This window comes from Suncus etruscus, chromosome 5, assembly GCF_024139225.1.
Source record: "Suncus etruscus isolate mSunEtr1 chromosome 5, mSunEtr1.pri.cur, whole genome shotgun sequence".
NCBI lineage: Eukaryota > Metazoa > Chordata > Mammalia > Eulipotyphla > Soricidae > Suncus > Suncus etruscus.
Genome location: NC_064852.1, coordinates 128862539 through 128934627, shown reverse-complemented (window position 1 = coordinate 128934627; position 72089 = coordinate 128862539). Strand labels below are relative to the sequence as shown.

The following is a 72089-nucleotide window of genomic DNA, read 5'->3' as shown; positions in this document are numbered from 1 at the left end:
CAATTGCTGCTTCACCAATGGCTCTGCTTCACCACTCATCTACAGCTCTCTGCAGAGAAACCAATCTGACCAAAACTCCAGGCATGCTAATATTTGGACCGACATTTTTTAGAATGAGTGTAAATACCCTCCCCTCACCTTCTTGTATTTCTGGAAGCCCTAGCAGCCAAAAGCACACCCCATGAAAGCTTCAGTATCAGAAATAGTGCTTTGAATTCCTGGACCTTGAGGCCACATTTATTGCCATGCAAAAGCTCCAATTTTTTTTAAATATTTTCATTTCTGTAGAATCACACCAATTTAGATGCCAATGTGTATCTGAAGCCACCCAATGTTCAGAAACAAAAGAAGTAACAGAATGATCAGCTAGCAACAAGGGTTTACTAAATCTCTGACAATGACAATGACTTAATGGCCTCATTGCTAAATACAATAATTTTCACCAATATTCTTGTTGCTGCACTCTTCTTTACTTTCTTCTTTCTTTCCCTTTAAAATAATTTCACTCCCACTTACTGGAAATAAATGTATTATGATTAGATTATGTCAACTATGTGATATGTGATCTTTAAATAATGTATTTTATATTTAAAAAATTTAAATTAAAAAGGACTATATCTTAAAGTGAGATTTCTTAGTCAAAGAGCATGGTTTGACATGCTTATATGCTTATATAAGTTTGACATAGTTATATGTCAAAATTGCTTTCCACCTTGATGGCATAAATTCATATTCTTATCAGACTTTATGAGCCATCATGCTCTTTTTTTGAACTACAGCAGTATGCAGGGTTTACTCCTGGTTCTTCACTCAGTGATCATTCCTGATAGAGCTCAGGGGACCATATATGGTGCCAAGGCTTGAACTTGGGTCAGTCATGTGCAAGGCAAGCACTCTTCCCATTGTACTATCTCTTTGGCCCTAGCCCCAATGCTATTAATTTGAGCCAAGACTGTTGTCAGATTTTCAAATTTACACTGCTCTTATAAATGGATGTATTTTTTAATTATCTTTATTTAAACACCGTGATTACAAATATGATTGTAATTGTATTTTTTCAGTCATGTAAAGAGCACTCCCTTTCACCAGTGCAACATTCCCACCACCAATGTCCTAAATCTCCCTCCTCCCCACCCCACCCACACCTGTACTTCAGACAGGCTTCTACTTTCCTCTCAAAGAAGTAATAATTGGGGCAATTAAACCTATCAGGTTAGGGCCAACAAAATGATACATGGGTTATGGCACTTGCCTTGCATAGGGTGACCGAGGCTCAACTCCCAGTACCACATACAATTCCCTTAATACTCTCAGTGACCAACAGTCAAAAATAATTCCTGAGTACCACTGGGCATAGCCACCCCTTCTCATTCTAATACCCTGAATTCCAAAACAACTTTGCAACCAAATTTGTCATCCCATCCCACTGGGATTAGAGCTTGAAGAATATCATGCTGAATAATTTATGTCACAAAAATATCTCTAATTAGAAAGGAGCACAAGAAAATAATTTAGCTCCATCCATGCAAATCAGTCATCACTAAGCTAATATAATGATGGTGGGTAAGTAGCAAACTCATAAGTGGAATATGCATTCATTTAAAACATTCTAGAAAATTGCTCATGGTTCCAGTCTATCTACCCCAGGAGCTTGTCCCATGCCTGAATTTTGACTATTAGTGTGTCTAATGGGCCGGATATAAATTTTTTTAAATAGTTAAGAAATCACCAAAGGGGGGGCCGGAGAGATAGCACATCAGCGTTTGCCTTGCAAGCAGCCGATCCAGGACCAAAGGTGGTTGGTTCGAATCCCGGTGTCCCATATGGTCCCCCGTGTCTGCCAGGAGCTATTTCTGAGCAGACAGCCAGGAGTAACCTCTGAGCACTGCTGGGTGTGGCCCAAAAACAAAACAAAACAAAACAAAAAAAGAAATCGCCAAAGGGGGCCAGTGAGGTGGTGCTAGAGGTAAGGTGTCTGCCTTGCAAGCGCTAGCCAAGGAGGGACCGCGGTTCAATTCCCCGGCGTCCCGTATGTTCCCCCCAAGCCAGGGCCAATTTCTGAGCGCTTAGCCAGGAGTAACCTTTGAACATCTAATGGGTGTGGCCCCCAAAAAACAAACAAAAAAAGAAAAAGAAAAAGAAATAGCCAAAGGAAAGCAGATCTGCAAAGACACATTTAATGCTATATTACTAGCACCCTGTTTGTCACAAAGAAAAAGACCCAAAGCCTGCGAGTGCTATTAGGCAGTAATCATTCCCAACTTCACTCCTTAATGAAGCACTTTCAAGCAGGCAAATTTGTCTTTTAAGGTCTTGCTTAAAGGTTTGGTCTACTTCATAAGATTCTTAGTTAAGGGATCCTCTGAGGTTATCATTAACATAATGTATATACCTCATTTTCCTAGATGTTCACTCAATCAGAGTGTCTGAGTGTGAGGCCCTGAAATGTGTATTTTCAAATTATTCAGCAGGATTTTTAATGTTTAAAGTCTCTTTCAGACCAGCATACTTAGAGGTTAGGGCTCTAGCCTTACATGTGACCAAACCCTGATTTACAACCTGGAGTTGAATATGATTCCCTGAGTAATGAGTCAAGAGTAAGCCCTGTATGGGGTGTGGACCAAGTCCTTACATCTTTCCAAAAAGAAAACAATATTTTGGGATGGGTAGATAGTATAGGAGATATTGTGCTAGCCTTGCATGGGACTAACCAGATTCGATCCTCAACACTACATATGACCTCCTACCTCCAATACTTCCAGGAGTGATCCATGACTGAGCACAGGACCAGGAGTGACCTAAGCACTGCTGGGTGTTCTTCTTCCCAAAAATTTTGGGAAAACAGAATCTGTTTTAAAGATTAAAAAAATCTCTTTATAAATGTCAAATAAGGGGCTGGAGAGATAGAACTGCGGTAAGGCTTTTGCCTTGCACACAGCAGATACAGGACGGACAGTGGTTCAAGTCCTGGCATCCCAGGAGCTATTTCTGATGCAGAGCCAGGAATAACTCCTTAGCACTGCCAGGTGTGACCCATTAAAAAAAAGTCAAATAAAAATGCATGTCATTAAGAAAATCAGTAAAGACATATATATTTCAATTATTATAAAACAAATATCCATACAGCTATAACCTACAACAAGAAAACATGTTATTTGGAGCCAGAGTTGTAGTACTCTTTAGCATCCCATGTGATTCCTGAGCATTACCAGGAATGAATCCTGATTGTAGAGTTGGGAGTAACCCCTAAGAATTGCCAGGCTGCACCCTCTCCCCCCGCCCCAAAATATCATGCACTTTCAAATGCTCCTTGCTCTTTCCTCTTCCAATCATCTCCCCCTTCCCTCTCTGTAGAGACCTCTGATGTCCAACACAGCAAGATTGTTTCCTACATTACTGAAGATGAGAATTCAGCAGTGGAATACTGTGAAGACTCAGCACATCAAATGAGGACACTGCATAAAATTTGGTCTTTGTTGAAGCCGGAGGGACAGTGCAGGTCTTAAAGCTTTTGCTTTGAATGCAGCCATTTCAAATTCCATCTCCAGCACCTCCAGGGATTATCCAGAAGCACAGCTGGGAGTGACCCAAAAAAAATGAAACAAACAATTTGTTTCCTTCTTTGCAACCATTTCTTCTGCCCTTTCTCCCATTTCATTCTAGTCATGAATTGGGTCACAGTAATGTTTCCTTTGGCAATTATTTTCCTGATTTATGTTCATAATTGCTCCTGCTTCAAGGCCTTCATGCCTCTGACTTTGCTGGGAAGTACATGCACTTGCTGAGTCTGTAGATTCATCCTTTAAGAATTGTTTCTTGTTTTGTTTTGTTTTGGTTTTTGGGTTGGGTCACACCTGGCAGTGCTCAGGGGTTACTCCTGGCTCTATGCTCAAAATTCGCTCCTAGCAGGCTCAGGGGACCATATGGGATGCCGGGATTCAAACCACCCACCTTCTGCCTGCAAGGCAAATGCCTTATCTCCATGCTATCTCTCCGGCCCCTATTTCTGACTGTTTTTTGGAATTGGGCGCTTGGCATTTTCTTACTTACCTCATGGCTTTGGTCTGGTGCCCCATTCAATGCAGAACCATCACCCTGTCAAGTGACTAAGAACATCTTACAATGTGAGACTGTCATTCCTTTAAATAATTAGGCCTTTTTTGGCCAGGAATTAGAGCAGAAATTTCAAAAAAATTAGGGTTTTTTTTTCGGGGGGGGGTTGGTTTGGGGCCACATTGATAGCACTTGGGGGCTTGGAGTTACTCAAAGGACCATGCAGTGATAAGAGACTGAACTTTGGGTTCCAGCTCTTAGACTCTACTCGCCCACTCCCCATGTTCTTGCTAGTGTATAGGCTCAGCAGATGTCTCTCAAGAAGGCAGTTGATTATGGAATAAATAGTCAGCATCCAGGTATGAGTATTTTGGGGAAAGTAGCACACAGCCACAGGAAAACCTCCAGATTTAGAACTGATGGTGTTCTTTTCTTTCAGGAAACAAACAGACATCAGGAGAACATGGGATGCGTGAGAAGGAGAGAACCAGAGAAGGAAGAGGGATGGAACACCTGGGTGAAATGGGAGCTGTAGGGTGTTGCCTGGATTTTTGGGGTACTTGCAGATTGAGGCGAAGTGGAACTGTTTTCAGCAGCACTGGGGCCCCACCTTCCTAGGCCTGGCAGTGTTGTGTGGGATGCCTGGCCCGTTTCAACTGCTTTATATTATGTTTTTCCTGTCTCTAATTGTCTTCAGACAGCTTGTCTGCTTTTGAGTGTTTGTTCTGCTGTGAAAATGGCATCTTGTAAGTAAAGAACCTGCTGATGTCCTGACCTTAGCACTCAAGGAAGGTGGTGTGTTCAGCCCCTCACAACTCCTGCCCATGCACAGTACCTGAGGGGGAGTGGAGGGCGCTGAGGAGACACATGGGCACCTTTATCAGAGGGCCTGGTGCTCTGAGGAGATGACTGGGAGCAACTGAGAAGCCAGCCATGAAAAGCTTCACAGCCAAGCACAGGGGCCTCACTCAAATTGAAACCCTTTTCTTGCTATTAATGCCAGGAGCTTTTTCTGAGCAGATAGCCAGGAGTAACCCCTGAGCACTGCACAGTGTGGCCCAAAAACAAATAAATAAATAGATGAATAAATAAATAAAAAATAAATATATTTTACAGTTAGAATAAACTGTCAACATTAGAGATTATCCTTAGATAGGAAATGAAAAAGCACAGCAATTTATTTTATTAAAAGAGAAGTCAGGGTATGGGATAGCACAGATATTAGGACACATGCATTGCACAGAGTTAGGACACAAATCAAAACCCAGCATTATATGATCCCCTGAGAACTGCATTCTTGGTCAAGAATTGCCATATCATAAGGAGTGGCCAACCAGTTTCTCTGTTCAGGAAGTTCTCCCCCACAAAAAAAATTTTTTTTAATTTAATTTAAAATGTTTTCTTTATTTAAAGAGCATGTATCACATAGTTGACATAATGGATTGTAATATATTTGTTTCCAGAAAAGTGAGGGCAACATTATTAAGAAAAGGAAAGAGAATAAAAAGGAAAAAAAGAAGAAAAACAGCAATGGGAGAACTTATGAATATCGTATTCCAAATTATGTCATTAAGTCATTGTCAGAAGATTTAATAAGCTCTCATTGCTATCTGACCATTCTGTTACTTCATTTGTTTCTGAACAGTAAGTGACTTCAACTACATACTGGTGTGTTCCTATGTGGATGACAGTATTAAACAAAAATGGAATTTCTGGAGCATTCCAGGCACTATTGCTGATATTGTGGCTATTGTAGAGCGTGTTTTCAGCTGCTGGGGATTCAGAAGTAGAAGACAGGGTGAGGTTGCCCACACTCCAAAAAGTCCTGGAGATGTTAGTCCAAATATCAGCATACCTGGAATTTTGGTCATATTGGTGTCTTTGCAGATAGCTGTATAGAAATAATGAAGCAGGGCCATTGTAAAGTGGTGAATATGGGTGATGGGCATAGCAGGTGTGGGTGGCTTATGCAGGACAGAGACTTGCCCACTCTCCTCTTGTCATTGCCAGCTTTCAGTTGTGTGGCTGGTATACTCATAATTTTTCATGGCTTGGTTTACACATCTTTTGAGAACATAGTGAGTTTATAGAGTATACCAAGTGCAGACCTGGTGACTGCTCACGAAAGAACAATTTTAATGACTATATTGACTTGCTATTTATGGTCAGTATATGAGTCATGAAGCATTAATGTAGACAAGCACAGAAATTGGATTCCAAATTATAAGATACCACTTGGCAATTACATGAACATCGAGCCAGGTTCACTTTACCTTTATTTCAGCTAATTGTATAATTCATACTTTGTTCTTTCAAATTGCCTACGTTGAGTAATTAGCTGGAAAAACCAAGCAATGATTAATATTAATTTATTTGATTTTCTTAGATTGGAACCAGCATGGGGAAAGAACTTGGAGTCAATGGGTATTTTTTAATTCATCCTACTGCTTCTTTTCCTGATATCTACTTGCAATTAGAAGTATACCTCTCCACTCGCCCACCTCACCCGTCCAACTAAGAATTCATACGTGCTCTTCAGTGAAGAGAGTGTGCAGAATTTCTCTGAATTCTTCCTTTTTCTGTCCATTTTGTCCCTATCTTCTCTCTCAGGTCAAGAGCATGATTTGTGATTAACTTAGAAGAATTTGTGAGAATGAATTTTTGTGTTTCTGTATCTCTTCTTTCTGCTTCCTCAGAAGCACATATTTAGGTACTCTTCTTTCTTTTTTTTCTCACAGACTCAGAACAGTTATGTCCACTTAATTAGTTTCTCATAGAGCGGTTAACATCTTTTTTGTTTGTTTGTTTTGGGTCACACCCAACAGCGCTCAGGGGTTACTCCTGGCTCTATGCTCAGAAATTGCCCCTGGAAGGCTCAGAGGACCACATGGGATGCCGGGATTCGAACCACTGACCTTCTCCATGCAAGGCAAATACCTTACCTCCATGCTATCTCTTCAGCCCCTCCAGTTAACATCTTTTATTTGTTGTTCTTCCCAACTCCATACAACTGTTACCCATCTACTTGAAGAAAACCTCTCTTTCTTTTCCTATTTCCTTTCTGTTTTTATGAGCTCGAAAAATCTCCATCTTTAGGAGAAATTGGGCTGATAAGCACATCTTTGTCAAAAAAAAAAATATTCTCCCATCCACCATTATGAGGCATGCCAAAAAGGAATTCTCTACCATTTAGTCTTTTGCTTGACAAGTGCAGACCTAGAGATGAAACAGACAGGGAGTGTGAGGACAGACTCATAAAAAAGAATAGAAGTCAACTCAGGGGCGAGAAAAAAGTTATCCAAGAATTAAGTAAATTGAGATGGTGTGGATGAGTTACAGATACAGTGAGCAGAGGATTTACCCCTTAAGCTTCAATTCGCTTTGTGTAGTCAGCTGAGATTTATTATTTACCTTAATAAATTAAGTGTCTTTGTCCTAAAGCTGCAATTGTCACAAATACCAGAGACTAGGTAGCTTAAATACATATGTCTTCTAGTCTTAAGTCTGGGAAGTCCAAAGTCAGGCACTGAAAGAAGATCTGGTGTTCAGTGAGGCTGAAAGGGAGGCAAACATTTGGGGTGGAGAGGAGTATTTCTTGGATTAATTCTATGTCATAACTTTACATAGAACTTAAAATACCTCCAACACTCGGTAGGGAATCATCTCAATACAGACATTTTTGAAGGACCCACAGACCTTCAGCTCCAAACAGGAGCAAGAGGATTGTGATGACTGTTGTGTTGTAAGATGGAATGGGATTACGATATTTTGGAAACAGCTTCTAAAAAATCTGATTCAGTGGATACCAAAGAAATGGAAAAAGTTGAGAAAAAGAAGACAGAGTTGCTGAATTGTAACCCTGTGGATAATAGTGAGAGACAGACAGACAGTGTGAGAGCATAAGAGAGAAAAGCTGAGAAAGAAAAACAAGACTCTAAGGTGAGGATGGCACTTACACTGCAAGCAACCAACCCAGGTTCAATCCTGAGATATGCCTGGAGTGAGCCCTGCACACAGAGCACTGAGATGAGTGTGGCTCCAAAACAAAACCAAGATTGTCTGGAAATCCTCATTAGAAAGGATTTTCAAGTTTCTCTTTACATCCTCTTCTGATTGAAATGTAAACTATAGAAACAAACAAACAAACAAACAAACAAAAACAAATATTACTCTTCATTCTACTAAACGGTTGCTTATATTAATTTTCTGTTACATTAGTATTTTTCTGCTTTTTAAAATATTAAATAATTAACTGAATCACTGTTAGATACAGTTACGAACTTGTTCAGATTCAGTTTCCTCCTCTCCTTATGGCACCTGTTTTTTATATTAGCGATGAGTGATACAAATTTCCTTATGTAAAAGTCAGTTGCATTAGACAATTTTTTTCTTTTTTTTTACATTAGACAATTTCTAAGCTCCTACCTAGTCCTCCTTGAAACTGAATAGTTCCTAGATATGAAGATTTTTTTTTTTTTTTGTTTTTGGGCCACACCCGGTGACGCTCAGGGGTTACTCCTGGCTATGCGCTCAGAAGTCGCTCCTGGCTTGGGGGACCATATGGGATGCCGGGGGATCGAACCGCGGTCCGTCTCCTAGGCTAGCGCAGGTAAGGCAGGCACCTTACCTCGAGCGCCACCGCCCGGCCCCAATATGAAGATTTTTTTAGCTCATAAAAGCATTAATACAATGTCCAACATGCATCCCTTCACTTCCCACCTCTAATGTCCTCAATTTTCCCCCTTTCCCCTATGGCAGACATTTTTCTTCTCTCTCTTTTCTCTCTCTCATCCCTTCTTTTTCCTTTTAGGCACTGTGATTTGCAATATTGTTAGTGAAGGGAAATATTATGTGTATCACTATATCTCCATCCAATACCCAGTTCTTGTCCAGAGTGATCAGTTCCAACTATCATTATCATAGTGGCCCTTTCTCTGCCCTAACTGCACTCCCAATAGTCTAATCCCAATTTTACTTGCATTTATAAACTTGTAGAGCCTTTCATGGAAATTTAGAAGGCATTTATCAATTTCTTTCTCAACAAGAAAATCGTTTATAAACAATTGGAAATTAATTTTTGTCGAATTTTGGCAATGTATTTTAATATACTTTGAATAGAAAAATGAAGCTGAAGATGTTAAACAATATTCCACATTCATAACAGCTTAAAATTCTGGTGTTTTCATTCAGATATGGGATATAAAGATCCATGATGGTGGAATGATGAATACCCTAAGACAATGGAAACAAAGAACATGAGAGCTGGTCTTCGGTAGGAAACATGCCATCAGAGGGGGGCTGGGGCATAGGACAGGGAGGGGGCAGCATCTATGGCAGAGGGAAGTGATCAACTGTGAAAAGAAGATTGAGCTGAAAGGGGGTAAAGAGTTAAGTCTGAAACCCTCAGTACTGTACACTATAGTGCAAAATTATATACACATCACACACACACACATATATGTATACCTATTGTAGAAAGAGACTAGTGAATGCAAATGGGGATGGGGGAATTGGTGAAAGAGAGCATTGATGAAGGGATTAGTGTTGAAACACTGTATACCTAAAACCCAATCATCAATAATTTTAGAATTTCATGCTGATTAAATAAAAGTGACTACAGTTAAAAAAAGTTCTGGTGTCTATTCAAGTACAATGAAATACAATTGATGAATATGTGCTTAAATTTTAGAGGAAGGTATACTTAATGTTATGCTTCTTTAAATGTTATATTTATTTAGTTTAGCTTTAGAAATGTTTATAATGTCCATATCCCATTGATTCATTTTTCCATAAATTAAAAATATAATTTATAACTCATATCTAAAGCTTAAATTTCCTATTACAAAATAAAGGAAACATAAATGGTATTTCTGGTAATATGAATGTTGTACATGACTCAGTACTAATTGTAGAGCCACTATCATAGAGTGGAAAATTTGTTAAGAATAGAATAGCTCTGAAGCAATAAGAGAACAGGAGGACAGAATTATATTGTGTCTTAGAACTTGTAGGTCAGAGCCATAATGTTATTTTTTTCTCTCCTCTAAGAATATTTTAACATCTATTATGAAGTCTTTTGTTTTGAATCACTGAAGCATGTTAAAGTAAGAAATCATTTTGAAAGTAATAAATGTTCTTTCAGTGAATTTTTCACTTGAATATCAGAAACACTACTAACTTTACACAATATACTTAAAATAAAAACTACTTTTTGCTTTCATGACATGAAAATGTTTTTTTCAAAAATCAAAAATTCCTTGTGGCTGAGAAATTGTAAGCACTTGTTTTGCATGTAGCTGACCCCAGTTTGATCCTCAGCACCCCACGTGGCCGCCTAAGCCCTGCCAGGAGTGATCCCTGAGCTCAGAGCTCAAAATAAGCCACATGCACAGCTGGGTGTGGCCCAAAAACTTAAACACATTTGAAAACAAATGCACTGATCATTGAATTATTTTTAATATTTAAAAATCCTGTTATATGTATTTGCTGAATTCAAAGGAAAATTGAGACATAGACACCATAATTCTTACCTTATCACAGGATGGAACACTCCCTTAATAAATTATCAGTGGCTTGTCATAGGAGGAAGAGATAGACCTGGAGGATTGGGGTGGTGGGGAGAGATACACAGACAAGATTGTGTATGATATTGGAGAGCTGATATTTAGAGGTAGCAAGAATTACCAAGTAGGGAAGTAAATTCCAACCAATGCCTTTTTTTTTTTTTTAGTTTTTTGGGCCATATTCGACGATGCTCAGGGGTTACTCCAGCCAGTGCTCAGGTGAGCATATGGGATGCTGGAGATAGAACCTGGGTCGGCCAGTGCAAGCCAAGCACTTCCTTGTTTTGGGGAATGGGTTGGGCATTTTTTGGTTTGTTTTTGGGCCTCACCCGGCAGTGCTCAGGAGTTACTTCTGGCTCTGTGCTCAGAAGTTACTCCTGGCAGGGTCAGGGGACCATATACGGGTTGCCTGATCCGAAATCCATCCTGGGTCGGCCACGTTGCAAGGCAACACTCTACCGATGCGCGATCACTCCAGCCCTCCAAGCGCCTTCGTAATTACACAATGTACTATCTAGAGCCCCTCAAACCAATGACTCAATTCTCTTTTTGATGAGCATATTGATTACTTTCATCATAAAAACAAAGAATTGAGTGTCTAGAGATTTACCTTTTTTTTTTTAAATTTTTTCTTCTTTTTCCTTCCTCCCACACCTATCCTTACTGGTATCCCTAAAGTATTAAAGGCCAAACAAAGCAAGTCCATATGTCATTTTAAATGTTGAGAAGAATATACCATCTAAATATTATCAGAAAACAATGGGAAATCCCGGGGTTGAAGTGGAGAACTAATCAGGTAGATTAATTTCTGAAGACAAAATCTGTCTGGACATATTTCCTTTTCAGTATCATGTACAGTGCTGGCCAGACAGTTACAAGCTAGGGAAGAGGATTTTATGGCTTTGCTTTCAACTCTGGTAATAATTTCACAGGAAGCCTCCACAGACTAAGTAAAGGACACACGAATCATTGGTTGTATATCTTTATGCTAACAAGCTACTTTTCTCTTCGGACCAATGTTTGAAAAATATCACGATTCCAGAGAGAAATGCACACGAACAATGCACAGATTTCATTGCCTGAAAATTCGTGACCCTCTAACTTTACAAGAAACTGTCCTTGTTTTTGTAAAACCATCTTAATTTACCTTCTTTTTTGCAGAACTGGCTCCATAGTTGCAAAATCTGATCAGGCCAAGGCAAAGGTCCAGCCATGATCTCTGTGATTAAAGTAAGCATCTGTATTCACTTGCAATAACCAACACCCATGCTTCAACCAGAGGTTTTCATAGACATCGAAGAAAGGTTTAATATCTACTGGCAGGGCTCATTCCTACAAGGTATTTTTTTTTTTTTTTTTGCAAAAAAGGCTCAGTGATTTTAATAAGGTCTTTTTTTTCTTTCAATGTTATCATCCCATCCACTGCTGCAACAGAAGACGTGGTCTCAAGAATTTCACATCTCAAAGAATGCCTTGTAACCCCATCAGCGAAGTAGGCACACTCTGGGAAGCCAGCCAGAATGTGGGAATGGCCGCCTATAAAACAGGATTTTTATGTGTAGGTTACAACGGGATTCTACCTGTAATTGCAGTCGTTTTCTATTTACTAAACGCTCCACCACTCAAGGATGCAAGGCTAAAAATCGAGGGGAATCCTTTCATTTTTCCATCTCTGCAAAGCCAGGGGGAGAAAAAAAAAAAGGAGACCGCCAAATTTCCAATTTATCATGGCAACCGTTGAGCTACATTTTTGAAGGCCTTTAAAAGACTTTCCTGGGTTAGCGAAGTTCATGCACAGCGAACTCAAAAATTCCAGTGTGCCATAGGAAACTCTGCAACGGTTAACCAACCTCCTCTGCACCCCTGAGAGCTGTCGGATTTTCGAGGGCATGGAAGTCAGCAGGGATCAGAACAGGCAGCTGGAGAAGGTGGGAAGTAAGTTCTCCAGCCTGCCCTACAGTCTTTGAAGCAACTTCGGGGGACACACCCCCGGCCTCCCCCTCCCCCAGTGCCCGGCTGGCTGGAGACGCCCCTTTGGCACCGGCCGGGTTCCAGTTCCTGCCCGCGCCGCCGCGCACCTGCCGCCCACCTCCCACCCGCCTCCGCGCGGCCGCAGCCAAATTTCCGCCAGCCGGCCCCGGGGCGCGGGGCGCACCTGGCCGGGCAGCCCGGAGCCTCAAGAGCGGGGCGTCCCGGGCGCGTGGGCGTGGGCGACGGAGGGGGGGGTGAGGGTTGGTGAGCCCAGGCGCCCCAAGAGCGGTTCGGGGGCGGGGGGCGCGCTCGCTCTTTTCTTTCCAAGTCCACCTCCCCGGGGAAGCCAAAGGTTGGCTCTGGGCAAGGCGCCGCGCTTTGCAAGCTTTCTGCAAGCCTTCCAGCGGGAAGTCGCAAACCATCCCGCGGCGCGCTAGGCAGCTGGGGTGCAGACCCTGGGGGTGGGTTGGGTTGGGGTGGGGTGGGGTCCGTCGGTCTGTCCGTCCGTCCATTTGTCTGTTTGCCAGTCCGTCTGTCCGTCCGTCCTTTTGTCCGTCTGTCCATCCGTCCGTCTGTCTGTCCATCTGTCCTCTTGTCCGTCTGTCCATCCATCCGTCCGTCTGTCTGTCCATCTGTCCTTTTGTCCGTCTGTCCATCCGTCCGTCCGTCTGTCTGTCCATCTGTCCTTTTGTCCGTCTGTCCATCCGTCCGTCCGTCTGCCTGTCCATGTGTCCTTTTGTCCGTCTGTCCACCCGTCCGTCCGTCTGTCTGTCCATCTGTCCTTTTGTCCGTCTGTCCGTCCGTCCGTCTGTCCATCTGTCCTTTTGTCCGTCTGTCTATCCGTCCGTCCGTCTGTCCATCTGTCTGTCCTCTGTCCTTTTGTCCATCCGTCCTTTAGTCCGCCTGTCTGTCCTCTTGTCCGTCCGTCCGTCTGTCCGTCCCCGCACCCCTCCCGTGCGCCCCCGGGGTTCCTTGGGGGGGGGACAGGGGAGGGACCGTGTGAACGCGGCCGCCGCGCCCCCTCCCTGCCTCCCTCCCCCTTCCCGCCCTCCCTCCCGCTCCCGCCCCGCCCCCGCCCCCGGCCCCGCGGCGCCCACGCGGGCTCGTGCGTCACTCGGCGGCGCTCGGGGCGGGGGCGGGCGGCGCAGCGGCGAATGGAGCAAGAGCGGAATCTCCCGGCGTGACAGCGCGGGGGGCGGGGGCGGCGGAGGCGGCGGCGGCGAGCGGGGGCGGCCGGGGGCGGGGCCGCGGGCCTGGCGGGGCCGGGCCGCGCGTGGGAGGCGCCGCCACCTCCGGGGCCGCCGCTGCCACCGCCCGCGCGCGCGCGCACGCTGCAGCCTGGAGGAGTCGCCGCCGGCCGGGGAAGCGCCGTCGGGGCGCTGCGGGGCGGGAGCGGGAGAGAGAGAGGGAGAGGGAGAGGGAGAGCGCCCACCCGCCACCTGCTTCCCCCCTCCATGGCGCGGGGGCGTCCCGGGCGCCGGGGACCCGCACTCCCGAGTTGGGGCTAAGGCTGCGCCGTCCGCTGCAGCTGCAACCGCCGGCCTCGTAGGTATCTAGGGGGCCCGGCCGAGGCTCCGGGGCGCCCCAGGTGGGCGGGAGGAGGGAAGCGCGGCCGTCCAGGGGCGCTGCAGCCTGAGCCGCCGGAAGGCGAGGGAGGCCTTGGGCGCGCGTGGGGGGCGACTCCCCGGAGCGTGCACGCACTTGGCCCGGGCATCGGGGCATCGGGGCGCGGGTGAGCTATAGCCCACGGCCGGCCTGGGCTGTTGGGGTGCAAGTCCGTGTCCTGCAGACCCAGGGCTGTGTTGGGGTGGCGAGGTATACGCACCCACCCAGGAGTTTTTTTTTTTGCAACCACCTTTTATTTTTTCCCCTTCCCCAGGGGTTCAAGCATCTATTGGGGTGCTTTTGTTTACTTTCTGAAAAGTGCTTTCCTCAATTCTAGCATTTTTTTTTTTTACCCTGGTTGTTTCCAAATCTTCCAAATTGGACTTTTTCTTTCTTTCTTTTTTTTTTTTTTGTTTTCAAAGCGGAAGGAGTTTTGCTCGGAAAGTCGCTGCTGGCAGAAACTTGGCACCAGGGTGCTGGGAAGCTGGAGACTGATTGTGCCCACTGAGGGCCGAGCGTGGAATTTGCACACACACATGTGGGACTCGGGAGCCGTGGATGCAGAGGTGTGTGACCTTCTTCGGGGAGAAAAAAAAAGAGGCCAAGTTTTAGCGAATGTTTTGTAGTCTTTGAACCCCGGGTTTAAGGATGTTGAAAAGACTAAGACTGGAGTCTATAAAGCTTCCAGTGTTGTATGTATGGAAGATGTTGGGGAGAGGGGAGGCCACTGGACTTGAAGCACGCATGGCTGGGCTCTGCAGACCCAAGTTTGCAGCAGGGTGATGAGAATGGAAGGCTTGACTTGCTTCTATTTTGTCTCTCACTCGGTGAGACGGTATTTTAGGTAGCTGTCCATTTAAAATGCCATCCCAGAAAGAATGGCTTGGGAGTCATTTGTCATTACCCAGTTAGTTTGCCCGCGACTGACTTGTCTGCAGAGGAAAGAAGTGCAAAAGATCAGAAGCTTTGAGAGAGAGAGAGAGATTCTCAGATTTTTTTTTTTGTTTAAAAATATTTTGGCAGTTCCAAGAGATAGTAGATCGCATAGGAACAGAGGAACGGAATTTAAAATAGATTAGTCACGTAGGAAATGCTTAACTGTTTTGTTAGCGAAGTGTGCACACTAGATTTTTCACTGTTTTGGAAGGGGAGAATTTCCTCTTGTAAAACGTATCGAATTATGACATGCCATCATTTATGTGTGGGCTTTAGGAAGAAATTGAATGAAATGTCGAAAGAAATATTGAATGAAAGGATACATAGGATTTACTTTCTCTGTTTTGGGTGGAGGCTGGTAGCTTCCTCAAGACTTCAAGGAGCTGCTTCTAATCTAATCTGAGTGCCAGTATCAATCTGAGTAAAAAATGACACTCAGATCCACAGGCGTGTAGCCCATTTTTGTCCTCCGTATCCCGGTATTTTTTGGAAACATTTACCATTATCCTTTCATTGAGTTTTAAAAATTAAATTATTCTTATATTTAGATGTAGTGTGTGCATGAGTTCCCTTGCATATATAGATAATCTGGCAAGGTCTCTATTCCTCTTTGACCATTAGTTGGAAAATTAGCTCTGAGAAGACAATTATTCCAAGCGCCATCAAAAGGTGTCTTGTTTTAATTTGATTATTTTTAGCACAAGAGCTAATATGCATCCTGGTATTCGAAAAAAAATTTTTTTTCTTGCTTCTGGTGATTTCCTATGAGAGGTGAATGTGTTAATAATAACGTTAAGGCATTATAGGCTTGAAAATATTTTCTCTTGCCTGCTGATGTGGATATAATTAAAACGACAAAAATTCTTTGTAATCCTATAGTTCATTTAAGAAAACTCAGTGAATTTACATCTAAAACGATTTTATATATATGTTACATCTTTTTTAGACTTACTAATAATTGAGTATTTTTCTTTTGTGTAACTGGAACATCAACTGTTCTATTTTTATAGGGAAGTTAATAGATTTTTATCCTTGTTATTTAGATAATCATTTGAGGGAGTAAGTATTTTTTAATCACATTTCAAAAACATTGGTTCTTAAGATTGGGGGTTGTACTATGGATGCATTGAGAATTATTTGTATTACATAGTGGGAGAGGAGTATATGAAGACTATCATATAAACTTTTAAGTATTTATAATAAGATATGGTTGAGTAGAAATAAGTATCAGATTTTTGTATCTGTTGAGATTGATTCTGTCCTATGATTTAAACCTCATCTATTAAATTACAGCTTAATTAGGCTTGCTATTTTTGTGCCTTATTGTTAATGAGAATTGGAAAATTTATCTTAAAATGGGAGCTGTATTAATGGAGTACCACAGAACCATTTGTATATGTTACTTGCATATAAATGATTGTTTTTGTAATAAGTTTTGAATATTGAAGATCCTGCTAATTTATCAACTACTGAGTACATAATTCATTGTGGAATTTATTAAGTATATTAAAGAATAAAAAATACCCACAAAAGATGACTTGTTAGACCATTTGCTTTGAATTTAGTTTTTAGCTTACCTGTTTCTTCAATTCCTTCAGTGCAATGAATGGTTCATTATTCAGTGCAAATTCCTTTCTGATCTGATATGTTCAATAATTAATACAATGGTAGAATATACTCTCAAACTTAATAGGACAATTGGGAAATTAGAGAAATTGATGTTGGGGAAAAATAGTTGGTCCTCATCTGGGCAGAATCGTCAATGCTAAAACATTATTAAGCTTTCAAATAGTTTGTCATTTTCCCATACTTTCTGTTTACGGGAGTTGCACATTATTTTGCACAGTGTGTTAATTTAATAATGTTTAAGAGGAGTGTTGGAAATAAAATTTTTACGCTGTATATTCAGAGGACACTGGATGTTTTAAAAATGGCTATTGAAAAATGCCATGTGACATAGGAGACTAGAATTTATCAGTATTGATGCATATTGTGTCATTGCAAAGTAAATCTGATTTACTTAAAAAGTTTATTTTTTATTAATGTAACAGTGGCTTACAAGAGTATGGGTGGTTTGTATGTTTTAAGGGTAATGTTACCATATACCTCCTGCCATTCAAGAACCAGTGTCTCTCCACCATAGTAAATTGTACTCTCAGTGAATCCCCTCACATTTGCCCTAATTTCATTCTGTTGTCAGAGTGTTGGGGTGAATTTTAATAGACCTTTACCTAATTTGAGTAGTGTGAGCTTACACATTGGATACTTCCATTAAAATATTAAATGCGCAATAGGATAATGTTTTATTTCATTTTATTCAGAATACAGGGCAAAAAATTCATAGGGAAGACCATTTTAATTTCCCAAATTATTCACTAGGGACTAATATCTAATTTATTACTGAGAGCCAAAACCATCTTGACTTAAGCTATAGCTCTGGCTGCTTCCCAGTGAATGGGTCTACTGTCTAAGTCTTTGGCACTTGGAACGCATCCACAGGAGTCAGGTAGAGGCTATCCTGCCACAATCTTAAGTAATTCGTGGTACAAATAAACAGTCCTTAATTAATTTAGCTTGAGTTTTGGGAATGGGACAAAATGAGAGGAAATCCTTTCCTGGGCTTATTAAGGCTCAGGCTTCCCTAAGCTAAACTGGCTTCTCTTAAATCTTTTCAGTTTTCACCCTGTAATGCACAAGCTCCTCTCTCTCGAACTTGGCACTGTCTCAAGCCCTGCCCTCAGATTTCCACTTTCCTTCCTTGCCTTTTCCCATCCCAGTCTTTCATTCCCTCTGTGAATACAGGATCTCAAAACAATCTGGTGGAACTAATTCACCTTAATCTGTAAATGACTCATAAACTCATAACCCTTCCCAAGTTTTTTTTTTTCCTTTCTGCACATTTTGTGTAAGCTTGTGAGAGAGATTGGCTGTTAACTTAGATAATTTTAAAGCAAAAATTTCAGGCTGTGCTGGGAGGAAGGAATTTATAGTCCTCTGCATAAATAAGTCAGATGTTACTGGGATTTTGCCCTGGGTTTCGCCCCCATTCCTGGAAAAATGTCTAGTTTGAAGTGCTGTATATATTGGAAAAGTGCACACACAGGAAACATGGATGCGTGTGCTTATAGATCTGCATCATGAAAAGGAAGGTTTGAGAGTAGTTATGACCATTTGACTATAAGTTTTTTCATAAGATTGATTTTGTGATTTTATTTTTGTGATTTATACTGTTTTGATTTATAGAAATTGGTACAAGCGCTTGAATTTCTCAGGCCCAAAAGTGTCTTAAATGCTGGTGTTGAACTGTGCTAACTATCATGTGTGATATATTTCACGAATCACATGTAATTCCTGTGTTCTGGAGTGCATCCTTTGATCTTGACAAAAGGGCTGTATGATGAGGATGAGATAAGGAAAAGAATTTAAAGGGAAAGTAGTGGATTGATAATATACTGGGATTCCCATTTGCAGAGTCCCTTTGGAAGACGAAGCAAGATTTTTTGATCAAACAGATTCTGACTCAAATACTTGTCAGCAGCTTTTTTTTTTTTTTTTGAGATGTCATTCTCCAATGAACATTACTAGGAATAGGAAGGTATCAATGATGAATGAAACCAAGTTCTTACTACCAGGGCATTTCTAATCTAAAGGTCTTTTGTTAGAGCCCAGCTGTTTCTCTCTTCCTTTTATGTATACTCTGCAGAATATTCTCAGGATTTCTGCACCCAGGACTGGTTCAGTAACTTACATTGTATAAGTGAAGTGGGGGAAAGAGTGGGAGAAAAAAAAGGAGGGAGGAAGAGAGAGCCAGTTTTATGGGGTTCAGAAAGAGGAGAGAATACCTACAGCCAAATTGGTTGTGGGGGGCTTTGTGGATAAGGTGGGAGTCATAGGGTCGATGCCTAACTGGGGGACCAGGGAAGGCATATTTGAGGAATGCTGGATATATGTGTTCCCCATTAGCTTAGACTTAAGAGGGTTTTATCAGGAACCTGAGAGAAGACTGAAGGTAGGCTTGAGTCTGGACTGTCTGTATGAGCATTTGGGTCTTATTTCTCTCAGTACAATGAGGAAATTTGTATGGGGACATTAAAAGCCACTCATTTTCTTGAGAAAGATAAAGTTGGCATTGTAGTGTGGTGTGTATTGAAAGTGAAGAAGCTGTTTTTAATTTTGAGACCAGACGCATTGAAAACTAGAATCAGGTGCTTTTTGAAGCCCACAAGGAAAACGGGTGTTGAAGAAGAAAATACAAAATAAAGACCTACTTTGATGAAGCCAGATAATGAAAAGAAACAAGTAGTAGATTGGATTATCTGGAAGAACAGGAAAAGAGAAAACGTATTTGCTCCGGGGAATTGCCACATTGGAGATTTTGAGAGTTTCCAGCTAGACATTGAAATGCTTAGTTATTAGAAAGGTTTGGACTGATTGTTTTCAAAACTTTCTAGCTTAGGATGTCACTTACATTTTTTTAAAAAGCAAACTCCCCTCCCTTTGTTTGCAAATAGAAATGTATACCAGAGACATCATTTTATTTTTTTTTTACTCCGCACCTGGTGTTTGCGTGCATTTGTATTTCTTTCTTTTTTGTTTTTGTTTTTGTTTTTGGGCCACACCCGGCGATGCTCAGGGGTTACTCCTGGCTGTCTGCTCAGAAATAGCTCCTGGCAGGCACAGGGAACCATATGGGACACCGGGATTCGAACCAACCACCTTTGGTCCTGGATCGGCTGCTTGCAAGGCAAACGCCGCTGTGCTATCTCTCCGGGCCCGTGCATTTGTATTTAAAGAACACTTTTTAGGAGCTTTATGATCCCTGGCGCTGGAACTACTGGCAGAGATTATAGGTAGAGGTTTGGAGATCTGTCTGTCATAAAGGACAATTATTCAAGCCTGGAGCAGGTGAGAGTTCATGGAGGGAGGATATGTGAAGAGAATATAGAGGCAATCCAATATGAATTCTTGCACTCAAGTACAGCCAGGGAGAAGAGAGAGGGCAACATCATAAGTTTAGCACTCCAGGGTCAGGCACAGTATTTCAAGGAGAGATGCAAGCTGTAGAGGTTAGAGAGAAGATGCTGATAAGTCGGTAGTTACTAGACAGTTTGGAAAGCATCCCAGGGCCAGGAGGCAGGCTGATATTTCTTGGACCAGACTGAGGCAGATTTGAAGGATTTGTTCTATTTTTCCCTGAGGGCCATTAAAAGTCCCTCTTACCCTAAATCTTCCCACCCCCCTTGGCTGACTGAGGTCAGGGAAGTTGTGTTTCTCATGGTCCTTTTAGGTGCTCTTTTGTGGTACAAGGTCAAGTCTTTCAGACTGACTGACTAGCTTCTTATTTCACTTAGGCTGCTTTGAATCTAGCAAATGACTGATACTCCCTCAGGAGTCGGTCTAATTTTTTTTTCCTTAGGGTTCTAAAACATAATTCTCACTTAAAATAATTCAGTAACTGGCTTAGAGGTAGCCCACTGTTGAATAATCTTTTTCCCTGGACCTACCAGACTGGTGAACATTTAAGCTGGTACCACAAAGATTTGTTGTTCATAGTCTGCAGGTCTTTGAACTTTTGAATGAGCTAAGGAAAAGGAATGGGTTTCCCTTCTCACAAATCTATGAAAAGGTCAGACTCAGTATGATGATTCCAACATATTGAATGGCTTTATAACAGTTCTCAACAGCACTGTTTGCTCCTTGTATACTATAGGTGTTAGTTCTTTGGGGTTGGGGGTGTGTTTGGGTCATTTCCCAGGGTACTCAGGGTTACTCCTGGTTCTGCATTCAAGAATTATCCCTGGTGAATTTGGGAGATCATAAGGAATGCCACAAATTGAATGGGGTGGGCCACATGCAAGGCAAGTTCCCTGCCTGTTGTACTATGCCTTCACTCGTGTGTTAGGACGGACCTTTATTTTGTTTGTTTGTTTTGTTTTTGTTTTTTTTTGGGGGGTCACACCTGGCAGCACTCAGGGGTTACTCCTGGCTCTATTCTCAGAAATCACCCCTGGCAGGCATGGGGGAACATATGGGATGCCGGGATTCGAACCACTTTCCTGTATGCAAGAAAAATGCCTTACCACTATGCTATCTCTCCGGCCCCTAGGACGGACCTTTTGACTATACACTTCAGATGCTTTCATTCAACTTATCTGACCTTCATATTTGACAGGATGGAGATTTTCACCTGATCAAGACTTTCCTTTAAAGCAAATTAAATTAATATATGAAGTGGTGGGTGTGTTTAAATGATCACCTTGGGTTCTGTAGAAAATGGAAATATTTTTCTATATCAAGAAACTTAAAGGGAAAATTTCTTTCCCAGTGGTAAGCTCCGGCAGGCTTTAAAGGTCTTCCAAGGTACCGAATAGTTCACTGATTTATCTTTTATTTGTTACGTTGACTTTAGAAATGTACATTTGGTTGGGTATTACCATTTCTTACAAGAAATCCAAGCTTACCCTTCACTTAAATGTTTTTTCCTAGCAATGAGGGGATCATCTTTGTAAATTCAGATGAGAGGATAAAAGTTGAACAGTAATATCTCTAAAAATTATTGTCATCTCTTAGAAGAATAAACCCAAAATTAGTGTTATTAACTCTTTTCATAACTTTCTTTTATGTTTTCCCATTCATAGAGTATTTAAAAATATTACTGATTTTCAGGGGCCAGAGTGGTGGCTCAAGCACTCTAGCCTAGGACGGACTGCAGTTCAATCCCCCGGTATCCCATATGGTCCCCCAAGCCAGGAATGATTTCTGATCACATACGTAGCCAGGAGTAACCCCTGAGCATCACCAGGTGTGGCCGAAAAGACAAACAAAAAATATTACTGATTTTCTTGTATAGCTTTTTTCTTTCTGTAAACTGGGATGTTAACTCTTATAAATTTCTATATTTTTGACATTTTTCTTAAAGAAGATTTAAAAATACTGTTCCTTATTTTCTCTCATACCTTTTCTCTTTCTGTGAACTGGAGTGTTAACTCTTTTCATAACTTTATGTATATTTGACATTTTTCTTACTCGAAGAAGATTTGAAAATATGATTTTCTCTCATAATTTTTCTCTTTCTGTAAACTGGAGTGTCATTATGAGATCATTGACTATATAGTAAGCCTTGTAAAGTCAATAGTTCTCTTAGTTAAAAAAAAAGAAGTGTGTACAGATACTTGTGTATATGTAGAATCTTAAATTGAAAGCCTTGGTATCAGCTGCCTAACAGTATCAGAAGACTATCATGGGAAACTAGATTGCTTTCCTTTCAGAAACTTTAGAAGGTCTTTGACCTGGTATTTTGTGTAGAATTGAGCTTGAGCCAACAGCTCCAAAGAGCTCTTTTTGTGGGGTAGCGTGGGCTAAATGAGAGGTCCTGGACCCCTGGGGAAGCTTCTTAAGTGAGAAGAGTCTCTCCAAGAGGAGGACGGGCCGCTTTCCCAGGGCGATTAAGAAGGTGCAAGCGTGTTTGCTGGAACATGAAGGTAGGTTTGAATATGTAAGTTTGTGGTACCCATAGGGCATGCTGGATTGGGATTTTTAAGTACTGTCAAATTGGGGGATGAATTGCCTAAAAGGCCACTCAGGAATCTGGGAAATGGTCTTTTTCTGAAGCACCCCACCCCAAGACTAACTCCCAAGGTGTTAGCAGAAGCTTCTGATCTTGAGTATAAATGCCTTTGTAAATGGAAAATGATGCAATTTCAAGAGGTCACTCATTGATTCAAGTAGACTGTGGCTAATACAGAGGTTTTTAGGAGATGAGGATTCCTGAAAAGCAGTCTGTTCTTCTGGGGTTTGGGAGGTGCTATCTCCTTGCAGGGGGTGACTGAAGTGAAAGGTTGTTTGCATACAGCTGAAATCCAGATTTGGGGACCACTTGGCATTTAGAAACTTACCTGATACTCTTCTGCTTGCATTATCTTCTAGTTAATGTTCATACCCTACTGTGTTGAGATTAGCCTTCCTATTTTCCTCTGATGTATGCATTTTATCCTTGGGTAGTTTTCTCCTTTTACTTCTAAGAGTGCATTGATTGCAAGTTTGTTTGTCTTAAATGGAAGTATTTGGCCAACTCCTCTTTGTATGTGGGAGGTCTCCAGGCAACTGTGAATAACTTGAAGGCTGCAAAGAGGTCAGGAAGTTCTTTGCTGGGTCTTGTTCTATTTTTCTAAAGGCAGGGCTCTCTGTCTTGCTGGGAATCTGCAAGTTTTTCTTCCTTGGCTTCCTCTTAGGCTCTCTGCTGCTGCTTTGGCAGGCACACCCACTCTCCTTGATTTCATCCTTGATTTCTGTCCTTTATTCCCACGTTGACCCCAATGTTTTCCAAAGTAGGCGGTACTTCTCGATGGGGTGGGAGGGACATTGGATGGACTAGGTTGGTGGTGCGCTGTAGTACTGTTGGGGGGTACAATTAGGAGCTGCTTCCTATTGGTTCTCTTAAAGGATAGAGATTGCCTGGAACGGAGGAGTGCCGAGTTATTCGTTTTCCCCCTGAAGAGGGGTGGTAAGCCAAGTATGTTTAGGAACCTTTAGTTGGTTCTTCTGTATAAAGGACAGTTCAGCTCTGTAGACAGGATGCTCCTCTGTACCATGTTGAGGTGGCTGGCATGTAGCTGAAAGAAAGTCCTTTCATTTTCAGTTGTCTGTATCCCCAATCCTGTTGCAACTCTAAATTCTTACATATGTAACCCAAGAGTAATCTCTAACTCAGCTTGTCCTGCATCAAAGCCAGTAAATCTTAATTTGCCTTTGTTTTCCTCTCAGTTTCTAAATGTACTATCTTCCATTTTACCTCCAGTTTATACTGAAGTCAAACCTCATCGCTGCTAACCTGATTTTGCTAAATTTTCTTTAAAAGGACTATTGTGAGGACTAGATACACTATTCTGTGAGAAAGATATTTTATTATTTGGCACAAAGTGAGTAGTGAATGGCAGCAAAAATCAACTTCTCACCTTCATCTAAACTTGATGACCCTTCATTTCACCTCCATGTCTGTTTCAAGGAAGTAGCCAAGTGAAAAGTCAGAAATGGAAGATTTCGACTTTCATGGGCCTTGTCCAGCCTGCAGTTAGGTTCCTACTTAGATGTGCCATCAGGCAGATTTTTATTTGACGCTCAGACATGAAAATAGTGACAATGACCATGAAGATGGGTAGGATAGCGGAATGAGACCAAGCCGAAGGAGCAGACCTCCCTCATCACTGCTTGCAATATTCGTGTGTGCTAGTGTATATGTGTGATCTTTGCACATGGCCCTCATCAGTCCCATGAAAGGTCACATACAGAGTTCTAAGAGGTTCAGAGCACGTGTAGATAGATAGATTAATCAGTCTTTCCTCTCTTGTTTCTGCAGGCTAAACCCAACACACAGTGATGGCCACCGCCTTACCCCGGACGCTGGGCGAACTGCAGCTGTACCGAATATTACAAAAGGCCAATCTGCTCTCCTATTTTGACGCCTTTATCCAGCAAGGCGGGGATGATGTCCAGCAGCTCTGCGAGGCGGGCGAGGAGGAGTTCCTGGAGATCATGGCGCTGGTGGGCATGGCCAGCAAGCCCCTGCATGTGCGCAGGCTGCAGAAGGCCCTGCGGGACTGGGTGACAAACCCGGGGCTCTTTAACCAGCCCCTCACCTCCTTGCCCGTCAGCAGCATCCCCATCTACAAGTTACCCGAGGGCTCACCCACGTGGCTGGGCATCTCCTGCAGCACCTACGAGCGGAGTAGCGGTGCCCGGGAACCCCACCTAAAGGTGCCCAAGTGCGCTGCTGCCACCTGTGTGCAGAGCCTGGGGCCGGGCAAGTCCGACGTGGTGAGCAGCTTGGTGCTGCAGGGCATTGGTGAGTCCCGACTCTGGCCTGGCCCCCATGCCTCCGAGAGTGAGCACAGCCTCTCCCCTGCGGAGCTGGGCTCCCCGGCCTCCCCTAAGGAAAGCAGCGAGGCCCTGGACGCGGCTGCGGCACTGTCGGTGGCCGAGTGCGTGGAGCGCATGGCTCCCACGCTGCCCAAAAGCGACTTGAACGAGGTGAAGGAACTGCTGAAAACCAACAAGAAGTTGGCCAAAATGATCGGGCACATCTTCGAGATGAGCGACGAGGACCCGCACAAGGACGAGGAGATCCGCAAGTACAGTGCCATCTACGGGAGGTTCGACTCCAAGAGGAAGGATGGGAAACACCTAACGCTTCACGAGGTAGGGGGAAAGAAAATGCAGAATTTGTCCTCCCCCTTCCAATGTTTTGTGTTCCTTGGAGATAAGTTTATTAATAGTTTGCAACAAAAGACATACACTCCCTAAAAGCAGTATTCAAAATATTTAGAAGTTAGCAGGAAAAATAAAGGCAGCTTTTATGAAAATAGAAGTGTATGTGTGTGTTTTGGAAGCATAGTATAGGGGGATGTGTAGAAAAATGTCAAAATTCAAGCCGTGAAAATAGTCTTTGAATTCAAAGGCAGCGATAGAATTATTTCTCTTATATGCAATTGGGTCTAAATCTAAATACATGGCTAGATTTTTTTCCAGACCAAGAAATTGCCTTGTAGAAATAGCCACAACTTAAAATAGTTTGCAGCTAGTATGTTTTTATAAGAACAAAACTCTGCGAATGTTGGAAGAATTAGGTCTTTAAACATCATTTAAGTTTGACATTTGTCGGTCAAAGTTTCTCACATTGTAACTCATTGCATTCTGTCGGATAAGCACAAGAATGCTTATATATCCCTTACACATTGACTTTTGTTCTTTTCCTGTCCATTGGCCTACATATCATGTTTAAGATTTAGCTCTAGGGGACTGGAGAGATAGCACAGTGGGTAGGGCATTTGCCTTGCACATGACTAACCCTAGATTAATCCTAGGCATACCATATGGTTTCCCTGAGCCTGCCAGGAGTAATTCCTGAGTGCAGAGCCAGGAATAACCCCTCAGCACCACTAATTGTGACCCCAAAACCATCAAAAAGATTTAGCTTTAGCATAAATGTAAAATTATTTTACCTGAAGTAGAATGACCTTTTCCCCATCCCATTATTATTATTGTTGTTGTTGTTGTTGTTGTTGTTGTTATTGTTATTCTCAGGAACTACTCTCATGTAAATACTTTATGTTGATCCTGGCAGTGCATGCGATGCCAGGCCCTGGTACTTGCACTGAGATCCACCAAGCTCTCTCTCAACCCTCCCTTCTATTTTTTACCTTTCCAGGCCTTGCTTTCATGGTACCTTTTATACTGTCATTGAATATTTTGGTTGCTGACAATATACTTTAGATTTTTTAAGGCTGAGGAACTGGCTCATTCATTTTTAATTCCTCAGAATTTAATACACATTGAATGCATTGAGAAATAAATGCATTTTCTCCTCCAGAGGATTAAAAACAGTATTTTATACTTTACATTTGGGGGTAGAGGAATCTTCCACGCCATGCTAAGAGGACCTAAGGCCTCTTCTAGCAGTTCTTCTAGTGATTCAGTGTTCCAGCTGCAGGGGCTGTGGTGCTCAGGATGACCTAGGTAACTGATGCCTTTTTGGGGGACTCCCAAGGCTATGCCTGGCAGTGTTCAGGTCAGGTGGTGCCAGGGATTATATTGACATTAGTCACTTGTAGGCCAGCCTCTCCTTTATCCCTGAACTCTCTCTCTCTGCTTTCACTAGATTTCACATTTTTATAGCTATATTATTTGCAAGAAAGAAAGAAATCCTTTGGGAAAAGTGTTCAGTTAAATGCAGTGTTTTATGGTAGAAACGTTAGATTTCTCTCTCACATATACTTGCACATTAGCAAGAGCTAAAAAGAATTTACTAAAAGGGTTTGAAATTCTAAGTTCATTTTTTTACCCATTCAGATGGACTATCTTACTTTGCCTAGCTTCAAGTATCTTTTTCTTTTCCAATTTTTTAACTTCAACTATACACTGTGAGTACAGTACAGTATACTATCTTTTGATGGTTATATATATTTTAATTTTATTGAAACCATTGCAATTTACAAATTCCTTCATAGTTGGATTTCAGACATATATCAAATCAGGGCCAATCCTACCCCTTTGCCTCCTTGGCCTGCCAGTATAAAAGGACCATTTTAAGTTTAGATTGTTAAAGTTTAATTCTCTTGATTCCATTGTTGTTGACTTTGGCTTGGACATTTAGTTCTGTCCTTTTTTAAGGGGCCAGAGCAATAGCTCAGCTGGTAGGGCATTTACCTTGCACGTGGCTGACTGGGATTTGATCCCCAGGATCCCATATCATCCCCTGAGCCCGCCAGGATCGATTTTCTGAGCACAGAGCCAGGCGTAACCTTGGAGCTCCTCCAGGTGTGACCCCAGAACTAAAACCAAACAAAAAAACAACTTTTAAAATCAATATCCTGAAAGCATTTTGAGATTGCATTATGATCTATTAGCAGTTTCTCAGTCCTTTTCAGACTCTAGACCCCTCTGATTCTATCCAGTGGCCCCTTCTTAACAGCTGGCACCCTGATCTTGCACTTTTCTCCATTAATGCAACATTGACCTGTGACCCCCTTGGAAAATCCTAGGAGGCCATATGGTCCCTGGTTGAGAAATGCTCTTCTGAAGTATGAATATATCACATGTCTGGGAGAAGTTATTTATTGCTCATTTGATACCATGAAGGTCCCCCCCTTTTTTTTTTTGGTTTTTGGGTCACACCCAGTGGCGCTCAGGGATTTCTCCTGGTTCTACACTCAGAAATCGCTCCTGGCAGGTTTGGGGAACCATATGGGATGCCAACGTACGTCCTGGATTGGCTGTGTAGAAAGCAAACTCCATACCACTGGCCTCTCCCAGTGTATCCATATTCCTGGTGATACGGGATAATTTATACAGACACAGACACCCACACACCCACACACACTCACACACTCACACACACACATGCATGCATATAGCTTTACAATAAACATGTAAAATAATGGAATCTGAAAATATATAAATTTAATATTTGGGGAATTAACTCTAAAGTAACTACAATTTCTATTTCTCTTATTATACAGTATTCATTTAACCATAATCTTGCTGATTTGTCATTTTTCATCTTTAAAAAAATTATTTTTCACTTGGCTTTTTTTTTTTTGGTTTTTGGGCCACACCCAGTGACACTCAGGGGTTACTACTGGCTCTGTGCTCGGAAAAAGCTCCTGGAGTGGGGGACCATATAGGATGCTTGGATTTGAACCACTGTCCGTCCTGAATCGGTTATGTGCAAGGCAAACGCTCTATCACTCTGGCCCTCATCTTTTCTTTTCTTTTCTTTTTTTTTTTTTAGGATATGCAGATTCCAGGATCTTTATTTTTTTAAATATGATTTTTATTTTAATCATAGTGGCTTACATATCATTGACAATAATATTTTAGGTACATATTAACATAAAATCAGGGTAATTCCCATCACCGAATTGTCCTCTCTCCGCCTCCGTTCCCGTCCTTCTTCCCATAACCTCTTCCCTTACCCCCGGGCTGTTAGAATAAGTGGTCCCCTCTGTGCCTAGCTTACTACTTAGTGGTCTTACACCTATTTGGTCTTGGTACCTCTCTTATTTCCCCGACCCCCAATTGGGAGGCGGGACTAGATAGTTCAAGTTATGTGGTTTTGTTTGAAGAAGAGAAAAGTAATAACCTGGAGAAAAAAAAGAAAAAAAGAATCAGATACTCCAGAAATGGGCAGAATCCTTTTAGAAGCTTTCATCCTTGGTTTGAGAGATGAAGGGGAAAAAGAAGGTGAAACACCACAACAGTACATAAAGAACTGTCAAATAAAATACCCAGCGAGCATTCCAAAAACAAACAAACAAAGCAAAACAAAACAAAAGGGTAAGCACCATATAAAAGCCATGGTATTGAGATAAAAAAAAATGTGGCAGAGCACATAAGAAAAGAAAAGAAGAAAATAAATAAATAAATATAAATGGAGACATCCACTTCAATAGCCAAACCACAACAATGAAATCAACAAAAAAATAGATAAGTAAATAGTAATAAAAAAATAGTTTTGTGCTTTTTTTTCCTTCCTGCAGATGCACAGTAAATATTGGGGTCATTCAAAAAGGAATTTCCTTTGCCTAAGAGATACAGGATTTCTCCACCCTTGAAGTATATTGTCATGGGATTAACTATAGACTCCTTTCAGGTTCATTTACTCTCCCCTTGGTGCTTTTGTGGTGTATGGAAGACTTCTGCTCCATCCTGGGTGATAACATCAGACCTCTGTATCTAGTGGTCTCAGTATCTGCACGAGTCAAGGAGTTGAACTTATGATTATGTCTTTCTTGTGGGTCTAGAAGTTCTGTTCCCTCAGTGTCATTTTAATCCGTCTTCTGCGGTTGGTGGTCCTGGTCTTTGCACTGATCCTAGGATGGACCTGGGATAGCGTCTTCCATTATGTTTCCAGAGGTCCCCTTCCGTTGCAATAATCTCAGACAGACCTCTGGAACTAGGGATCAAAGTTGTTATGCAGGTCGTAGCTCACACCCTGGACTAGGGCTTTTTTATTGGTCCCAAGATACATACAGTCTGGCCATGGTTCTGTCAGCCCTTTTCTAAGATGAAACAATGATTACTAAGAATTTTTTATATTTTAAGATTATTAGCCTTAGCTCTTAGGTCTCATTTTTTCCTTGGACCTTTCAGACTCTTGTACTCTGGAAATTTTAAATTTTATGTAATTGTGTCTTGATCTACTTATTTTTTTTTGGTTTGTCATTTTCAAATTCTCTGTTCTTTCATCAGAACTGAGTTATTTTAATTACTATAGCTTGATAATATATTTTGATATCTGAGTACCACTCTAATACTTTTGTTTTGCTACTCATTTTTCAGGTGAGTGGCAAAATATGTATTTCTCCATCCAAATGCACCTGTCAAATTTATGTTAATATTTTGATTAGAAATACTTTAATGTTATTGATTAGCAAAAGTTTTACTTCTTTGTGAGAGCTATATAGTAAAACAGACTTTGCATTTTTCTTTTAGAATGTAGAAATTTTATTGGAAAGTAAAGGAGAAGGAAAAGAAATTCCCTTTATGGGGAGGAACTTAGTATAGGACTAAGGTCAAGATCCTTTATATTCTTTTGTTTGTTTGTTTTGGGTGTGTTTTTTTGTTTTTTTTTGTTTTTTTTTGTTTTTGTTTTTTTGTTTTTTTTTTTGTGGCAATTAGGGGTTACTCCTGGCTTTGTGCTCAGAAGTCACTCCTGGCAGGCTTAGGGAACCGTATGGGATGCCAGGATTCGAACTGGGGTCAGTTTTGTGTTGGCTGCATGCAAGACAAATGCCTTACTGCTGTGCTATCGCTCCGGCCCCAAGATCCTTTATATTAAGTGATTAGAGTTCTTTATTCACATAGCTTTGCACATTTTTGGACATGTATAATAATGTCTATGTTAAATGTCTGTAGTACACATTATGTATTTCGTTTGTATGGTGTATAGAAATACAGAAGATATAAAAGGGATCAGTATAAATGAATTTTTCTTCCCATTTTAAAATGATCACTGATATTTTAAATATTAGTCTTTTAAAATTATTTTAAAATTATTTTAGAGAGTGCATTATGACACTTAAATTGGAGAATTGGTTAGCAAATTTATATAATAAATATATATAATTATGATAACATAAAAATAAATATAATAAATTTGTAATATATTTGATTTGAGCATTTCCTGTTATGGTTGTTTGCTACTGTAAGTAACAATAACTGGCAAGAATCTTTTTTTTCCTCTAATCCCAGCTCTCAAGAATTTAATGTAGATATTAGAAAGCACATAGATCTTATATACTTTGACACTTTAAAATCACCTCTCAGCCAACAGAAAACTCTAGGCTGCTTATGATTGGTGTTGGTAGAAAATGAAAGGGGAAAATGTTGGCAGTCTTAGTTTTATACTATAATCCGGTTTTCATGTAATTTTCAAATAAAAAATAAAAACACAAAGTTGATTCAGGTGATGCATGTTTTGATCAAATCAGAAGTAATTAAGAGATTTGTTTAAACCTAGTCAACCTCAAAAAAAAAAATTCCTACCCTACTTTAAAAAAAAGAATTATTTCACACTTGCTTTTGCTAAGGGGCTCTTCTTTGGATAACTAGGTACAGATGGTATTTAAGTAATGAAACCATCACGGGGTTTCCCAAAATAAGGGAACACTAGAAATGAATGCCAGTTGGCTGAGATGTGGGGGTGTGGGTTTGGAAATGTGGTTTGTGTTTTTGAAACTTAACTTAGACCACTTGTTACTTGTAACTCAAGTGTGCATATGTGGCCCATTAATAGAGTTTAAGATAAAATTTTATGAATGAGTATGCTATCTTGAAACTAGTAACCATCAGAGAACTTGGTGGAAATAATAAGATTCCAAGTAAATTAAAAAGAAGATACCAAGTTGACCTTTTTGGCATTGTTGATTTTCATGTGACTATTTACTTGACTGTTTAAAAATGAGAGAAGTTTGAGTTTTTCTAAATTACCAAAGTTAAAGACTATTATTAGGGAAGATAAACAGGTTGTTGCCTTGCAGTGAGGCTGCATGGTTTGAATCCCTGGCACTTTATATGACTTGAGCACTGCCCGTAGTCTGTTCTGAGCACAGATCCAGGAGTAAGCCCCTAAACACCAATAGATATGCCCCCACCCCAATGTTACTAGCTGTCCTCAATTTCCAAATAAAAAGATATGACACTTTTTTAATCTACTGTTAACAGTATTTCTGAGAGGTTTAATTTTGTCATACCCTTTTAGTACTGTTCTCTTAATTTTTCAGGACAGAACTGTTTGTAGATTACTAGTAGAAGAAAATCAGGAAGTTACCTACACCTAATATATTTTCCTAAGCTCTCACAAATACATAGGTTCTCTTTGACATATGAATATTATACTTGTTTTTAAGCATATCATTAATGTAAAGAAATCTTTATGGTTATAAAATAATGATGACGTTTTCTTGAAAAAATCATATATTTCTCTTTTCAAGTTTATTTTTTAAATGTTATTATTACAGTTAAGATAATGTACTTACAGGGGCCGGAGTGGTGGCACAAGTGGCAGGACATTTTTGCCTTGCACACGCTGACATTGGGCAGACCGCAGTTTGATTCCCTGGCATCTAATGTGGTCCCCAAGTGATTTCTGAGCACATATCCAGGAGTAATCCCTGAGCATCACCCCTCAGTGTAATGTACTTACAATGGTATTGGCATGTATGGTCTTGGTGCACCGTTGCCTCTCACCTCATAACACCAGAGTGCCTGAGAACCCCTAACCATACTCGTTATCATCACCAGTTTCTCTCCTCCCCACTTCAATCTGTTAAACACTTTTGATTTTAAGTTAAAAAAATCAATAATCGGGGGGTGGAATGGTGGCACTAGAGATAAGGCATCTGCCTTGCAAGTGCTAGCCTAGTACAGACTGCTGGTTCGATCCCCTGGTGTCCCATATGGTACCCCCAAGACAGGAGTGATTTCTGAGTGCATAGCCAGGAGTAACCACTGACCATCAAACAGGTGTGGCCGCAAAACAAACAAACAAAAAAACCCAAAAAACAAAAATCAATAGTGGGGGCCAGAGTGTTAGTACAGCAGGTAGGGCATTTGCCTTGCACGAGTCCACAAAGCCGAAACAGTTGAGTTCAACTCCTGGCATCTCATATGTCCCTGAGTGAGCCTGTCAGGAGTTATTTCTAAGTGCACAGCAGAAGCAACCCCTGAGAGCTGTCGGGTGTGGCCCCCAAACAAAACAAAATAAAATCAATACTGGTCTGGTCTTCTGATCTCTTAAGGTAGGCATAGTGAGTTTATGAAAACCATAGCCTGAAGATAATATGAGGAGTTGAGTCCTAGGACCACACTGATTGTTGATGGGAGTTAAGTGCCAAGAGATAGATACAGAAGCAGTTCTGGAAGGAAGTTATTTCCGTGGGCTGGAACACATCCATTATATCCAAGAGGCTTAATTTCAGACCCCAAAACTGCATAATCCTTTGGAGTTCTCTGAGCCCAGCCAAGAACTATGTATGTGCCCCCCCCAAAAAGAAAATAAAGGAATTTGGGCTTACAAAGCATTCCATTCTTTCAATGTTGTGTTATCAGAGAGTAGTGGTGGTCTAGGCAAGTTGTGTGTGTGTGTGTGTGTGTGTGTCTGTGAGAGAGAGAGAGAGAGAGAGAGAGAGAGGGAGAAAGAGAGAGAGAGAGAGAGAGAGAGAGAGAGAGAGAGAGAGAGAGAGAGAGAGAGAGAGAGAGAGAGAGAGAAAACACAGCTGAGATCAGTGGAAAGATGAGGAGACAGGAGCTATGTATTGAGACTTACCCTGACATTACACAATATTGGCCAGCAAATTCAAAGATAGGAAAAGGGAACAGGGAGATGTGGAGATGATGGTAAGTAATCTAGTTAGAGGAAATTCTCTAGGAGCTATAAAGGGGACCACATGAGTTTTCAAGAAAACTGCCTTACTCTTAGAATGAATCAATACTGAGTTTAGGTCATTTCTAATGAGTGTTAAGAGTTCAAGACTGAATCTTCATGAGATCAATAGTCTCAATTTGGAGAGAGGAAGAATACTTAACCTAGGAATCCTTGAGTTGAAAAGCAAGATTAGTGTTAGGATGCTTTAATTCCTAGCTCTCAATGGAAAATAAATTTCAGGGGGCCAGACAATAGCACAGCAGTAGGGCATTTGCCTTGCACAAGGCCTACCTGGGATGGACCTGGGTTTGATTCCCAGCATCCCAAATGGTCCCCTGAGCCTGCCAGGGGCAATTTCTGAGCGCTGGGGGTGTGGCCCAAAATCCCCTCCCCCCAAAATAAGAGAGATTTCAGCCTCTAATGCTTTTTTCAAAAAAAAAAAAAGGTGTCTAGAAAAATAGTACAGCAGGTAGTATGTGTCCCTTGCAAGCAGCTGACCTGGCTTTGATTCTATGCACCCCATATGTTTCCTTGCTTTCCTCTGTGTCAGTTACTGAGTGCAGAGCCAGGAGTAACCACTGAGCATCACCTGGCATGACCCCCCAAAAAAACAAAACAACAAACCAATAAAACCTCAAATGTTGGACATTTTCTGTTTTTTTGTTTTTTTTTGTTTTTGGGCCACACCCTGTGACGCTCAGGGGTTACTCCTGGCTATGCGCTCAGAAGTTGCTCCTGGCTTCTTGGGGGACCATATGGGGCACCGGGGGATCGAACCGCGGTCCGTCCTAGGCTAGCGCAGGCAAGGCAGGCACCTTACCTCCAGCGCCACCGCCCGGCCCCCAAATGTTGGACATTTTCTGTGGAAAAAAAAAAAAAATTCTTGAATGGATCATATCACTAGGTAGTCTTTCTTCTAGGGTTACTTTTAGTAAATTACACCTTTTGAATATGTCTATTTTAGCTAACATTTCAAACATTGTCAGAATACTATTGTGGTTTTTTTTTTGGGGGGGGGGCTGTTGTTTATGTTTTCCAGCCACATCTGGTAGTGCTCAGGGGACCAGGGATTGAAGAGGAATTGGCTGCACATAAGATAGGCATCTTGACCCCTGTGCTAAGTCTCCAGCCCCTGCTTATAGTTTTTAAGACCTGCTATTTTGTGGCATAGTTTACTTTTTTTCCTGTCCCCAGTTATTTCTTTAAATAGAGTCTCTGAGGGTTCCATTCTGCTGTCTGTTGTTTCTGTTGCTTTTCATTCTTGATTCATTATTTCTTAGAATGGTAAGGAACTTTGGTAGCTTTGCCTGCAAATTCCTGTTTTTTGGAATTTAAACAATGAATCCTCCAACTTTTTATTTAAACAGGGGCCCAGTTCACTGTCCCTCAGACCATTGGAGGGCTGGACTATAGTTTTAAGAAAACTATGAACAAATTTCTATGCACACTACATATATCTTTAAAATAAAAACAGAAAACAAAAGAAAAAATAGTAAAATAAACAAAACTGGAACAAATACATTATTTAAAATGAAGAACGGATAAAATTAAATCACTAAATTTACCAGTATTTCAGTGGAAACGATGGGCGTGCTTTTGGCAGGCTGTAGTTTGAGGACCTCTGCCAGAGAAAGAGAGCTAGAGATAGAGAGAAGGAGAGGAGTCAGAGAGTGCGGCATACATTCCATACAAGTGCAGGCCCAGGATGAGTCAGCTTATAAGCAGTACAGGCAGTGGTGGCAAAAAGACCTGGAGGGCCAAATAAATGGCAGGGCCAAGGACCATGGGCCATAGTTTGAGGGGCCCTGGTGTAAACCCTGGGTAACTTCTGTAGCCTAGAAGGAAAAGGACAGTCCTATAGGACACTTGATTCTGTGTCTTCCAGACAGCTATACTTCACAGTTTTGGGATCCCATTAAAAAAGTCTCTACTCATTGTGAGTTAGGGCTGAAAATTTTATATTATAGATTTACAGTTATGATCTCTGTTCTGTTCTCTTAACTTAATAATAAGGCTCAAGATAGGTAAATTTTTTTGTATTTTCCTATAAATTCTGGTGTATTTCTCATTCAGTCTTACCATAGGCATGTTTTGCTGGGTATTTTTGCATTATCCTTCAATAAGAACATACTTTTTATGGGTTCTGAGCTCCTCTGCTCTTATTTTCTCACACGTTCCAAAGAATTCTGAGGATTAAAATTTAAGTTTGGTTGATTTAGCAACTATCCTCAGCTCACTCCTTTGAGATCCTGGTTTCATTCCTTTGGACCCGACTTGTCCTTGTTCTCATAGCATGTTGACATATTAAAGTATTTTGTTTTGTCTTTATATTTTAGCCACCATTTTTAGGATGTGTTTTGCAGAAGGGTCCAGTTCTATTCTAGTTAACAAGTCTTTTTATTTATTGTTTGTTTTGGGGGATTTGGACCACATCCAACTGTGTTAGAGATCACACTCTGGTGGGGGCCCCCCCCCTCTGGAAAGTCCCCTAAAACTCTGTTTTTAAACGACTATTACATTTTTTAATGCTTTTATTTTTTTTTTTAATGTACAACAATTCTGGGGCTTTGGTGCCTCCTACCTTGGCTTGGTGGGGGTCTGCTTGGATACGAACTCAGGGTCTTGCACGTGTCAGTCATCCTGCTCTGCCACTTGAGTGATACCCTTAACAGAGCAGGGTTAAGGGAGGAGAGAGCTCAGGGACAGAGTCTAGAGCCTAGATCCTAGAGCTTCCCCTGTGCTCTCCTGCCATCCCCACATTAACCCTCCTTTGCTTTGGAGCCTTCCCATCACTCTGCCTTTCTACGGTATCTCATGCTACCTGTATTTAGTTAAGAGTCACAGTCACGTGATTGTTACAGATCACAATTTTAAGTAGGAGTGCAGGAAGTTTTTAAGGCAAGCTAGAAATCATAGAAAGCTATCTAAAAAAAAAAAAGAAAGAAAGAAACAATGTTTAGGGACTGGGATATAACCCACTGAATGCACTGAATGGTAGAACTTATGTCTACAAAGTCTGAGGCCCTATGGTTTCATTCTAGTACTGTAAAAATTGAACAAGTATTCTGCCCTTTATTTTAAATTTTGTTATAAGATGTAAATACAATTTTAAGTTTTGTCCATGAGAAGAGGGAGTGTAGAAAATAAAGCATGAGAGAAAGAGTATCTTGCTATTTTATTCTTCTAACAAAATGAGAAACTTAGAATTGTTTTTGAAATGCCTGCACGGTGCTATCCTGAAGAACTGTCGTTTGGAACTATTTCTACCAATTTTCTTTATAGGGTATTCAATTATTTAATGATTCACTTATTTAATCTGGAAAGTACTGACACTACAGATGTTTTGGAGGGAGAGTGGGTTTCTTATGGGAGTCAGATGTGATCTGTAATTATTTTTACAAACCTCCTTTCCTCCTACCTAGAAGGCTCCCGAGGACCTGGAAAATTCAGTCTGCTTTTTTGGTCCTGTTGGAGCCTGACAAAAATGTGGTGTGTCCCCTCCCCAATCCTCCTCTTCCTATAGAATAACAGAAAACCAGAACATTGTTTTCAAATTATATTAAGTCTTTTCTAGTTTTGTGCATAAATTGGTACTTTTGAAATATGAGTTAAGTCATTTTGCTGACAATTAGAATTTCTCTTAGTAACTTAGATTTATGAGTACAAAAACAAAAAACAGCTATGTGAGAAAAAGGAACTCAAAAGGGTCTTTAAATTATGTAGCTACTGCTAAGATAAAATTGAAGGTTTATTTAAGAAATCATTCTTTCAAGTATAGTTCCACCATATTTTTCCCCTTTTCTTCATTTCAAAAAATTATTCCCTTGAAAATATATTTCACTTTTAGCTCTCTATTAATATCATGCCTTTGAAAAACAAAAAGAATTGATTTTGTGGGTGTTTCTTTTAAGGACATGGAAACACAGAATTAATTCTTATTTTATATTTTAACAGTAATTTTAAAAAGGAAGCCCGAGCATATTATAGTTCTGTTGTTAATAGTCAAGTTATTAGTCTCAAAATAAAAGCCAATGTGAATTTCAATCAAGAAAAATCTAAGGAAGGAGATATTTGATCTGTATCCTCCCAAATACGAGGGTACTTTTTATTTTTGAAATGGATACTGTGAAGCAAAAATTACTACATAAAATTATAGAAGGATTATATATTTCTACCATGAGAAGGGAATTATGTTGATATGTAGCCAAGACAAAAACTGTGACTGATGACACATTATGGAAAAATATAAAAAGCAGTTCACACTACCTATGATGAAGAGTTAGTGTTCTTATTACAGTATGAATACTATAGTCCCTAAAATCAAAATAGTAGTAGAAAAACAACTGGTATGAGTGAAACAAATTTTTAAAATGTCAGAATGAAAAAAAAATTTATAGACAATATGCCAACCATAACCAGTCATCAATAAAAATAAATCAAGTTGTTTAAATTTTTTTATTTCTTGGCTTTGGGGCCATACCTGGCAGCACTCAGGGGTTACTCCTGGCTCTGTGCTCAAAAATCACTTCTGGCAGTTTCTGGGAGGACCATATGGGATGGCGGGGATTGAACTCAGGTTGGCCACATGCAAGGCAAATGCCCTACCTGCTGTGCTATTGCTTCAGCCCCATAAATTGTTAAAACTTAAAAGAATAAGTAGAGTTGGTAGAAAATTTGGGAAATGGACTATGTGTATAAGTTTTGGTTGCATCATGATTTTAAGCATCTATACCCAGAAAAAAGTTTGGACTAAATATGTACAATCTTTTACAAGTTAGTATAATTTGTGACCTACCAAATTTATTTGGAAGAATTTGTTTTAAGGAAATAATTAAATTATGTATGCAAAGATGCACAATAAAGAATATTCTTGGAAGCATTACAGCACTGGGAGAACTAGGGATAGTTTAAATTCCAAAGTAAGGTTAGCTTACTGGACTTTCCAACAATGAAATGTTGATGTTTTGTACAAAAAATGATATTGTAAATAACATTTAATTTGGAGGGCCGGAGTGATAGCACGGTGGGTAGGGTGTTTTACTTGCATTACAGCTGACTCAGGTTTGCATCCTGCATCCCATATGATGCCCCTGAGCACTGCCAGAAATGACCCCTGACACTACTAAGTTTGGCTCCGAAATAAAAAAACACAATATTTAATTTTTGTTTGTTTGGGGAATTATACCCAGCAATGTGCAGGGTCACTTCTGGCTCTGCACTTTAGGAATTACTCGTGACTGTGGCATTTGGATGCTGTGAATTGAATCTGTGTTGGCTGAGTGACAGGACTAAAGCTTTACTATCCATCCAATATTGTAAAGAATGGTTTAAATTAATCAGTCAACAAATATTTACTCAGCTTTTAATCCAACCCACAGCAGATGCTGATAAAGTAAATGAGCCTTAGTGCTTGTTAACAACTAAAAACAGCATAAGCATAAAACAGATTACGTCTCGATCTTCACAAATATAGCTGCATGTTTACATGTACACAAAGCAGTGGTGAAGTCAAGTACATTAAAATAGAATGTTTTGACGCATGGATTTTCTTTTCTTACTTCTTTATATTTAAACCCTTTTAATATATACAAATATGAGTAAACCTGGGTGTAAGGGTAGGGAATACAGTATTGATTTTCAACAACTTAACTTGTCATTCATTAATTTTTTTTAATGAAAGGAAAACAAGTAGCACTGACAAAGTAGTGCTAGGTCTGCTACCTTCTGTACTTCTTTTTCAATTTCTTTGAGGGAGATTTTCCATCTGACTTCTTCAGAAAACTTTCACCCCTGTGCCCGAGTGATAGCACAGCAAGTAGGGCATTTGCCTTGCAAGTCTCTGACCTGGGTTTGATCTTCAGCATCCCATATGGTCCTCCGAGCCTCCGAGTGATAGGGTCAAGAGTAATTTCTGCGCCACCAGGTACAGCCAGCCCCCAAACCAAAAAAAAAAAAAAAAAAAAAAGGAAAAAGAAAAATACTCACCCATCCTCTCAGTGATAGAGTAAGACTCACTACTTCTGGTCTGTCTGCTCTTACCTGTTTTGTTATCAGTTAGTGCCTTGATTAGTATGTTTTATACTTTTTATAAACAATAACAACAACAACAAAATTTCAAATCTCTTGGCAGGCCCTATATCTATTTAAATCAACAGGGTGTTTCTTTGTTGTTGTTAGGGGAAGAGGGTCTAATTTATGAAACAATTGCAAGTTTTGAGTTCAGGAGAACATTTGTTACAGTAGAATTTTTTTTTTTGTTACAGTAGAATTTAACACAAAGTGTTTTGGGGATCTAGAAATACTATATTGGCAGTATTTTTCATTTTCAATGAAAAAATAGGAATTAAAGAAATGTTTAGCAATGTTAAGTGAGCTAGATCCTTGATAATACTTTTATTATTAGATAAAATGTAAATAGAAAAAATATTTTTATTATCTTGCTTGTTTGGGTTTTGTTTGGGGGTCACATTTGGCAGTGCTCAGGGGGGTCACTCTTGGTCCTGCACTCAGGGAATCACTCCATGTGGCATTGTAGGTGACATATGGGATGTTGGATTCTAGGGATCAAACCTAGGTCTACCATGTACTTAGCAAGTGATCTGTCTACTCTATTGTGGCTCCAGCTCCCCATATTTTTCTAATTTGTGGTAACTGGTTTATCAAAGTGATTGATAAACATCTTAAGTCACTGAATATTAAAATGATTAAGATGATACAATGCTAATCCCCTGCTGCAAGCTTCTGTCAGTTCATATTGAAAAAAGAAATCATTTAGATCATTGGTACTCTCACCTTTAAAGATGTCCAATTACCATTCCGTCTAATCAGATCCCTCCTGACTATCATTAGAAGGGAGTGCAGAACCTTTTTTACTTTCAGTTTTTCTTTTCCAAAATTCTAATACCTAAGAAAAATTAAACGCTCTATGTAATTGGTTTGGGTTGTGAGATAAAATAAATGACTTGATCTTCTGCAAAACAGCATTGGGCTTCTAGTTAGGATCTTGATTTCTATACATTGTGATTTTATATAGAATAGTGTGGTCATTTCTGTTTGTTTAAGCAAAATGTTGCATGCAATGCTGGCCTAAAAAATGTTTATAAAGGCTTAAACTTTCTTTTGGCCGTGAAGCTCACAGTCAACCGAAGCAGCTGCTCAGCTCTGTGCCAAGGATAACGCCCGTGCTAACCAGGAGAGAAGACTCTTCGCCTTGGCTAGGCAAGATCTCGCGAGAAGTCACCTACAAGTATACTTACAGAACTACTAAGTAAGTGTCCAACACATGGGAATATTTTGGCATGTCGCTTGATTAAAGTAGAATATAACACGCAGAGTGTATAAATTTCTGAAAAACAGAAATGTGCTCATAAAATTAAACATGTGAAATGACTTTTCAAAAATGATTTGAAAATTGACTTTTTTTTTGCTGTTTCATTTCATTCTTTTTTCCGTCTTTGAAAGGACTACAGTTTCCAAGCACTGTGTATTATAATTATTATTATTATTATTATTATTATAATTATTATTCTTGTACTCGGTTTTAGTCTGTTTCTTCAGACTTTGGTTTTTTGAAAGTGCAGGGCTGGGGAGATAGTTTTAAGCGTTTATATCATCTTTTATACAGCCACTTGCTGCACGTTGGTCGAACTCTGAGGAACTAAAGGATGTTGTTGTGTTTTTCCAAAAGTGCTTGTGTCTGATGAGATTTATAAGTTTAAAAAAATGAGGGGCAGAGTGAAGCACAGTGGTAGGCGTGTTTGTCTTGAATGCAACTGACCTGGAAGGGGACCCAGTTCGATTCCCAGGCATCCTATAGGGTCCCCCAACTTGCCAGGGTTGATTTCTGAATGCAGAGCCTGAGCACCGCTGGGTGTGGCCCAAAAACCAATCAATCAATATATAGATATATGTATAAAGTTCTAAAAAAATGCACCATCAAGCAGTACTTAAGGGAAAACTTGATAGATAGTATTTACTTTTAGCAGATGGAATATGGGACATAAAAATGTGAAATGTAGTGGCAGTTTTACATTTTACTGTAAATACTATCACATTTTTTCGCATCTTACCCTCATTGAACCTCAAACTTATGCATAGGTCTGAGGACCATTTTGATTTTGGTTCACGTTTCCTTACAGAGCTAGTGAGGTGTCAGTTGTGTGTGTCCCTGATTGAGCCAGATACTGTTGACCACATGAATTGAGTAACTGTGTATTCGGAGCCCTCTCCCCAAGCACTAATGATTCACAGTCCCTGGGAGGGGAGCCTTGGAATCCAGGACTTGCTCTCTGGCATTCCCAGTGACTCCTCGCACACATTCACATTTGCAAAACCACCATTCAATTCAAACATGTGCTGCTAGCTCCCACTAACTCCCCTCCTGTAGAGGAGTTTCCTACCCCTCATTCCACGAGCCCACAGCATGTTTAGAAACTGGTAAGAGTTACGTAGATTAAGTGAACATAGAGCAGTGTTACTGGATCAGTGACGAGGAAAGGATGTATTTAGTCAGAGCTATTTCAGTGATTATTTGGGAAGTATTTTTAGTATTTTGGAGACTTAGAGTGAAACAACAATTCTTCTGTGTCAGCCCTTCCCCCTCCTGAATTCCCATTCATTTTGGTAATTTTAGCACTTCTTCTAGTATTTAGATTCATATTTAATATTGCCAAACACATAACAGTTTTACAAAACTTAAGCCAAGATGATGTATTAATAGTTAATATAAATAGTGCAGACCATTTCTATTCCCATTCCTTCTCTTTTAACCTTCATAATAAAGATAGTTGTTTTTTTATTTTTTTAGAAAAGAAATTTTGTTCAGCCTTCCAGTGTTTATGCACCTAAAATAAGTATATTTTCCCATATTCAGCTTTCTTTCTTTCTTTTTTTTTTTTTGGCCACACCCGGCAGAGTTCAGGGGCTACTCCCTCCGGGCTCTGCACTCAGAAATCTCTCATGGCAGGCTCAGGAGACAATATGGACTGCTGGATCAGCAGTGTACAAAGCAAATACCTTACCGATGTGCTATCACTCTGGCCCCTTATATTCAGTTTTCTTAAAAAGACTGTTGGGGAGTCTGGGAGATAGTTGAGTTATTGGGGTGCAGGTCTAGCATTGATAGCACTACCTGTTTGCCCAAGTATTTCCTGTGCAACCTGTGAGGCCCTTCCCAGCACAACAGGCAAGAGCAGCTTCGAATCCTTAGACCCTTGCTTTGAGCTTAGATTAGCAGCTAATTTGACTAGCGACTAATCACTGGAGACACTCAGGCTTCCACAGCACTGTGTGTGAAGCCCCCCAAAAAGCTAGTGGTGACATGCATTTATTCTGTTGTGTGCTTTTGCTCTTTAAAAACTTGCCTGGGAGCCCTCTATGTAGTACTACATACGCATCCTTCTTAATATTTTTTGCAGTTTCCTGATGCAGCATCCTGTGGCTACTGCCAGAATTTGTATTTAAACGGTTCTTATAGGAAGAAGACTGGAGTTGCTTCTGATCTCTTATCATTATAAATAATACCCTAATGAATTATCATATGCAACAGATTTCATTGTTTGAGTTGGACTACTTTCTCATTTTATGTCCTTTTAAAATTTAGGTTTATTTTATAATTGCTAGCTTGTTCCAGTCTCTATTGGCAATTGTATTTTATATATGGGAAAGTTCCTCTGTGGGTAGAAGATTCCCAATAGAGAAATCTCTATCGGGAAAAAAAAAAATCTTACCTGCACTTTGAACAAACAGATGTATTTGAATTTTCTGTAGCCATAGCATTCATCTTTTTAAAATTAAACTTTTAATGATTTTTTGGGGGGTTTTTGGGCCACACCCGGCGGTGCTCAGGGGTTACTCCTAGCTATCTGCTCAGAAATAGCTCCTGGCAGTCACAGGGGACCGTATGGGACACCGGGATTTGAACCAACCACCTTAGGTTCTGGGTTGGCTGCTTGCAAGGCAAACACCGCTGTGCTCTCTCTCCAGCCCCCAAAACTTTTAATGATTTCTCATTGGTTCTACTACTCTGATATTTCAGGAGAACACCTTCAATCTTTTATATTTCTGTTGTTTTTATAAGCCTCATCAAATCCATCACCAAAGTTCTAGTGACTTTCCCAGAATCACCTTGATCTTTTCTATGCTTTTCTCCTGCCCCTTCCCCAAGTGGCAACCATCACATTTTTTACAGGGTCTATATAAAATGATTTTTGTTAGTTATTTTTTGTTAATTTGTTAAGCACTCATCTAGAAATACATTTTTGTCTTTTGATTCTATTTCTTTATTATTCCTTAAGGAAATATCATAGAATTTAATCTATTGCTTTTTCATTTTTCATTTCCATTTTATTATAGTTTTAATATTATAAATGTATCAAATGTTCATGGAGGAAATTCCTACGTAGTGACCGTAGACAGTCCAGGGGTCAGGAAGGTGGTTTTTCAGAAGAGCACGTGTTTTTTATCAGTAAGGTTCTGAGTTTGATCCTTGGCACCATGTAAAGAAATGTGTGGTACAGTTATATTTGTATAGTTCCCTAAGGTTAGAAATAATGAGGAATTTCTTTTATCCTGTGCATTCTTATGATTAATGTCTTATTTCTGGTGTATGGGCCTCAGGATTATGTGATTTAGGGATGGCAAGATAGAAATTGAAATGTCTTTTTAATACATTTGCTGTCTTCTAAATAAGTTTTTTCATCATTCTTTTCAGGTCAAAATGTGGAGAAAGAGATGAATTATCCCCCAAAAGAATTAAAGTGGAGGTAAGGAAATATGTGACACTTTCTAATGCTGATAATGCTTACTTACTGTTTTCAAAATAGAAAAAAATTATTCCTTTATTCTCAGAATAATTAAGTAAATCAAATATTAAATAAATCAAAATAAATTAATTATTATATTAAATAATTAAATCATTAAGAGAGCAAAATATCTCTTTAGATAATGAAATAGATTAAATATTAAATTAAAACTAAAGTATTAAATAATTTTTTTGTCTTGTTTTGTTTGTTCCTTGGGCACACCTATTTGATGCTCAAGGGTTACTCCTGGCTATGTGCTCAGAAATCACTCCTGGCTTGGGTGGCGCCATATGGGACGATGGGAGATTGAACCATGGTCTGTCCTAGGCTAGTGCTTGCAAAGCAGATGCCTTACCTCTAGCGCCACTGCTCCGGCCTAGTTATTAAAGAAAATTTTAAGAGAATAAGTTGTTCTCTTAGAACTGAAAATTTTGACCTATATAGTGTTTAGTACAATATAGTATGTTGCTGCTTTCAAGTATCCATAATGGTTGAAGCAGGATTTGAGAAATCTTTTTAGAATGAGGTTAATACTCAGTTTATCCAAGATTCATTACTAAGTAGTTTTTTTTTAACAGATTTAAAACTATTGGTCAAATTGTCCGCTTCATAATTTTATATTATTAGTCATCAAATACATTCAAAGGCACCAAGATTATTTTTTTCTTTGCATATTATGGAGTTCATGTTTCTTTCTGAGGATCTGGGCTGAGGCTCTCTGGATCTTAGATCTGCGAGTAGTAATTGGACTTCAGCAGGAAAACTGTTTGCTCTTAAAGAAATAGATGTCTTTTATATTTTCTCTTAATTCCCCACATTGCTGTTTCACCACTCCCATATTTGAGTCCCAGAGCTCATACCTACTTGGATACTGCTTGTCTGCGTAGCGTGGGGCCAATGCTGGGACCTGAATTTAGGGCCTCCCAGAAGCCACAGGCCTGGAGGTATTATTTGCTGTCAAGCCCTTTCCAGTTGCCAAGAAGAGAAGTGTTCTTTTTTTAAAAAAATTTTTAATAGTATCTTTATTTAAACACTGTGATCACAAACAAAAGAAGTGTTCTTTTATGTTTTGTTTTGGGAGGCTATACCCAGTGATGCTCAGGGGTTACTCCTGGCTTTGTGCTCAGAAATTGCTCCTGGCTTGGGGACTAAAAGGGACTTTAGGGGATTATGCCGGGGGTGGGGGGGTGGGGATTGAACCAGAGTCCATCCTAGGCTAGTGTGCACAAGGCAGACGTCTTATGCCCTGCACCACCACTTCTGCCGAAAAGAAGTATTCTTAATGCTCCTAGAACTGTGGAAAGGTCACAGAACTACTGTCACTTAACTGGGATTGAAGCATATAGAAATTAAAGTCAGGCTATTCTGTTTGTTGTTCCAGGGAAGGAGCCAGTACTCCTTTTCCTTCATTATTTAGTTTCAAATTAAGCAAATAAATTTTTTGACTGCTCTAAATTTCCATCCTGAGATCTTTTCTACTAGGCACCTGCTTATATAGACTATGATCATTTATACTAAGGCCATTTTGTAAAAATATTTATGAATTGCTTTATTTGTTTAAATAAATCAATTTAAAATAATAAATAAATAAATTTTAAGTAAATTTTCTTCCCAGTGACTTTCTACAATGCCTGGGAAATCTATACTTGTTCAGGAGGTATCTGAGCATTTAATTATGCATCCAGCTCCAACTTCCTCCCCTACTACCACGCATCCCTCCTCTCTGTCCCAGCGCCCCTGATCTGCCGTCTGTTTCTGGAGCACATCAGGTTCATTTCTGTCTCAGCACTCAATGTTCTCCAAGTCTAGCTTTTTCTCTAAATCTAGTGGTATTTTAGGTTGTAGCTCAGGGTATCCTCCAACGTCCTGGCATCCTTTTTTAGGAAGTACCCTGTTCCCTCTTAGAACATACTTGGACTCATGCTTCTAGTTGGTTTTGTTGTCAGAGAATGGTCTGAAACTCTCAGTTTAATTTTTAATTTTATTTTATTGAAACCATTGTGGTCTACAGAGCTCTTCATAGTTGAATTTCAGATATACAGTGAATCAGGGCCATTCCTACAACCAGTGTCAATCTCCTACCACTAGTGATCCCAGAGTTCTTCCTGTACCACCGCCCTTTGCCCACTGACTTGTCACTATAACAGGCCCATTTAAGTTTAGATTATTAAAGTTTAGGTCTCCTGATTTTGCTTGGAATTTTAGTTCTGTCCTCTTTTTTTCTCCACCATTGCATCTCATAGTTATTTTTAAATGTCTTAGCAGTGTGCCCCTATTAGAAAAGAGATCTGAATCTCTCTCTCCACTACTTTATACCCAGTTTATAATAGTGTCATGCACCTAATAGGCACTTAATGAAATCTCTTAGATAAAAGTATGCCTGTGAATTAGCTTTGATGTTCAAAAACATTGCCTAAAACATTTCTTTCAAAGAAAATTTGTCTCTTCTTTTATTAAAAAAAAGCATGCTTTAAAAAACTATGCTTCTATTTGCAATACTGCAATATTGTGTCATGTCAGCACTTCAGTTATTTTTGAAATGGGTTTGCCTCAGACATCAGAGGGATTATTTAACATCCATTCTATTTGGTGTAACAAACACCTGAATCTTATCCCATTCCTTGTTGCTTCATTAGAGTTGGAGGGATAGCACAGCAGCCTTGCATGTGGCCAACTTGGATTCGATTCCCAGCATCCCCTATGGTCCCTTGAGCCCTCCAGGAGTGATTCCTGAGTGGGGGGGGGGGTGGAGAAGGAGAGAGAGAGAGAGGGAGAGAGAGAGAGAGAGAGAGAGAGAGAGAGAGAGAGAGAGAGAGAGAGAGAGAGGAGGGCAGGGGAGGGGAGGGCAGGGGAGGACAGGGGAGGGGGAGCTTTGCACTGGTACAGGGGCAGATGGTGTGAGAGTACGAGCAGAGGAAATCTAGATGGGTCATTTCCATTTGCTTTGGGACCTGCCTCTACAACTCTGCCACACTTGGTCCTTGAATTAATCAAAACTTAAAAAAAATGATCAAGGTATTCTACCTCCTTGCATCTGAACACCGTTAGCTGGCAAGTGCCACCAATGGCTCACACTTGAGTACCTTAACACAAATTGTAGCACCAGCAACAGTGTGTAAAAGTGCATTGCAAGATCTTCAGGATCCTGCAACAAAATGTGATAGTTGCAACAACAAAAGGACATCAGTAAAAGGTTTCTGAATTTGCAGCCACCAAAAAGGTGATTCAAAACTAATGTGAAATATCTCTGGCTGTGCTTGTATTATGTCCATTTCTTAAGTAGAAGAAAAGCTTAATTAAGAACCCCGTGAGCCAAAAAGTAGAGTGGGGAGGGCACTTGCACGCTTCTGACCTGGATTCAGTCCTTATCACTGCAGATGGTTTCCCTACCACTACTCAAAGTGGTCCCTGAGTGAAGAGCCAGGAGTAACTCCTGAGCACAGCAGGGAGTGACCCTAAACAAAACCAAAAAGCAGCAGCTGGCCTTTGGAGCAGCTTTCTTCCATCTTACAATATAATGGTCCCTAGATAATGTACTGGCCTAAAGTCAAGCAAATACAATCATGACAGGAGAGTTCAGCCTTGTTTGTTTGTTTGTTTTTGGAGGGGGCACATTCAGAGATGTTCAGGGGTTACTTCTGGATCTGCACTCAAAAATTGCTCCTGGCAGGCTGGGAGACTATATGTGATGCCAGGAATCGAACCCGGGTCTGTTTCAGGTTGGCTACATGCAAGGCAAACACCCTGCCCACTGTACTATTGCTTCTGCCCCCGAGTTCAGCCTTTCTACCCCTGAGGCCTGACTCCAGTCCATCGACTAGCAGTTGAAGACCACTTCTCCGCATGCCACTATTGATCATTGGTTTGCGTTTCTTTATAGTTACATTATTGTACTATAAGAATTCACAAAGCCATTTGAGCAGTCTAAATTTTAAGAAAATCAGTGTTTCCTTTTTTATTATATCCTAAATAAGATAGTTATTAATCAACCTCAAATTTCTTCTAATGCTTTCTTAGACAACAAACTGTTGATTTTTGTAATCCAGAAAAGTAGGTACGTTAGTGACTTTAGGACAACAGTTGACTAATTTTTATTGGTTTTTAAAATCTGCTTCATTTTTACTTTATAAAAAATAGTTCTCAAAATATGTATTGTGCATGTATATATGTACATTGTCAAAGTTGTACATACAAATGTTGTGTACTTTTGAATAAAATCTTTTCCTAAATTCTAAGTCAGAGTTGAGATACAGGTAACTGGAAACTGGTGCTTGGGAAGGTGGTATTGATTGTCGGGTTACTGCTGCCTTGTTGTGGAGCATTCCTGCTTTGTATCTGACTTCCTCCTTTCTGAGGCAGCTTAAGGAGAATGTCAGGCCTGAGACAAAATCAGGGGAGACTCTTTTGAGGAAGTGGCATTTGATTGAGTTGGATGTTAAGAGAAGGGTCAGATTTCAGAAATTTGGAATGCAGGGTGGAGAAGACAGCAAGAGAAACTAGTAAGGGCAGATACACAGAGGTAAGAAAATACTGTTTAGAGAAAGGCATGTTTAGAGAATGTAGACAAGAGCGAGACCTGTTGGTTCAGAAATGTGACCACACAAAGAGCTTTTTAAAACTCCTTGACAGCACTAGTGAGTAATCATTCCAAGTTGCATATTTCCTCAGTCTTGAAAGATCATTTTTACTGAGAAGGAAAAGAAATTGAATGTTCAATAGATAAAATAGAAGTGACATCAAAGTAATTAGAGATGAAAGAGGAGGAGAAGCATCTCCTTTCCTGCCATGATCATGGCCTTTGGAAACATTCATAAAAAGGGGCGCTTTGTTTAAGTATAGTAAAGTGATTTCCTGTTGTTAGATGCTGTTTTGGCTTCACTTACTTGTAAAAAGTTGGTTTGAGGGGCTGGAGCAGTGGCAAAAGCGGTAAGGTGTCTGCTTTGTTTAAGCTAGCCTAGGACAGACTGCAGTTCGATCCCCCCCCCCCCCACACACACACACACATACACTGTGTCTCATGTAACTTTGGGTGTGGCCCAAAAACAAAAACAAAAACAAAAAAGTTGGGTTGAATGATGTTTTAAAAGGCGTTACCTGACAACTGTGCTTCTTAAGGATGGTTTGTTATGTGTTTATTTTGTGTGTGTTTAATATCAATACACACTATATTCAAGCACTACATATTAATGTAGCCTCTATTTTTTAATAGGGGCATACCAGCTGCTTCTTGGAATCTTTGTAATATCAGGGGTTAAACTCAGCTTGAACAAGTCCCTAAATGTTTTTTAGCTGTTTGACAGTAACACATACAAATTTTGTGCTTTCCTGCTGATGATCATTACTTATGAAATAGTCAAAGAGGAAAAGATAACCTGCCTGCCTGTGCATTCTTGGGGGACACCATTATTTGGGATGCAGCCTGGAGGGGAATCCACTTTTAAGCCTGAGGTTAGTGAACGATGGGATCTTTCTCCTGCTCAGGTTCAGTGTGCCTGTCGGATTGCAGGTTGCTCTGTGAAGCCACTTTCAGTTAACCTGAAAACGGGGATAATCACACTTTTCCTTTGCATCTGAGCCTGAAATCCAGCTCTGGGACAGTGTAAACAGGGCCACCTTTTATGGACTCTATTACCTACTTGTCTCTTTGAGGCCTCTGAAAGTCATTAACAAATTCTTTGTCTACCTGTGCCCAGGTTAGTTCTGCTTTTCCCCTGATGGTTCAGGAACTACCTTAAAGGACTCAGTCATCTTGGATAGTGACCCCATCACTCCAGATGGCACAGCCAGGCTTCCACCTGTGTCTGACTTAAGTTAGTTCCACCTTCCCTGCACTCAGGAGCACCACATGGGACAAACTTGGCCATCTCAATCTTTCCCCCCAGTGATATGGTACGAAGGGCAGAGAGAGCATGCAAATGGTTTTTTTTTTTTTGAAGAGGAACAAGAGAGGTGATTATTTTCTAATCCAGGGCCCAATAAACAATTTTAAGTTCCAAGTAGAAAATTTAACAACATCGTTGAATAATGTATTAAATGTAATTTAATTATTTATTTAATTATAATAAGGTATTATTTGAATACTCATCATTTAGAATTGAGAAAAATTACATGTTGGGGAGAAACTGGGGAGTAAATCCAGATCAGTTCTTTGAACTTGCTCATTTTCTTTCTAGGCAGTCTATTTCAGACAGCCTGATGAGTAGGTAAAGGAGACGAAAAACCGGGGCCGGGAAGGTGGCGCTAGAGGTAAGGTGTCTGCCTTACAAGTGCTAGCCAAGGAACGGACCGCGGTTCGATCCCCCGGCGTCCCATATGGTCCCCCCAAGCCAGGGGTGATTTCTGAGCATATAGCCAGGAGTAACCCCTGAGCGTCAAACGGGTGTGGCCCAAAAAACAAAAAAAAAAAAAAAAAAAAAAAAAAGGAGACGAAAAACCAAAAGCCAGAGTCACCAGTAGATACTTGTGTCTTCTTCCCTTTTGTTCTTAGAAATATTAGTTAAAGAGGAAGATCACTCAGTTGTCAGGGGCTCATGATTTGCATGTACCAGGACGAAGCTTAAACCCTGGCACCTGTGTGTGCCCTGCTGGGTGTGGACCTGAAAGCCATCCTCGAATCACCTATGTGACCAAGTCTTGCTGGGAATTGTCCCCAGGCTTCCTGTGCACTGTTTGAGAGCTCCCTGTGCCTCTATAAATAGTAGGTTTGAGATTGGGGTGGTAGCTCCCAGGGCTTCAATGTCTGCCTTGCTTTGCAGACTGGAGACCCAAATGTTCTTCCCAGGCCCCCAAGCAAAGAAATGAATTCGGTTGATTCCCCTTTCTCTTTCACAAAAAAGTATAACCATGTTCAGAGCAAACCCCATCATCCCCTTCAGTGTTAGTGATCTTTTAAAGAAGAAAGATCTGTACAAAATAACCACCATCTGAACTGGCAATGGCAGGGGACTACATGAACCATTACTTGTTACTTTCTATTCCTATCTCATCTGTAAGGCAGTTTTTGGTCATTACCCACCCCCATCAGCCCCCCAACCAAAAGTGCTGGAGGCTCAAGATGGGAAGTGACAGCACTCTTGATCCTGTGTGGGCTGGGAGTGCAAAGCAATCAGCACTGACTGGATGAAAGAAGGAAGTTTTGTTAATAGAGACCAGAAAGCCAGAGGATTGGGGCTTCTTAAAGAAAGGCTTGGGAGGGGCCGGGCGGTGGCGCTAAAGGTAAGGTGCCTGCCTTACCTGCGCTAGCCTAGGACGGACCACGGTTCGATCCCCCGGCGTCCCATATGGTCCCCCAAGAAGCCAGGAGCAACTTCTGAGCGCATAGCCAGGAGTAACCCCTGAGCATCACAGGGTGTGGCCCAAAAACCAAAAAAAAAAAAAAAAAAAAAAAAAAAAAAAAAAAAAAAAAAAGAAAGGCTTGGGAAGGAAACATCTGCTCGCATTTCCAGTGGGGTGGGGGTGAGCCAGTGAGAAAGAGGGAAGGAGGGGGTCAGAATATCCGCCCACGCTGTTACTAAGCTTGTTGAAAAGAAAGCGGGTCTAATTTGATGTAGTCTCATCCCCTCTGGATCAGAGAAACAGAAGCCTGACAATCTGCTATTCATATAGAAAGTGTGAGTAGGGAAAAGGAAAATGCATGTCTCGAGAGGCTGAGAACATCTGCTGGACCAAGTCATTTCAAAGACAGCAGAGTAGCGGCCCTCAGCAACTCCCCAGTATTTGAGTAAATTTTTTTGGTGGGAAAGAGAGGCCTGAGAGTGGAGGCTGCTGGACTGAAAGTAATTGGGACCTAGGCGGTTCCTACCTTGTATCTTTTATTTCTTTAATGCTCAGACCCAGCATCCACCCAGTAAGGGGACCCTGATGAATAGCAGTAGCCAAGAATATGACATGAAGATAAATTGCTTATAGCACAGAGAATACAGCTGGCTCCTGAGAATAAAGTTCTTCGACCAAACATCGTGTGAAAGGCGACGCGAGTCTTGGGGCAGTGTCTCGCTTTTATTTCTAAGTCATATATCTTGAGTCCCTTCAGCTATATAATTTTTTATGTCATGAAGTAATTGCTATTGAAACCCAGTTTTCCTTGTCCATGATGAGTTGTTCGAGTTTATGGGAGAAAGTCAGAATGATTGTGTACCTGTCTGCAGAAAGACCACGCACAGATTGATGACTGGAATGTTGTTAATTTACTGCTTATTGCATGTCTTGGAATAGCATCTGTTTTTCAAAACTCCTCTTTCTACATGTAGAATTTAATATTCCTCCTTCTAGCTTTTCAGTGGTTAAAGAACCTAGAAAAAACAATTTTCATCTATTTTCGTAGCAATGAGTACTTGATTACAGCATTCATTGTTGGCATTACTTGAGTAAATCTCTAGAAACCTCCATTGTGCAGATAAAACCGAAAGCCTCATCTTCATTGAAGAATGGAGAGCTTGGAAGCAGCAAAATTAATTTTCTGGGTCTGTGATTACACATTACTGACTTGCATGAAAAGACTTGGTCACTACCAGCATCTTCTCTAAGCCACAACAATGCCAAGGATTTGGAGCCTCCTGGTTGTGGCCTGGGTGTACTTGGCCTGTTGATGAACTGGACCACTTAGATCTAGGTGCCTGCTTTCAGGCCGCCTCAAGCGCTAAAATCAGAGAACTACCAATAGAACTTTTTCTTCCTGGAGGTCCTCCAGAAGATTCATTCACCTCTTGACATATCTCTAGTGGAGCTCTTTAGCTTTCTGGTCTGTCTTTAGGCTTCCTTATTCTAGTGACTGTTATCACTGAAGTCCTAGTTTCCACAAAAAACAAAAAACAAACAAAAAAAAAAACCTTTATCTCAGGGGCTCCTGTATTGCTAATGGCCAGAGTGAAGCCAGAATATCTTGTCATCCCTGCAGATGGGACTTCCTAAAATGCAGGTGTGAATAGTTTCTTCCAAGGAGGGGCAAGGGCTTCTTTTTGCATTTCAGATGAAATCTAAAGTTTGTTGGGGCCAGTGTGTAGGGTGCTTGCCTTGCATGTAGTCAATCCCTGGCACCCATACAGTCACCCAAGCCCTGCCAAGAGTGATAACTGAGCACAGAGCCAAGAGTATCACTAGGTGTGGTCCAAACCAAATAAACAAAATTCTGCAGTTGGTTTAATTTTGTCTGAGAGCCACATCTCTTGCCTCTAACAGTATGGTGCCAGGTAGTATAAGACATATCCAGCCTGTTGAACTTTCTCTTCTGTGCCACTCCCTTCCAGTCTGCAATTCTAAGCATGATTAATGAGGCCTCGAAGACTTTGGTCCTGAGTATCTGGCTTCCTTTCATTCCTTCTCAATGTACTCACTATGGTAACCATATCAAGTATTCCCCAGGATTTCTCCAATGTGTCCTGTTCTCTTTGCCTTCATTCCCTTTTAGAAGCTGCTCTCTTTCTCTAAAGAACTTTTTGGTCTCAGCCTGGACAGTAGGCCCTTGACATGGTGCTTCTGAAATATTTGTTCATTTTCTTCTCTGGACAGATTCTATAATTCACTGCAGGGTGTAGAACATGTTGGGCAAACTGTCACTGCTGAATGAATAAGCCACTGATTACAGATATTCTATCTGCCCCCCCAATATAGTCACTATTATTGCTCATTCTCTAAGATATCTATACTTTGTAAACATCTCTCAAATTTTTATCTTATACTCCGTATATATGGTCTATACTTATATACTGTTAAATATATATATAAATATATATATAAACTCCCTGCATATAAAATCCTTAGAACATGGTATTTTTATTTATTTATTTATTTTTTTTTTGGTTTTTGGGCCACACCCGGCTGTGCTCAGGGGTTACTCCTGGCTGTCTGCTCAGAAATAGCTCCTGGCAGGCACGGGGGACCATATGGGACACCGGGATTCGAACCAACCACCTTTGGTCCTGGATCGGCTGCTTGCAAGGCAAACACCGCTGTGCTATCTCTCCGGGCCCTATTTATTTATTTTTATTAAATATATTTTTTATTTAAGTAACATGAACATATTTGGGTTACAGTCATAACCAGAACACCCCCCTTCACCAGTGCAACATTACCCTCTCCCCCCTTCCCATCCCCTACCTGTATTCGAGACAGGCATTCTACTACAGTAGTTTGTTTTTAAGTTCAGTATGTTGTATTTTTTTTTCCTTAAAGGATAAGAGTAAAAAAAATATAATAAAGGTGTGATAGTGGCAATCGCCAATGTTTGCATAGGTCCAGAAAAATGGAGAAAATGGAAAAAAAGTCCTTGACCTGATTACAAAAAGGCCTCATCCTAGAAGTTTATTGGCGTAAGACAGACTCTGGGTTCCAGGCATACCAGTCTATCCAACTCCAGTCATTCTCAAGGTCCCAGTGAAACTTTTGCACACTTTAGCTATAGTTGGTATCAGACTTTTCTTTCGTCGATGTCAGGCTGATGTGGAGCATCCTCTAGTTTCAGCATATCATTAAATGCAGAGCAATCTGCCCTGCATGCAGACTTTTGCTGAGTCGCCTGGGTGTTGGGAGTACTCTTTGGAGTAAGTCAATGCCAAAGCAGTGGTAGGTCTTCTCTGGTAGAGGCTTGGATCCTGGGAATGTTAAAGACAATTGTGGTTGTTTCCATAGTTCAGGTGTGTGTGGGCGATGCCCATTCTTCTGAGACAGAACATGGTATTTTTTAAACTCCAATGAAATAGGCAGTCTTAGAGGGAACTCAGTAATTATCAGTAGCCAGTATTTATTGTATAATTTCTGTGGGCCCGGTGCTATACTGTGAAGTTTTTGCTTGAAAATAGCTCTAGCATTAACCAGGCTCTCTCATTGTTCCCTATTTAAAAGAAGAGGGAAAACACGCATGAAATGATCTAGACACTATTATAGAAATTTAAGTAGCAATATTGGATTTTTAACTATGTGTACATCATAGAACTAAAACTAGTTCTTAGGAAGAACAACTGTAAGAGAAATGTCTGCTGACTCTTAAGCATTTCATCATGTGGTAACTGTAAGATCTGATCATTTGAGCATAGGCTTTGAAGTCAGTGTCCTAGCTAGAAAATGAGGGGAACCCAGGGTTATTTATGATGGGAATTAGGTGAAAAGACATGTAAAGTTCAGAAGATAGTCAGGAATTGGTCCACTGTAGACACCTAGAAATTGGGTAGTAAGCAGCTTCTAAGTTTTCTGTTCACTTAACCTCATTTAACTTGAGAACTTCAAGGCAAGTTTATTGGGCCAGTGAGGCAGCACATAAGACTGACTGGAATGTGAGCCTGTGTTTAATCCTTGGCATCATGGTCCATTGAGCAATACCCGGTGTGGCTCTAGAGTTTTCAAAGGGAAAGTTGGGTTTTGGTCACCTGAAGAGTTAGGAGGAAAAAGTTGGAATAACTATACCTTTCATTTAGACGTAGCCTATATCCACTTATATAAAACATATTCTAGATCAGTTAATAATTAGATATTCTTCTTAGTCAATCAATTTCTTGTAGAAATGTAAAAGACAGTCACTTTCAGTATTGTAAATATGCTGAATCTCAAGAGATCCAAACTAAAACAGGCTATGCACAAAAGGGACCTGTTACATTAACAGTTCAGGTGGCTAAGTGTGGAGGTATGGGATGTATGCTGGGGACAGTGGTGGAAGGAGGTCAACACTGGTGGTGGGAATTGCCCTATTCACTGTCACTTATGTACCTTAAATATAACTGTGGAAGACTTGTAATTCAAAAAAAAAAAAAAAGTCGATTCTATATCGACCTGCCATGAAAATACTTGAATTACCGCATGCCTTAGGTTTATAAAAAAAAAAAAAAAAAAAAAACAACAATAAAATCTTACTTAGGAAATGAGCTTAGGTTGATGAAATTTTTGAAAAACATGACTTTTTCTCCACATGACAGTGGAGAAATGATTTTTGAAAAGACATCAATGGGGAAAGTTTTTTTAGTTTTTCATATTTCAAAAAAGATAAATTCTTTGGTTACCTTTATTTCTGTTACTGTAAAAATTTTGTTATTTGTTTTTGGTTTGGGGTATTTTTTTGGTTTTTTGATGCCTTACCCAGCCAGGCACAGGGGGCTTTACTCCTGCCCCTGCTCGAGGGTGTCATATGGATTTCCAAAGATTGAACCTTGCTCTTGCAAGCTTCCTACCTGTCTGTCTCTCTGACCTTAGAACTTTGGTTTGAATGTTTCACCCTTTGTTTACCAAACTAGGGGAGAAAGGTTTCAGGGATGAGTGACAGTTTCTACAAAGTGTACTTTTGGAGTTTGCAGTAAAATCACCAAAATCATGCTATGATGATGTTTTCAATTATGCAATAAATGGGCAGGAAAAAAAAAACAAAAAACAAAAACCTCAAATAGAGTTGCAGTTGTAAAGATATAATTTAGGTGAATGTGTTGTTTAGGGAATATGGTGGCTCACAAGGCTCTATTTTAATATTGCATTTGGTGAATGCAAGTAATAGTATTTAGCAATAATTAGATGTGAAGTGTCTTGTTTGCTTTATCGCATTTGGTCTTTATAGCAGCCCTAACAGCTAGGTTTTCTTTCTTATCTTTTTCAAGTGAAGATTCTCAAGAAAGAAAGGCTTAATTATTCTTATCTAATGGGAAGGAGTAGTAAACGATGATATGGCCCGAGCATAGCTCAGTGGTGTTTGCCTTGCTTGCGGCCAACCAGGACTGACCCGGGTTCGATCCCCAGCATCCTAGTATATGGTCTGCCAGGAGTGATTTTTAAGTGCAGCTGGTGTGGCCCAAAAACCAAAACAAACACACAAACAAAAGCAAACTAAAAAAGAAGTAGTTAATTATAGAACCAAGAGCCAGAGTACAGATTCCAGAGCCTGTTGTTATTTGAAATGGTAAAGGAGAAATCACATCAGAAGAATTCTTCAGAAATTCAGAAATTGGGTGGCCTGTTAATATTGATGATATCAATCAGCTATATCATAAATCAGTCCTTGATCACCCTGGTTTGTCTCCCCCTAAAAATTAGGTTTATCTTTGTATTTTAATTTCACTCTAAATACCAAATGATATTTAGATTTAGATTTGAATTTTAAAAATAGATAAGAAATAAACCTTTGGGAGAACCTAAGTGTACTTTTGATTACTACTTATTTTAGGATGAATTTTTTTCTAAACTTGAAAGTAATAGTAATCTCCCCCAAAATCATGCAGTATAAAGATAAAAACTTTTTTTAAATACCAAAAATACAAACTGTCACTAATTAAGAAAGCAGCATTGCCCAGTGCTACCATCTAACAATTGTCATAATTACTAATGATATGTAAGACTTGGCTTCTTAATCAATCACTTATTTTACTGAGGTTATTAACTGTAGAATAAGGTAATGGTACCATAAGTGACCAGGAAGAAATCTTTTACTGAGTGTTAATAATATGGTTATTTTATTTATAAAGGTAACTAAAAAGGGCTTATTCTTTGGCCTACAGGATGGCTTTCCAGATTTTCAGGATTCCATGCAAACACTTTTCCAGCAGGCTAAAACTAAAAATGAAGAACTTGCCAGTCTTAGTTCACAGGTAATGTAAACTATCAGTTAATGTCATGTAATGATGTTTGCAGGTTAATAAAAATGGCTGTGAGGCCAAAGATATAGATAGGATGTTTGCCTTACATGTAGCTGGCCCACGATTGGTATCTAGCACCCCTAATGGGTCCCCGACCACTGGCAGGAATGATCCCTGGCACCACTGGGATTCACACACACACACTCACACACACACACACACACACACACACACACACACACACACACACACACACACACACAACTGATTATTCAACTAGCATCAGTTTATAAGTACCAAGGATTGAGTTTATTTCGGAATCTTTTAAATATTTCACAGCTGATAGGCTCTGGTTTATATGCAGCCAACTCAAGGTTCAATCCTCAGCATTCTAAATGGTTCCCTGAGCCCACCAGGAATAATTCCTGAGCACAGAGCCAGGAGTAATCCCTGAGCATCGCTGAGTGTAGCTCAGAAACAAGCAAACAAAAAGTCGCAGCTGTAACAACAGGATAGCAATACCACTGGATATGATTTGATTTCTGAGCAGAATCGGTTGTAATTAACAGGAAATAAGACTTCCCTATTTAAAAAACTTGAAAGTATGGGGCCAGAGCGGTGGCACAGTGTTAGGGCATTTGCCTGGCACGCAGCTGACCTAAGACCGACTGTGGTTCCATCCCCCATCATCCCATATAGTCCCCCAAGCCAGGAGCAATTTCTGAGCACAGAGCCAGGAGTAAGCCCTGAGCATCACCAAGTGTCCCGTTCCCCCCCCCCCCAAAAAAACAAAACAAACAAAAAAAAACTTGAAAGTAGAGCTGATGAGCACCAGGAGGGTGACCCAGGTTGGAACTCAGCATAACTATGGTATCATCCTGGTGGCTTTTGACACCACTCTGAGCACGGAACTATTAGACCCTCACTGTGTATCAACAGAATGTCCTCGGAGTTCTTCAGAACTGCTGGGGAAGCCTCGATAAAAGGAAAACTAGAACGATGTGATGCCGGGAAAAGAAAGTCATATTTATGGGCTTGGGTACAATCTGAGATCAACACAATTTTCATTAGATAATAATAGTCAACATTGTGAGATTTGTTAAAGCATGTCAGTTCATGATGGTGAAAATTGCTAAGAGGTCGGGGAGATAATTCAGGGCAAAGCTATTGAGGTGGAAAGTGGAAAACCCATATTTGGTCATTGGTACTCACCACCCAGTGAGTACTGCCTGGGAGGCCATTGGAGGCCCCCTGACCTCTGGATCTGGCAGTACCAAACACTCCTTGACTCCAGCCCTCAGGCCTCCTGAGCATTGTTTAGGGGACCCTCCAGGGGAGGGAAAAAGAAAGTATATTAGATACATAATAGCACGTATTTTGCTATTAGATTATGTAACATGTGCACTCATTTTAAAGGGTCAGTTTTACATTGCTCTTTAGAAAACAAAATTTTTTTTTGTTTCTTCATAGTGACTACTTTAGTTGAATTTAAACCTCTTCGTTGGCCTTTTTTTTTTTGCTATTGAGAATAAGACATGTATCACAGCCTAGAAATATTACTGAATTACTAATATTACTAAAATTACTATTGCTGAAAATATTAGTAGTTGTCTTAAATCAAATGATTTAAGGTATTTGTCCTTTGTTTCTTTGTTTTTTTTGTTTTGAGGCCACACCTGGCGGTACGCAGGGGTTACCACTGGCTCAGGGGATAATATGGGATACCAGGATTGAACCCGGGTTGGCTTCATGCAAGGCCAGAGCCTTACCTACTGTACTAGCTCTCCAGCCTGGTATTGATTTCTTTTTATTTCATTTTGCGTTTGGGCCACACCTGATGGTGCTCCATTACGTTCCTTTTGATCTAGTTTCGATACATTCTGACAAATATGCAAACTTCGATCCTGTTTTATTAGATACTATCATTTCACCTATTGGTAATTACTAGTTTGAGTCCTAATTTTTGTAACTAATTTTACATAACATCCTCCTGTGCTGCTGCTTTTTTGTTATTTAATAAAGCATGGTATTTATTATATCTGTGCATTTTGACTGTTATCTCCTTGGCAGGATACCACAAATATCCATATTGGGAATTTAGAGCAGTGTATTGAGATGAAAAATTATAAAACACATTCAGAGATAAATTTATATGTCAGCCAACTAATTTTGTGTCTTGAAACATGTCTTTTCTGATTGGTTGGGAAACACTGCAGTATTTTAGTGTATGATGAAGGTGAAAATCCTTACTGACATTGGTGGGTTTGGGGGTTTGAAGTTTATTTTTTGTTGTTGTTCCACAATTTGCATTGTTTCATTTTAGTGGGAGGTGTGTTTGTCTTGTTCTTCTAGACAACCATTTTACACCTTTTCTCCCCCAAATACACTGTCATCATATCAGAGTCTGTAGTGCCAAATCCTAAAATAAAAATGCCAAGATTTTATCTTATGTGTTAGAAGCAGTTTATAGCAGATGTTGCTGTTGCTTTGAGCTTCCTAAAAAAAAAAAAAAAAAAAAAAAAACCTTTAAAGGACTCAGTCCCTTAGAAAACAAAGTGAAAGTTATTTTGCTCTAGAGCTGATACAGAATTAGCTTTATAGGAATGCGCAGAAAGTGGGGGGTTTTTTTGGTACAAAATCCAACATTTTATGTTTTAACATGATGATACAGACATCTATGCATATCTGGGGTATGTGTATCCCACATGAAGTGTGAACTAATTTTAATGAATACTAAATATATTTCCTGGAACTGAAATAGGCATCTTTATGCCATTTAAAAAAATCTAGAATGTTGTAGTTACTGATTTTATTTGTGCTTTACTTACTAGCAGCCTGAAAAGGTGATGGCAAAGCAGATGGAGTTCCTTTGCACGCAAGCTGGCTATGAGAGACTGCAGCAGGCAGAGAGGAGACTGTCTGCAGGACTGTATCGACAAAGCTCCGAGGAGCACAGCCCTAATGGCCTGAATTGTGATAATGCAGATGGACAAGGTACATCTTCAGAGTGGTCCATACGACCCGCCATAGCCTGCTTACTCCAAAGAGATATGGGAAAAAGCTGGTTTCCAAATCATGATTTGGGGGACTAGAGATTATTTTAGAGGTTTGCGATTAAATTTTAAATTATCCCCTTTGCCCCAAAGGTAAAGACTTCATCCTACAATTTTATAACTCGTCAGCTCCTTTTTTCATTTGTATTATTTCTGTAAACGAAAGATGACCTACTACTTGCCATGTATCTTGTATGTAAAAGGTTGGAATGATAGGTCCAGCAAGGCAGGTCATTTTCACCCTAAGAATTGGGTTCCAGGGAACATATGTAACATTTTTTTTAAAGATCAACAAAAGCATATTTGTAAAAATCTTCATCTGTAAGATTACAAATAATATAAATAAATACAAATACAAAAAATCTTATTTATAAGATTTCTAACAGTTAGTTCCTATGTGCCACTTTAATTTTATGTCAGTATGCAGGGACATGAATACGCACAAAGACATGTTGTCTTCTTTCAAGATTCAATTTAACTTACTGTCCCTTTGAAAATATTTTGTGGTGTTCATTTTGGAAATTATTAAACTCTTGGGTTAAGAAGACTATGATTCCTAAATAAGAAAATTATTTCATGGGTTTGATTTTTGGCACCACACATTGTTTTTTCCATTTTAAAAATAGCCATGTAAAGAAAAGCTTGTTACTATCATTCACTCATCCAGCAGTTATGTTTAGAAATATCTCTTCTAGGGGACTGGAGAGAGTATAGTGGGTAAGGTGCTTGCTTTACACACTGTTCACCTGGGTTCAATCCCCAGCACCACATGTAGTCTGCTGAGCCTGCCAGGAGTAATCCCTGAGTGCAGAGACAAGAATAAGCCCTGAGCACCATGGGGGATGGCTCAGAAATGGAAAATAAGTAAATGCTTTCACTGTGAGAAATTGTAGCAGTGAACAAGAGAAAGCCTTTCTCCCTGGAACTTTTCACTACAATGGGGGGAGTTGTGCAATATATAACTATAAAACTATACCCTTTAGTTTTCTGTTTTGTATTGGGGGTCTCTCAAGAGGTGTCAGGGACCTCAGGCCCTACCAGCAATTCTTAGCCAATCTGGTAAGTATTTCAATGTCAGGATCTGAGAATGTGGTGCTGGGTATTGCCCAGACCATCACCCTGGTGATGCTCAGGGTTAATGTCGTGCCCAGGGATTAAGTCTGGGTCAGCTGTATGCAAGTTGGACACCTTAATTCCGGTACTAGTTTCTGGACCCATTCTTCTAGTATTAATTTTGAAGAAAAACAGAAATGTTATAGGGCCTTTATTTTATTTTTTGCTGTTGTTTTGTTTTGGGACCATAATCAACGGTGCTCTGACGTTATTTCTGGCTCTACACTCAGACATTGCTCCTGGTTGGCTGCGTGCAAGGCAAATACCTTCTTGCTGTGATATTACTCTGGCCCCAGGGACTTTATTTTTGTTACTAAAATCTTCTAGAGAGACTGATTCCACACCAGGCCTGATTCCACATGGAAAACATATTCTCAGCCCATTAAACTGTTTGTCCATTCTCTTTACCCTTGAAAGATTTCTATCCAACTAAGAATATTATCTTAACCAATTATTCTCCAATTATCTAGTAAACTAAACTGTCATATGCCCTTCACACATATTGGAGGAGAGCATTCTTTTAAAACAACTCCAGAAATGTGATACTTGAAGTCTTGTTTCACATCTGTAGTTGTCCTTGACAGCATATGGCTTAAGAATTTAAAAGCTAAAGTGTGAATAAAACAGATGTTGACTCTCATTGGTGACACTGGGTATTCAGAGTGGGGCTGCAGTTTGCTTATAAGTAGGATGGATTCAATCTTGTGACAAAATATGATTTGTGTGTCAGTCTTATTCTCTTTTTTCCATGGGTTTGTCAGAAGTCTTCTTTTGACAGTTTGTGTTAGATATTAGGTTTGGGGCCAGAGATAATTGCAGGAGGGAAGGCACTTGTTTTATATGCAGCGAACTCTGGTTCAAATCCCATGCACTGCATATGGTCCCCTGAGCACAGGGTCAATCCTGAGGACAGAGCCTGGAAATGCTCCTGAGTACCTGAGTTCCATTGTGACTTCAGAAGCAAAACAGAAACCAAGCTCTGACTCTCTGGTGTTACTTTCTCTTAGTTAATAGCATGTGTTGGTCATGTGGCTGAACTAGTAAGAAATACCTTCTAGAAGGGGAAGTGTGAATACATGTCAGTTGGAGTGCTGATTAGAAATTTCAGTCTTCCATGTGTTCATTAGTTCTTTCATTAGTTAAGCCCTTCAAAGGTTTTGTCAGAATTAAAAACCTGGAGACTAGCACAACTTCTTTTTCCCTACTAAATTATTCCCTTAAATAGTTTTAAATGACTATTTAAATTCTCCAGTGCCTTTTGACCTCTGGTCTCTGAAGAATGTTTAGGTGACTTAAAAAATTGTTTTTGAGAAATACAAATAGTGTGTTTTAATGTTACTCATCCAGCTTTCTCTTTTTCTGTTTTAATCAGTAGAAAGACCTTTGAATCTCCAAATGCCTCATTTGCAGAACCGACAGCCCCACCACTTTGTGGTGGATGGGGAGTTGAGTAGACTTTACTCTGCCGAGGCCAAGTCCCATTCATCAGGTGAGCTTGTGAAACATGAGTTGAGAATAACACTTGAATAAAAAGCATCTTTAAATTCTCATCAGCCAACCCCTTCCTTCCTCCCTCCTGCTGAGCTCAGGTGGTCCCAGGGGTGGAAACAGGGTCAGCTGCATGCAAGGCAAGTGCCTTAATCCTATTACTCTCTCTCTCTCTGGCCCTGTACAAAATTGTACATTGAATAATAAATGGGTAGGTTGAGTAATGTAATTGCCTTTTCCCGACTTTCATAATGTGAAATGCATGGTTTTCTCTCCCCCCCCTTAAAATGAGAAAACTCATGTACTAAAAGATTTCTTTGTACTAAGCATTACAGATGAGTGCATTTTGGGGATGATAGTAATTCAGAAGAAAACCAAATTTTGTAAAAGGATAAGCTGTACCTTATTGTAGTCAGCTGCTCAATCATTTGTGTGAACTAAAAGTGAGATAGACAAATTAAGAAAACAATGCCATTTGATGATCAAGAAAATCATCAATCAGCTTGAAGATTCAAAATATCTGACTCTCCCGTTTATGGAGATGGCCTATAGAATCAAGGGTGTTAGATCACTTGATTCTTTGAGTTAAAGAAAATTTAGGAGTTATTTGACCAAAATTAGGAGTTTTTTAGATGAGGAAACTAATGCCAATTCTTTTATAAGTCAGTGGAGATACAGTTTTGCAAGTTATTAGAATTTTACTGAAACCCAAGAAAAAGCTGCCACTGCTGCTGATTTGCTCTCGGCGGCCCTTTTTCCCCCACCTCCCTTCACTATGGACTGTTGCTTGCTACCAAATTTGGTTTCTGAGAAACCCCCAGCTCAAGGACATTTCCTGATACGTTACTGCTGGGAGCCATTTTTCAGAATCCACAAGACCATGTCACAGAGTGAAGCTGTGCTCTGGATTTTATCCCTGTCCCTCCCTCACTCCCAGACTATTTCAAAAGACTTAAAGGGACATGTATATCTCCTTCAAATATTTTTGAGATGTATTTTCTTAATAGGTACAATTCTTATTGTCTCTTTCTTTTGTAGTGGCAGTTCCCCCCACCACACACACACTCCTTTATTTGGATCATTAGTAGAAAATTCTAATAGATAAAAAAAAAAAGAATTTTACTGATTTTTACTTGGAAATTATGTCTTAGAAAAAATATATCAAGAGAGTTTATATCTTTGTTTCCAGCTTCTAATAGCAGATGCTAAAAATGCCAAAAGTCTTAAATATGTTGTGATGTTTATTACTTTAGTGTTATTGAAAATGACTTAATACTATCAAAATGTCCAAGAAGCTGGAAAATTGATACTGTTCTAAAGAGCACATTCTAGTTCTTAAATTTTCCACAGCATACACAAGTAGTCTAGTCTTCTGTCTGAGAAATAGCACACTTACTTGCACACAGCCAACCAAGGAAGACAAGTGCCATACCTGCTATACTATCTCTCCAGCCCCCCACCAAATGCTTCATCAGTTTTTAAAACTAATAATTTTTCGCCAACTTGAATTCCTTTGAGGTGGTAGTTTAAAAAGCATTCCTGGGGTTGGAGTGATAACACAGCAGTAGGGCATTTGTCTTACATGCACTTGACCCAGGACAGACCTGGGTTCAATCCCCAGCATCCCATATGGTTCCCCAAAGTAGGTGTGATTTCTGAGCGCATTTCCAGGAGTAACCCTTAAGCATCATTGTGTGTGGCCCAAAAACCAAACAAAAAGAAAAGAAAAGTAAAGAAAAGGCATTCCTATATATTGGACTTAGGGCCATTTTTGATCTCTATTTCACAGCACTATAGATGAATTGGGGTTTTATGTAGAGTAGAATGAAGGAATGCCTGAAAAGGCCTCATTTGAAACCATTGTGAACAGTTAATACAGGTTCCAGTCGGCCCTATCCTGGGTCCCTGTCTCAGCTCATGACACATGACTGGGTTAATTCTGAGATACTTAGCTGCCCTGACCTTAAGTTAGTTCATCTATAAAATATATATAATTTTTACCGTATAGATTTCCAAGGATTAAGTAAGTTAGTGTATATGAATACCTAGCAGATACAGTAACTGGTAACTACCATTATGACTCTTCTTAAGAGTCACAAGAAATTTTTTAAATTTTGCTTTTTTTAAAGCATGAATTAATAAATTGAACTACCTAATTTCAGATAAACTATTAGTGCTAGTTAGCTTCATAGAATCCTTTTTACAGTGTGTATATGTATACACGTGTGTTTGGGTATATGTGCTTTTTCTAGTGTTAGAACTAAAGGTATTGTGTTTCGTTATTTTGAAGTGTTTGTGTGAGGTTGAAAATTACGATTCCAAGGAATGGTCCTCATTTGGTAGATCACAACTCTCTTTTTAGATGTTACTGCCATTTTATAGATGGAGACAATAGAGCTTCAGGGGATGTAAATTGCCCAGAAATATTATTTCTGAGTTAGGAATCTTATGTCAAGAGTTTTCGGTTTGTGTAATCTACTGACTTTAAATATCCATGCAATTTATGTTTTCCCTTTTTGCAGAGAGCCTTGGAATTTTAAAAGACTACCCTCACTCAGCTTTTGCTTTAGAAAAGAAAGTTATCAAAACAGAACCTGAAGATTCAAGATAGCTACGATTCTCCCACTGTTCCCTTGGAAGCGGCTTCAGAGTTAAGGATAATGCTCCATCATAGAAATAAGCCTTAATAACCAATGTTGCCTCATTCAGCCCAAATGGATTTCATAGCCAAAGCGTGACTGATGCTAGAGTCTGTGGAGACCAGGAAATCAAAGCAGGAGCCACACAAGAGAAAAGTGAGAGTGTTGCTATCTACGACAGAAATATTCATCCATTCACATTTCTGTATTGAGTCGTTTTATGTGGAAAGGCTTACAAATTAATATTGTAAGCGTTCATTATTTAAGAATGTACAATGTATTTGTGTCATTTATAGAAGTTACAAATCTAGATTTGGGAGACTTGTTTGGTCCAGCCAATGTGGATGGATACAGTTGATTTACTTGAAATTTTTTCGTCTACTTTAAATGTTCCCTAGGGTAAATACTAGTGTGTCAGTTAAGAATCTCTGCGGTCAGAAAACTAAAATTTGTGGTGTAGTTTTGGCCAGTTGCAGTGACTCTGGAAAAATGGAAAAGGCAAAACACTCAATTGAATCCAAGGAAAATCACGTGGATCTACTATTTGATAGAATGGATTTTGTTTAATAGATGTGTTTTTTTTTTACTAGGAAAACTATAGCTTTTACTGACTGAATCAGTGGACATTTTTACTGTTAGTAAATACTGGAATTAAGTTAAAAAAGATCAACCTTAGAGCTGAAAAATCTATGTCATCTCTTAACCAGCTGTGTTCTATGAGAGCTATTGAAGATACACCAGAGCTAGGCAGTTCATACTTGGAAGAAAACTTCCGGCAAGTGGATTAGGTGCAAAGACCCTTGATGTAAACATTACTCTTTCAGAATGTGTTCAGTAGTTAAGACATAGTAAGTGAACCCTAAATGTGATAAGAATGGCGACTATTGACAATGGCTCTAATACATAGTAAAGTACTGTTTGTTGCGTATCTAGAAGTTCTTCTCCATGTGAAAAAAGAGAACTAGCAAGCTGTCCTCAGTGTCTTCCCACCTAACCCGGCTTAGTCAAGGCCAGTCACCACATCCCATTGGCTGCCATATTTTCAAGGATATTTAGTTGACAACTAAATAGTCATTATTTATTTTACAACTTAAATTTTGTACATCTTACAAATTTGTGAAATGCAGTTTTATTTTCCTCAGTTCATTTTCACTCGAATGGTAATGTTTAAATTGCCCCTATGAGTAGGCTGAATCTATGTGGGATATACTTCAATGTTAGTAAATACTAATGAAATGAGAATTTCACCTGGAAATTAGGAGTTTAAAAGGAGGAAAAGAACATACTGCTTCTACCAATATCATTTTGTTCCTGTTTATTCTAAGAGAAGATATTTGTTTTTGTTTTTGTTTTTTTTTGTTTTTTTTTGGTTTTTGGGCCACACCCGGTGACGCTCAGGGGTTACTCCTGGCTATGCGCTCAGAAGTCGCTCCTGGCTTGGGGGACCATATGGGACGCCGGGGGATCGAACCGCGGTCCGTCCAAGGCTAGCGCAGGCAAGGCAGGCACCTTACCATTAGCGCCACCGCCCGGCCCCAAGAGAAGATATTTGACAACTTGACCTACTTCCTCCAGTTTAATCTAAATCCAGATATTGCCAAGAACAGCATATTGACTTGAAAAATATGTGTCTGTTTTGTTGTTGTTGTTGTTTGTTGTTTGTTGTTGTCTTTTTTTTCAGTTTCACTCTAGGCCATAAATGTGTAAAGAAAAAATTAAGTCAAATCTGTTACACTAAAAGTTATCAGCCAAAATATAAGATGAAATGTCTGCACTGTAGTCTCTGATCACTGTCACATCTGAGATGCTTTGTCGTTTTGATTTATAGTCCAGCTCTATAGTAGAGACACCAGAAAACAAATTTTATTGTATTAAAAGGCTTTTATCCCCTTCCTAGATGTTTTAATGATACCATAGTGTTTTGCCTACTGAAGAAGCTTTTCAAGAACCTTGCAACTCCATTGCTTGTTTGAGGTTGTTGTGGTTGTGTTATTCACTGTGCTTAGAAATAGTCTGACTTTGATTTAGATTGTTCAGTTTAATATTAGCCATAGAACTGGTTAGTATCTCAGTAGTTTCACGAAACGTTTCTTGTATTCTAATCTATTTTGAGAAATTTTGTGGGTTTTTTTTTAATTGTGTCTTACTGATTCAAGTTTGTAGATTTTAAATAAGCAACAATTTTTTTAAAGATGCAACCACCTTCCACAGTATTGATTCATCTTCCATGGCCCCATAAATTGCATCTTAAAATCTTAGGTTTTCTAAAGTATCAAAATTTCCTGTTCTATTCAAGCTTAGTGATAATGGGGGAAGCACAATAAAAATTTCAGTCAAAAACAGTTTTTATTTTGTAAACACTAATGTATTAAACTTGCTATACATGGAAGCAAATAATATATATTTTTATTTGAATTGTAAATATGAATTTGATGTTATAACTAGTTGATTTTTTTATTGTGTTTGAGGTATTTTCACTGAACAAGGTCAATTGGTTACCTCAGTATTACAGCCAATTTAGTCCCAGGGACCATTTCTTCCCAAGTGTGTTGTATTTTATTGTGTAAAGTCTTTGTTCGTGACTCTTAAACCTGTTGGTGAGGTGGGACCAGTGCACTTGCTTCCTGTGGCAATAAAGGTTTTTCTGTGCCTCACATATTTATGTTTATAAAAATTTGTGCATAGCACTTTCCACAGTGGTCAATCCTATCTTAATCTGCTCCACATTTTATCAGGGTTGGGCCTGGATATTAAGGGTCAGAGGCTTAGGTCTAAGTCAACACTTTTCTGCTACCTTCATTTCTAGAAAGCTTTTGGCAAATAGGTGCTCTGTTAATCTGGTCTGATAATAGAGGGACTTTGTTTTATATCATTCTCACTTGAGATGTTTACAAAGATGTCTTTTTTTTTTAAAGACTACCATATCAAAACAGCTAAATTAAAATGTGGAAGCACTTTAGGAATAAACGTTTATAAGATACTAGTATTTGTATAAAGTGTTACTGTGATTTGGCTTCAATGTTAAAAACTATTCAAAAATATTATGCAAACCATTGTATTAGCAAAGCTTTGCAAATGAGATTATAATTAGGGTTGGTAGATTAGTGAAGAGTATTATTGGGTCTAACCCTTTGAGGTGCTAGGTTAAGTGAAAAGGCATGGGAATGATGGAAGATTTGAATCATTTCCTTTTGGGTACTTATAGTTGAGGTGAACTAAAATCACAGTAAAATACAGTTTTAAATGTCTTAGAGACTTTGAGTGAATTATTTTTTAAGGACATTAAGTGTTCAATGACATTATGTCTATGTGTGAAACGGTTTATTTGTGCAAGAAATTACGTTTTGTGAATGAGAATTAGAAGCAATCAGCCAGAACTGGAATAGTGAACAGAAGGAGATGAGACATGACCCAAAAATAGGCAGTAAAAAGTGACTTGGAGGTCACTTTTTGAAAAATTGATCATTGTTTTATTTTGATGCTAAGTACCAGTTAAATCTCTTTTTCCAGGATAGTCATTTTTGGATAGTCCCATTGAACCTACCCCACCCCATTACTACCTTCAGTATCATAAACAAGAGAGAAATGTGCTTTTTTTTTTCCTAATCTACTTAATATATATGAGTAAAAGCTTTGGGATTTGGTGATTAGGAGGCAACTGATATCTAGTACACATTACACTTACAGTTGATTGTATTTAAAATCTAAATAAGTATGCCAGGAGTTTCCTAACTAACACAAGGTATGCTTAGTGGGCTTAAAATCCTTTATTACTGACATGGTATCCATTGTACTTGTGACTTCTCTTAGTCTTTACTAGAAAATCAACCAAAGCTTTAACCCAGCAAAGCTAGGAACTTTTATAGGGACCAAGTTCAACTAGTAAATTGCTCGACTCAGTTAAGCACACCTACTGTGCTTGTAATAGCTAAGAGTATATGCCTGGGTATAGTAGCTGCTATTTACTATAAACCGCCCCCGTGGCCAGCCATGCATGGGCTGGTATTTGAGGAAATTGAAGCTTACTGACTTGGGACTTGAGAGCCCTGTTAGGGCTCTTATCAATGAGATTCCTAAGTAGGCCTTCAAACTTGGAATAAAATGGCCCAAGGACTGGAAATTTATTGTAAACATGTTAAATCTCAAAAACAATTTACTATTAGATATTTCCTTAGTGACCTTGTAAGATGATTCTTTGAGTAGAAGTGATCAAAAACTCAGTGCTGAGACTAGAGTTTTTCTTTCTTTGAGTATATACAATAAAAAACTTAAATAGCTCTCCTGGGGCCAGAGTTCAATGGGTAAGGCTATTTATTACCTTGCTTGAAGCAGACCAAGGTTCAATCCCCAGCATCTCATGTGGTGCCCTGAATACTGCCAGAAATGATCCCTGAATGCAGAGCCAATAACCTGAACACTGCCAGATGTGACCCAAAAAGCAAAACAACCCCACAAATTAATAGCTATTTTCTGGTTATTATTTTGGCTGAATTATGAATATTTTAAAATCACATTAAGGTGTTTCAATTTTTGTGTGGAAAAGTTTCTCAATAATTGCTTAAATTCATCTTCAGTTTACCTAATTCAGAATCGAAAAACTGTATTAAGCTTTTTAACTCATAATTCCAACAAATACTTTGACGGGAACGGGATATTGAATGGTTCGACTAACAAAATTGGTTATTTGAGCTCCTTAATTCTTTGTCTTCCTGTGTTTTTAGGGCCACATAGTATTCAAATATTAAAATGTCCTGTTGAATTCTGGTTCTCCTGGTTGTGTATTTAATCACATTTGGGTTATTCTGACATTCTAATAATATATTTTCAAAACATCATTTCAGTTATATTAATCTTTACCAATTCATCTTCAATTAGAGGAAATGTTTATAATTATTTTGGTAGCAGTTGGAACAAGGAACATTGGAATTACATTAGATTAAAACACTTGTCTTGTTTCCAACACCCAAATGTTTAGTTAGGATCCCTCTTCTGTTTCATTTGGCTTACCTGATTCCAGACTCTTCACTGAGAAACTACATCTAATTTTTTACCCTGATTTATAATTGTCTTCTATTTTAGTTTTCCATTGTAATTTCTCAAAAAATGGATGGGGGGACAAATAAACACTTGATTTTTACACAGTCTCAGAGATATAGTTACCATCAAATACAGGGTTACAAAATGCAGATTTAAGTTCTAACACTGGTTGAAGACCATAGTGCCATCCATATAAGTCAGGTTAGGTCAATTCAAAAACTTTTTTTTGTCAGCTTGCAAAATGATATGTTTTATAAATTTTTGTGAAATTCACCCCATAATGTGATCGTCCAGGCTAGTTTTGCTGTGAGTAAACACCAGCGATAGTCTAAGTTAAATTGTGCCTCATATTTACACATTCTGAAACTGTGTGAGTCATTGCATTAAAAGTTTACACCTCATAAGTGTGTGTTTAAAGTGCCATATTTAACACCCACACACAAGTCTCTGAGAGCAAGGCCATTCTCTTGAAGCTGTCACAGTCCTCCTCTGCTGACAGGTCACAGACTAACGTCTGTAGGAAGATATTTAAGTGGTGCAAAGTAGGTGGGATCTTACCGGTAAATGGCTCAGCAGCGGCATTTGACAATTTTCTGAGTCCACCTCCTATCTCAAACGTCAACTGTCAAACCAAACATCTGTGGTCTACACCAGTACTGTGCTACTTATTATCTTTCCCAGAAGGTGATAATGAGTAGCATGTTCTATTGATGTCTCTAGAGTCATCATTTTTGTTATTCCCCTAAACGTACACACTGTACCATTCCCAGGTTCCTGACACGTACTGTAAGGATATTTTCCATCAACAGTTAAAGTGAACTAGGTTATTTTCCTCTTTAAATCTGGCCAGTTATTCTGAAATTG

The 72089-nt window shown here is 39.7% G+C and overlaps 1 protein-coding gene and 1 pseudogene across 1 annotated transcript; both read left to right on the top strand.

Annotated features, from left to right (window-relative positions):
* Positions 1 to 14369: 14369 nt before the first annotated feature.
* NAB1 (NGFI-A binding protein 1) lies at positions 14370 to 66348 on the top strand. Its single transcript, XM_049773335.1, is given in 9 exon segments — positions 14370 to 14758; positions 24484 to 25322; positions 40688 to 40771; positions 40773 to 40816; positions 44261 to 44312; positions 57818 to 57907; positions 60727 to 60889; positions 63434 to 63550; positions 66072 to 66348. Coding segments are annotated over 8 exon segments (1458 nt in total). The 5' UTR covers positions 14370 to 14758; positions 24484 to 24503; the 3' UTR covers positions 66161 to 66348.
* On the top strand, positions 47226 to 47327 carry LOC126010011 (uncharacterized; annotated as a pseudogene).
* Positions 66349 to 72089: the final 5741 nt, after the last annotated feature.